Below are 72,089 nucleotides of genomic sequence, written 5' to 3'. Positions count from 1 at the left end.
AAACCACTGATTGCTGTTTATACTAGCACCACAGGTTTGCACACAGTGCCCCTGTGCTTAGCAGTGAAAGAATTAAAAAAAAAAAATTAACAAAAAGGAAATAGCTGGGGGAAGCCAATCAAATAGAAATGACTGATAAGCCCTGTTCAACAGACACTGGCCCATTCAAACCCCCAGTGATATACATGTCAGGTGAAATGTATTGTAGTGAGCCAATTACACAGGCTGCATCTGCAGCGCACCATTAAAAATATGCAGACACCCTTCAATATGATTTTCCCCACATACTCTGTACCAGTGGAGTACACACTTGGGAATTTTAACTGACAAAATGATAGAGGCTGATGCTGCTCTGCTACATCTTTATGTGTTAGAGGCTGAGGTCAGTGATAATGCCGATGCTGAAAATAGGCCCAGACTGAGAAGAGAAGAGTGTTCAGACCCAGGGTAACCTTCCAGGGGGCTGCATGAGCTGGAGATTGTAGAGTGGTACAGGGTGGACAGGGACATACTACAAGAACACATGAGTTCTGCCACCCTCATCTCAGACCCAGAGCCAACAGAGAGGAATCCATCCCAGTGGAAACAAAGGTATGTGCAGCCCTTAGACTATTAGCTACAGGTACTTTCAAAGACCAACATGAGGCATAATCGAGGTCTCACAAGTATCAGCATCCATGTTACTCCACCACTTCATGGATGCCATGCAAGCACATGCCAGTGAGCACATTTATTTACCCTGCACCAATGAGGAGAGGGCCAGCAATATGCATCTGTTCCACCATGTAGCACACTACCCTGAGGTACTGGGTGGCATAGACTGCACTCATGTCCACATCCAACCACCACCCAGTGAAGAGGGTAGCGTCTACATAAACCACAAGTGGTATTACTTCATCAACTGCCAGGTCGTGTGCAATGCCCAGGGCATTATCATGAATGTGTGCGCTGGCAGCCCTGGCAGTTATCATGACTCCCACATCTTGTCAGCATCACAGCTGTACCAGCCGTTTGCCAGGGGAGACATCCCATACTGCCATCTACTCAGGGATGCTGTCTATGCAATGGAACCATGGATAATGGCACCCATCAGAAATGCAGACACACCTATTGAAGAACACCATACTGAGTCACATGCACAAACTAGGAACATCATAGAACATGTGTTTGGGCTGCTCAAGTCATGGTTCTGCTGCCTCAATATATCTGGTGGAGCCCTGCAGTACTCTCCAGCCACATGTGCACATATGTTCACAGTATGTGCCATGCTACACAGTATGATCCTGCAGAAACAGCTGTGGCAGGAACATCACAGGGAAGGGACACACAGCCCCCAGTGCCAAGGTCCCCACATCCACAGGGGGAATCAGAGGAGGAACCCTCTAAGCCTGTCCCTGTAGGCAGACTTAGGTGTTCCCAGTATAACCTGGCCTTGGCAAAGAGGCAATGCATAGCACATGCACTGACACTCCAAGGGACCTAGGGACTGACACCTCACTCCGACTCACATACATACTAAAAAGGATGTCAGCCACAACACACAACCTGTACCTTAACATGTATTGGCTGTGTACTGCATGCATCTGACAGAGTCATCCCTGAAGCACCATTATATCAACTGCTGCAGGCACAAGGTAAGTCACTCTTCTTTACAACAAATGTATGGGGTACTACACTATGGTAGCATAGGTATGGACCGGCTGCATGTATGCAAGGGATTAGAGTGGTCTACTAGGATAGTTGCAGACAACTGACAGCTATGTGGGACAACAGGATCTCTCTGCCAATACTGGCCACCCAATAATATGCAGTAGGCTCCAAGGCAGCAAAACCCACTACACTAAGTAAGGGAAATAAGAAACAGCAGGTCATAGGACAGATACATGACTGTCAGTGATAGAGTCCCCTACCCTTAATATACCTGCGTTCCCATACAACTACAGTAACATTATTGTTTTCAAGGTAATAGCAGCAGACAACACAATCACCAGGCTGTCCCATCATCCTGGTGACACGCTCCATTTCCACAATATGCATGGGTCAATGTGCTATGTATGTCTGTGCTTGATAGTGTCAGGAATTAAACTGCACCATCAGGTGGCTGCTGTGGCTTAGTGGGCTAAGTACATTTCCATGGTTGATGGGGTCTATGGTTCGAGACTGGCTGTACCACTGTTTTGCATGTGAGCTACACTTATGGTAGGAGTTCTACAGACTGCCTATATGTCACTATGTGTTACTGTCAGAAAGCTGGACAAAGCCAGAGATAATGGAGGGACAGTGGGCCACAGATAGCTCTGTGTTACCAACATGGTGGCTAGTAATACAGCAGGCTGTAACACATCAAGGATGTCAAGGCTGTCAAGGCTGTCACTTAACTGTGTCAGTACTTACAAGTCAGTGAGCACCAGCATACCTATCAGATGTACAGAGTTTCACAGAATGTCCACAGTTTTGCCTCATATGTCTGCTCTGTTTTTCATAACATTGCAGTTTTCTGGCAAAGTAGTGGCAAATCAATAAAGGCTAATGTTAGAAAATAATGACAGACATTTGAGATGCAGACTTCACACCCTTCAGAAAATCCATGCTAATACAAAACCTGTTATTCTACCAACTGTCTAAGTTTGTAAGGGCAATATTAACAAATTGTCCCTACTATTGGGCCTGTGTCCCACTTTTATATATGGTTATGTGCAGATGTCTTGCTCTAACAGGTTGAGAGGTATGGGCACCATGTAGCATTATAATACCAATGCAACACAAATTGTCTTAGGACCAAAGCAGACATATGTGGAGCAGTGCTAGACATCCTGCAAAACAGGTACTGTAAGAGGTTTTAGCTATTCATCACTAGGCATTCTGCCCAGAGGCCCACTAGGGCCTGGCTTTAGGGTTGGCTAGTTTGCTATCTGCAGTTTTTGTGATACTATGCCCATTGTTCAGGATGCCTCTGTCAAGCAGTGACACAAGCCATTGACTGGAGACAATCCTGCAATCAAGTATCCTTTGACTTTTCTCTTGGACTCTCTAGATTTTGCATCTGCCTCATTGCAAAAGATAATAGAACAAACATGCATGTTTAGTCTCTGCAGCATGTAGAGCCTTACCCAGCATGTCCTATTAATAACCCATAATGAGTTTATCTGGGTTCCGTAGTTCTGAGGATCTAGATTTTTGAGGTGGCTTATGTTCATGGTGATTGGGTTGGACATGGCCTTGTATGTCAGAGGCAGGTCATATCTGAGACAGCGGTGGAGACCTGAGCAGAGCTGGGTTACAGAACTAGCTGGAGCATAGGTTAGCCGGCCAGGACCCTTTGTATCCTTAGAGTGGGAATCATGGGGTGACATCATTGGCTGCAGTTACAGTTACAGGGGAATTCGAATGCCTCATTGTGAGTTTGAACAGATCATTGATGAGTATCATTGAGCTGAGGGGATGACCTCTAGGTATCTTCTGAATGTGAGTATCATAGATGTGGTCCCAATCTAAAGGTCTTGGGGATCAGTAAAGGTCTGTAGACTATCCATTAACTAGGTTGTGGCAAACCTGAGGTTACTGTCAGCCCAGTCCCCCAGACCCCTGATAACTCTTCTGTGAGTGGGTAGCTGCATATGGGGTTGTTTCCTATGAATTTTATCCATATACATTTTTCATTTTTAACGTTAGGCCATGGCCATGGCACTGTAGCCATGGCTCTATAGACCCTTAGAAGGATATCTGTAAGACCCTCTGTCTGGACTACTGCGGTTGCAGTCATTTTGTCATTTTGTGCAAATGTTGTCTCCTTTGTTCCTCCTGACTTCACTGACAGCTACAAAGTAGTGAGAACAGGAGTGAGCCAAGACTGTGGGTTTTGGTGACCAGCAGGCTTTGAGTACTGGATGGCTGGCAGCTGACTGTGGGTTCTGTTACTGGTTGATTGTCAAGGTTTCTTGTAGCGTATGGGTTTACATGGTAAGCTGATTTGTTTTCAATGATACCTGGTGGGGTATGTGTGTGTTAAATCCCTGATCAAGTGCCAGGGTGACTGTGCCTTGATCTGTGTCCCTTGTTGTCCCTATCATCGAGAAAGCAGGTTCCAAGTGGTCGGAAGTGATCTCAAGGCATGAAAGCCAAACTGAAAGCTTTGGCTCCATTATGTCTCCCCTATGTCTTTCTTTTATGTTCCACCCCAAGCTCTCACCACAGTAGTTTGTCAGCTCACTCTCCTGATGGACGGCAATTTCAGAGGCAGTGGAGGCACCCAGGTTGAAGTGGGACCATGAGTTAGTCTGCGCCACTCCTTAGGCATGCACTGAGGTGAGGCTAGATAATTCCTTAACTGCCCAAAGTTTTAACTAATTCCTCATTGAGGACCCTATTTCCAGCCAGGTTTCAGATCTGGTCCCATGGATGACACGTCTGGTACTTTGGGAGCAGTTTTTCACCTGAGAGTTAGAGATGTTGGAGCCTGGGCTTCTCTAGAGTATAGGGGTCTCTTACCTCTTGGAGGAGACATTCTCATTTGCTGTATGCCAGTCAGCTGGCAGGGTCTTCAGGCCCAGTATCATTTTACATCATATTGAAGCAATTCTGATAGGTTCTGGCATTCCTCCCAGTTTTCTAACAAAGCTTGCCTTTTGAGAATTTTTTCTTTTTGAGTCCTTTTGAGTCCTTTGTTCCTTGTTGATGATTTTATGAGAGATCTTAGTTTTTTCTTTTACTTATAATGATTTACTTTGTTTTAGAGATTTTGTTTTTTGCTCTATCTTGTAGCTCCTTTTTCCTTTTAGCTTAGCTTTTGTTTAGTGCTACCCAGACTGGATGGGCCCCTGCAATTTAGTACCTGCTTTTCTTTGTTTGGGTCTTTGTGATCCATGCATTCCTGTATCTGTATAGTAGAAAAGAAGGCAAGTGATTGCATTTTCAGAGTAATGAGTTCTGGTTTCCAATGGAAAGAAACACCTTAAAAGAGACCAAGGGTGTCTTTCGCTCTTGAGAAGTGCTTTTGGAAGTTCTTTCTCCAGGTGGGTTTTTTTATTCAGGTGGGGGTCCAGTGGCGGACTTTGTTATCTGATAGTCATTGTGTATACTTCATGTATTGACATTGACTTCCTGTGTGTATTGTGATGATTGCCATGTTCGTGATTCTGAGTGGGATCTTGTGTTGGTTTGTTCCATGGCATTGGACTTTTTGTTCCTCTAGGAACCTTTTGACTAAGTAGACAACCTTGAGGCTGTGATCAGTCTATATAGTAGTGATGAAGTCACCTAGTATGATGGTTGTTTGGAGATACATTTGATCCCTCAGTGTTTTCTTTATCCCCTCAGTGTTGATTCTGAGCTATGTAGGTGGCCCTGAACATGAGACAAATTGCAGAGCAGTCTTGCCTATGGTTTATTGCACCTGGTGCCTATGCATAATTGCGTGCGTTGCCACCAACCTTGGTGTGGCAATCCACCTTGCTTATAACACCCACCGCCCTTTCTTGGTGTTGTTGATTTTTGGGAACGTGGTGATGATATGTGTGGGTAAAACCTGATAGTGCGGGGTGCTCTCTTGAGGCCGGGGTGCAGGCCCGGGGCCTTGCACAGTGATTCAATCACAGCACAGACATCACACAATTGAGAATTGAGGAAGGTTGAGGTTGAGGCTTCCGGCATTTTCCCTCTTTTTTCCCTTTTTCTGTTTTTGGCTGGTTTTAGTTTGGTAGGTTTAGGAGTTGAGCCTTGTGAAAAAAGGCACTATTTAAAGGCACGGAAGCCTCGCATAGACAGAGCCAATGCGTGAGCCCACAAGCAGTGGCGCAAGCCGTCCTTACAAACAGAAACAAGCGTGGCTTATGTCATCCCAGGGCGGACATGACGAATTAAGATCTTTGAACAGGCCGACACCAAGGTTTTGACCTGTATTAAATCATTCTTTTTTGTCTATGTGTTCTTACTGAAGGTAGTCATATACCTGCCTGGGCAGGGTTCATACCTGCCTGGGCTGTCTCTTCAGAGGCTTCCTCTCTCTTTTATTCTCAGGTCAAGGAGTGCTCAGGTGGTCGTTCACCAGAGTTGTACTTGTACCTGCTGTTGAGAGACCTCAGTGCTTTGAGAGACCTCAGTGGCTTCTTCTAGCACCAGTTCTAGCTTTACTGTGACCTCTTACTTCAATCTGGTGGCGGGGCAATCTGGTGGTGAGACGTCAGTGCATCTGACATGAGGTCAGTGTGAGTGTGTTTGTGCCGGCCCTTGGCCTTGTGACTGTTTGGCACACTGACTATGTGGTTTATATGTGTTGTGTGTTGTGTGTTGTGTCTGGGTGTTGTTGTTTGGGTGTCTGCTTTGGTGGCCTCTGCTGTTTTGGTAGATTTTTGATCAGAGCCTCCGAGTATGTCTTTGTGTATTTATGTGTATGATTTGAAGAAGTGTGAAGTCTGTAACCCTGTGTGTGGTGTTACATCTTGTACCCCAGTCACAGCATACCTACAACTACAAAGAGCTGTAACTGTGGACAAAGCCAGGAATAGGACTAGGACAAAGGCCCACAGAAAAGGAGAAGGATGAACTACTGGCCAGAGAAATGTAGAAAGTGAAGAGTAGAACAGGTTGCGCAGTAGCATGGGTTCCTGCTGTATATGGAGTCAGTAATTCAAATGTCTGTCATCAGATCCTCACACAAATCTATAATAATCTACCACTGATGTACCAGGAAATCACATTGCTATGTAAAACATACCAGACATAAGATGAAAACCCCTGTTCAGTCTAATACAATCTGTACACACCCTAGGTACAAGTCAGATATTATGGCCAGCACACAACTGGGAAATCAATTGCGCATGTTATCAGGCAGATGCTGGACTGTGTAATCAGGTGCAGCAGTCATATGGCTCTAGCACACTAAATCCTGGACTGGAGTACAGTTTGGTCTGGACTGGAATCCCCTTGTAAGTACTGACAGTCACAGTGGGCATGCTCCTACACTTAGCTAATTTCAACCCATGTCTGAAGACTCATCTGCCTAAAGAACTGAGATGTCAGTATATGTCTGTGCATACAGATAGCTATGTATACCTAACTGTCTCTTCCTTTCCCCATCAGACATGATGACCCTTATCTATCAGTATGTGGCACATATATGGTATATATGTATTTGTACAGTTTTATATAGATACATATACATGTATATATATATATATATATATATATATATATATATATATATATATACTGTAGATATATTTATATATATACATATATACTGTAGATATATTTATATATATATATATATATATATATATATATATATATATATATATACACTGTAGATATATTTATATATATTATATATGGAAAGACAGAGAGAGACACACACAGAAATGCATAGAGTGATGTACTGCTGCAGTCAGTTACACACCAATTGTTATCAATTGTGTGTGCAGCTAGTACAGTGAGCTGTAGTATGTATTAATAGGGATGTAGGGGTTCTAATCTTATATCAGCCACCTTGTGTGTATGTGTAGATATTCCACAGACAGCATCATACACACACCCAACAGGCCTATGTCTGTGCAGTGGTCAATCATTTTATGGCCATGTGACTAGTGTCCTCCACAACACTGGCCTCCCTGTCAACAGCTGCTGATGTCATCAATGGCAGAAACTCTCCAAACACATAAGCTGTGTGGTGCATGCAATATGTACATAGCAGTATACTCTATACAACTAGAAAGGTAGGGGCTATAATCCCAACAATGTCAACTCTGTGAGTGTGTTTATTTATACATATATCACCTGGCAGCAGTGTGTCTGTTCTGCCTATGTGTGTGCACTGCTCATACATTTTCAGACCTGTGCCTATCAGTTAACCCCTGTGTTGACTTACTTTTCAGGGCCTGCTGATGTCATCAGCCTTAGAAGCACATTGGGACACTCCAAGCACATAAGCTCAGTAGTGCATGCAATAAATATGTAGCACTATAGTGTACACAGCTAGATAGGCAGGGCTGCTAATCCCAACAATGGTGAGTGTGTATGGGTAGGCATCAGTATATCCCCTTGCAGCAGTGTGTATGGCTGGTATATGTGTGTGCAATGCTAATACATTTTAATGGCCATGCCTACCTGTTAACCCCCACACTGGCTTACTCTACAGGGCCTGCTGATGCTATCCACTGTAGAAGCATATTGAAACCCTGTCCAAGCACATAAGTTCAGTGGCACATGCAAAAAGTATGCAGCACTATAGTGTATACAACCTAGATAGATAGGGGTTCAAATCCCCACAACAGCAGCTCTGTGAGTGTGTATGCATAAGTATATCCACCTGGAGCAGTGTGTATGTCTTGCATATGTGTGTGCAATGCTAATACATTTTAGGGGCCATGCCTACCTGTTAACCCCTATATTGGCTTACTTTGCAGGGCTTTCAGATGTCATCCACCTTAGAAGCACAAATAGACACTTTCCAAACACACTAGCTTGGGGCACATGCGATATGTATGTAGTACTATAGTTTATATAACTAGATAGGTAGGGCTTCCACACTCCAAAATGGCAACTCTGTGAGTGTATGTTTGTGGATGAATGTATCCTCTTGGAGCAGTGTGGCTGTCATGTGTGTGTGTGTGTGTGTGTGTGTGTGTGTGTGTGTGTGTGTGTGTGTGTGTGTGTGTGATGATAAGGGCCTGTTAACCTCCCATTAGCAACCTTTTCAAGGCCTACTGATGTCATCCACCTTAGAAGCAGAGTTAGACACTCTCCAAACACACTAGCTCCATGGTGTGTGTGTGTGTCTGTGTGTGTGTGTCTGTGTGTGTGTGTGTGTGTGTGTGTGTGTGTGTGTGTGTGTGTGTGTGTGTGTGTGTAACAGAAAAAGTGTAGGAGACAACAGTCAGTCAGCAATAGTAACACCAATGCAGCATCATGGAATGAAGGACAACAGTCAGTCAGCAATACTAACACCAGTCCAGCATCATGGAACAAAGGTACATACACTTTGATGTGTACTCATAACGCATGCCAGCAGACAGCGCCTTAAATGGCAGAACCCTCCTGCAGTGCACAATGTCATTAATTGTAATATAGTCACCCTGTGCATCAGGCTCATATTTGCATGTCCCTACAGCAATGGTATGGATGACAGGGATATGGCACAGGTATCATCATATGCACAGGGTGTTGTGTGGGGTTGCCAAAGTCCTAGGCTGTGCCACACAATTGATATTGTGTGTGTGTCTCTGTAGGGGTGATGGTCAGCTGGGCCATGGAGAAGAGATGTGTGTATCTGGTGGTGACCTGCATGTGACAGTTCTGTGTGAGTGTATGCGCATACACAATCAAGTCATGTGTAGCCCTACATGAGGGAATGTTGGACAGCCATGGACCGTACATGGCAGAATGTACAGTTCACCATCTCTGGCCACAAACATGGGAACTGGCTCTGTCAGGACTGGCACTGGCATCACCATGCCCAGACTCAGATGTGGTACTACTTGTTGATGGTGACTGGTGTCTGCTGGGTTAGTGTCTCTCATGAGACCACCTAGGACCATGTGCCCATGGCCTTCTATGTTGTATTCTGGACAGCACCCCACTTTGTTAGTGCTGGGGGTACTACCACTACAGGAATATGACTGTGTATGTCCATGGGAGCTCTCTGCTGATGTTGTTGCTGACCTACGTCCTTGTGTCTGACACCCTACTCCCACCACATTTTCAAACACAGACAGTGCACAGTTAAGGAGTGACAATATCTCACCCCACTGTCTGTCCACTAAATTGGTGAAATGATGTAAGGCATCACCAATGTCGTGGATGGAGTCATGGATGCCAGGCAGTGATGCACCCATGATCCTGAGCATGCATCTGGTGTTATGTTCAGAACATGCCTGTGCCTCCATGACAGACTGACACATGCGTCAGGTGACACATGATGTGACACCTTTGACAGGTGGTGGATGGGCAGCAGTCCTCCTTTGAGCAACACTGTCAATCTGCCTGTGTGGGACCTCACCAGCTGTCTGGCTATGGCTAGTGTCTACAGTCATAGATGCCATAGTTCCCACATTCTCCTGTTCGATGCCACCACCCATTGACTGTGAAATTTCTGTGGCTGCACAGGACTGGATATGTGTGGGCATACTGACTGTGTGAAGGAACATTGGGGAAGGAAGTGGGATGCCAACCCATGGGGCAGATTCAGCCCCCAATAACCCCACCTGTGCCTCACTATGGCCACCATCATCATCAGAGTCCAATGAGACACTGACATCAGGTTGTGAGGGGGGCACACTCCAACTCCCACAGTCACCTGTGAGGAGGAAGACAACATGACTGCTTTAATTCCTGCACCATTATGTCTGCTGATCCACACATACACACACATACAGGTGAGGTGCCAGAGATGCATTCTACATACCACACCGTGTTACTGATCCCATGCACAACACACATGTAGACCACAACAGACATAGAAAAGACAGGCCCTTAGCAACATGCAGTGTAGCTACCTCCAGTTAATGTTGCCAGTACTATATATGTGTGAGAGAAGCAACATGTCAGTGTATGTGGTGGACCTTCACCTAACACACAGTGTACATGTGTCCACCATATTAATGCCCCTGTTTATAGCAGACTGCCTAGACCTTCACAAAAATACTTTCAAATATGTTACAACTCCTGCAAGTATGCTACTGTGGTTACCAATGTAATGCACTGCAATGAACCTCTCCACAACTGAACATACAGGTATTGCAATATGGCTAAGCTTAACAGTTGTGTGAATGGCAAACTGCTAGACGGTAACATGCCTATGGTATAGATGTCCCATAATAAAATAGTGTCACACTCACCGGCTACAGGATGATGGACTCCGGGTATATCAGAGGTACCAGTGGAATTGTGGGAAAGAGGTATCATGAGCAGACACAGATGTGGCATTGGTACAGGATAATATGTGCATACAACAACATGTACAGTATGAAGTGTGATACTGCCCACATTGCTGACATTCACACTATGTGTGCACATGTGTGCATTACTAACCCCCCAAATGCACATTGGCTGGACATCCATGTACAGGTATAAAGAGGCTGCCCCTATGACTGCTACAGTATTCACATGATGACCACAGGAGGCTTACCTGGGTGCTCTTCCACTGTGGAAGCTGTGCCACCCACCTCCACGACATATGGGGTGATGGATCTTTATGAGCAAGTGGCTGAACCCATGTTTGCCAGGGAATCCTCTGTGGCCAAGAGTGGTTGTTGTGTTGCAGGCCCTTCACCAGTTCCTGCATGGTCCCTGGCCACAGCTGCAGCCCTTTGCCATGCATTATGTATCATATCAGTGGCCCGGTGTCAGACCTGCTCATAGCTCCTTTCCTGTTGCCCAACATGATTTACAGATGCCATGAGGTCAACCCACAGTGCAGTACATTTTTTCTGATTATGACAACTCCTCTACAGCAGGATCTGGTGATGGAGTCTCAGTCCATCAAGTATGGCATAATTCTCCACTGTTGAAAATGGTGGGTCCCTACATCTGTACATCACTCCTATAAGACAAGAAGAGGGGAACATATCACAGGACCACATACATTGCTTTCCATTATGTTCAGACCCTGCACATCCACATTTGCCAGCACTATCCTTCACTAGCTACCACATCATACCCTGACATCTATCACCACAGTATGTATGTGGCTATCAGCAACATATTGGCAATACATCATGTGTTACCCTCCTGATCTTGCTGTTTCCTGCTAGTTGCTGCATGTTCTCTAAGGTGTTCACCTGCATATTTTTGTTGCAATGATTACTGCTTGGTTATAGCCTGTCTACTTTGTATGCAGTAGTGTCAACCTCCTACTTTGTTTTAAACACCTGGGCTGAAGGCCTACCCTTAGGTCTCCCTGTCCTTCCTCCCTCAGATCCTGGAAGATATAGCTTGACAATGTCCTACATTTTCTCCTGCCAGTCTAGTTCATATGGGCATTCTGGCACAGTGTAACAACTGCCTCATGTACACGGACAACCATCTACAAACACCACCAAGAAACACAATATGTGACAGAAGAAATGACATTTGGAACCTACAGGCCATGCTCTCTCCCTCTCAGGTCTACATATGTGGCATGGAATAGGTTGTCAACACAATCAGTGCACCTTACACACCACTCACACCTACACAACACACACCCACATATGCAGAGGTCCTCAATATACACATTCACATACAAAGGAGACCTCCAAGGCAAAGACGCATGTGAACCCCACAGCCTTCCACAGCACATACCACACATAGTCACACACATGTGTCCCACAGCCACAAAGGCATCACCATTAATCAAACATATTAGTCATATGAGACTCCATTGTGAGACACACAAATGTGCCTCTCACCAGGCTGTATATGGAGATGGTCACAGTTACTTGTCTGTCAGGTGCCAGAATCTGCCATGTCACATGCACACTACTGTCTCTCAACAGTAGGTACTGTAATGTGTTTGTCACAGTCCATGTTGGTGTGCCTGACCTTTGACGTACCTCCCTGGACTATATGCAGTGAGACATGATTGAGCACGCTGATTATGTGTCCCAGGCAGGTATGTCCCTAGCCTTATGCCGCATTCCACTGTCACCCACAATAATGCCACAATACAATCAGGAAATGATTGACCTTAACAACTGGCTTGGTTTCCAGTGCCATTCCACAGGGATCCAGTACCTGACACCCTGGGATGATATGGTCAACATACCACAATGCTTTGCCAGAGAAGGCCTCCGTCTGACTCAACTGGTCTTCAGGAATCTGGGAATTGTTCTTGCTACCCCCATAGTGCCTTTATTAGAAAAAGAGGTGAGGTTAACACTACCAACATACAACTGACAGCACATCACAAAGTGAAGACCATGCTGCTAAATGATAGGGGTCTAAACATGAATCTGTGCTCATTGCAAGCAGTCTTAACCCTGGAAAATGATGACATCTGTGCAGTCACAGACACATGGTTCAAAGCTGAAGAGACCAAACCAGCCTTACATGGTCAATCATCCTATCATATAGTCATACCCCAAGGTGTGGGCAGTAAAGCAATGGGATATGGGGTTTCACTATATATGAAAGACATACACACCTCCAGGCTGTTGAAACAGTAAGATGCACAGGGGACACTGCAGGGGAAGTTAACCATTGCAAAGACACAATTCAAAGCATAGGTAGCTACTGACCCCTACATGTGATCAGGAAGCCCATTCTGCCTCTATGGACCTGATCAGCTCTATCGGGTTTTGAGTTTATACCCTGATCCTGGATGACTTTAACTATCCAAACATACACTGGAGGACATACACATGCCAGCACACAAATGCCCAGAAATCCATCAACAGTGAAAATGCAAACACCCTGGAGCAGCTAGGTGCTACCCCCACAAGAGGTGAACATCTGTTGGAGTTGATATTAAACAAAATGGGTAACCACTACAGCATCCCTACAGTATCATCCTCCATGTTCAAACCAACCATGAAGCTGTCATGTTTGCAGTCGCCATCTCCCATAATACACATCTAACTAGGGTCAGACATACAAACAACTCCAAGGTTGAATACAGCCTCCTGATGGATGGTATACACAGCTTCACAGCTCCCACTTCCTCTGTAGTAACTGGTACCAATATCCAAAAATCAACAAAAAGCACTATACATGCATTTGTATAGATGCATGGAGTCAGTTATACCCGACAGGACTACATCATCCTCTGCAAGGATACGTAAACCTGTCTGGTGGGCATCTGCAATAAGTAGTGTGTATAACAGGGATGACATACTGCTGTCCAAGACAAAGAAGGAGCAGGTGCTCAATTTAAAGCAATGCCTCCTTAGCCTGCACAAGCACATATGAGGACTACTAGAATCCTGAAAAGCATACCCTGAGCCCATATTGGTGGCATCCATTACAAACAATCCTATCTCCTTTCTCACATATCTTTGCAACAACAAAGGAAGCACTCAGATCTGCTCAGTAGTGGTGGTCAAGGATACCAGATATACAAGTTCTGCAGGTATAGCATACTTGGTGCCTGACAGAGTCAGTGTCAGTTTCAACCCCTGTCCCCCAATCAGTACATCAGGGCATCCCCAGTACCGGTCCCCTTCTTAAATATATAGCTGCCATCTCAAAGTCATGGTATACAGACACCAAGGGAGATGAGCACATCACAGGGTGCATCATACATGACTCCAAGCATGACCTTGTAGCACCAGAAGACGCTGCATTCAACCAATGCCTGAATACCAGGTTTGTCTCAGCCGAGTGGAGGACACACACTGTCACCCCTTTATACTAAGATGGGGTGTCCACCAATCCAGCAAATTATAGACCCATCAGATTAAAAACGCTGATCTGCAATGCCATGGAACAGTTTATAATGCACTTCATTAACAAGGACATTGGCGACCTCCACACACTCGATCATGTACAGTTAGGCTTTATCAAGGGGGGATCACATCTGTTACATTTGCTTGTCCTCTTTGACACAATCACCAAAGCCATGGATGAGGGGGAGACAGTGTACACTGCCTACCTTAACCTGGCCAAAGACATGGCCAGTATTTCCCACTTGCCCATTATAGATATATGCTCCCAACTAGGCATCATTCCATATGTTACCAGATGGGTAGCACACTGGCACACTGACAGACCCCATCTTGTCCACATAGGAGAAGCTACCTCAAGCAGTAAACCCATAACTAGCAGCGTAACCCAGTGTTTTGTGTTTGGGCCTCTGTTATGTGTGATTTACACTTCTGAGGTGCAGTCCACAACCAGTGGTCTATGGCCAACCATGTTTGCAGAAGAATGCATGTTGGGTGCTTTCGACAAATTACCTAGTGATGTGGACATCTGCCGAGAGGGTCTCACGCAAACACATGACTGGTGCCAGAAACATGGCCTCAGGCTGCATACCACAAAATGCAGCATCATCCCCTTTGGGGAGAGTGATGTCCCCACATATTATCACAGTACTAAAGACATTCTAAGCATGCAATCAGTTGAGAGTGATTTGTGCGCACAGGTTGATGGCAACATGACATTTCACCACCATGTTGCCTCATTTGTAAGGAAAGCCTTCTATATGTCCCACCTCATACGTAAGAGTATGTCATCCAGGGACATGGGGTTCATAACATCCCTGTATTCCCCCCAATAAGGCCCTCCTTGATGGGACTGCTGCACAACTGTAAGTCAAGCTCCACTGTATTAACCCACACACATGCCCTCAATCTGGTCTGTGACATCAACAGGACTTGTTGATGGGTCAAATGTGTGTCCCACACACTAATCCAGCTGTGGAATGGACATCCTGTCCACATCAGGAAGAGTATCTATTTACACCTTTTAAGTCGAAACCCAGATAACTGGATGGTTAATAGCACATGCACCCTTAGGACACCACCTGCATCCCTGTTGGACTGGGTCATCAGGGGCTGAATTGCATACACATGGGCTAAAGTGTGGGCTAGGCTTATGAGGGCCTTAGGGCCTAAAGCCTAGTAACCTTTTATGATCTTAGGTATAGCAGTTATGGCTCTGTGTGCTGTAATGGACTGTGTTGTTATGTTCGACACCCATCACTGCCACCTGATGCAGTGCACCCCCTATGGGCGACATTCCAGTACCATGTCATACAGCCAACATCCGACAAATAGGTGAGTGGTACTACATGTGTATTTGGGCACTCCAGCAACATCTGCGGGACACAATTACAGACAGCACTGCAAACATGCTGTAGCGTATCTTCCTTGTAGGTGTCCAACATCCGCAGTACACAGATGTTTGCAGAATGTGTACATTTGCCTGATATATATGGACCCTCTGCCAGACAAATGTGGATGCCTGGAAAACAGTTGGACAATACATAATGGTTGTTTCCAGACTGTGGAGAATCTGGCTGTCACACACCAGACACCTCAGAAAACAGTTACGGTACTGTATTATCTGGTACTGTATTCATTCCCTTATGTTGCATGCTCGATATGTACACTTTGTTGCTGAGGTGGAGCTTGTGACCCCCCACTACTACTGGCTATAACCTGCTGTCCTGCTGTAGGGGGTTGACAGGTATGCTAGCCATAGCTCTCAAGTGATGAGATACAGGTGTGGAGTACACAATGACCTAGCCAGAGTATGATGGGTACAGTCAGGGACACCTGGACAATGTTTGAACTATGCCTGTGTGACATTCACAGCCTGAGAGGAGTGGACTGACAGTACATCATGTAATATGGCAGCTGTATTCACCAGTATGCACCACCATTATTGTCTAATACACATTACAGTAGCATTCATACATGAGATGACCATTTCTGGGGAGACTCAGGGGCCAGAGCTGTGATCTATGTCTCAGCAGACAGAGCCAAAAGGGAAGCTTTAGGTGCTGGACAGCTGACTAATGCAACATGTCATTCCAAGATATGTACTACAGACAAATGTGGATGCCTTGTAAACAGTTGGACAATACATAATGGTTGTTTCCAGACTGTGGAGAATCTGGCTGTCACACTACAGACACCTCAGAAAACAGTTACGGTACTCTATTATCTGGTACTGTATTCATTCCCTTATGTTGCATGCTCGATATGTACACTCTGTTGCTGAGGCAGAGCATAACCAGTCAGGAGGAGAAGGAAACCACACCCACTACAATTCCAGTCTCACATAGACCTACCACGACAGCAAACCAAACACATAATCACACAAAAACATACTCGGAGGCTCTAAATAAAGATATGCCTAAGCAGCAGAGACCTCCAAAGCAGACACCCAAGCAACCGCTACCCCAAAACAAAACACGTGCAACACATATCTCACAAAGCCAGTGTGCCGAACAGTCACAGCCCTTAAGACTAAACAACACAACTGATACACTTGTAATAGGTGACTCTATCGTCAGGCACACTGACGTCCTGCTCACCAGGCTGAACAAGGAGAGGGTCATGGTGAGCAGCCTGTCGGGCGCTAGGATCTGCCACATAACACAAGCACTCAGGCCACTCCAAGGCAAATACAAATATGACTCGGTCATTGTACATGCTGGTGTGAATGACCTGAGACGTACCTCCCTGGACTACATGAAAAGAGACATAAAGGAGCTCTCTGAGCATGTAGCCCAGGCCGGTATGACTCTGACCTTGAGTAGCATCTTACCCTCACCAAGAATTATGCAACAATATGAAGACAAGATTATCAATTTCAACAATTGGCTTAAGTACTGGTGTCATTCAAAGGGGATCCAATGCCTGTCAGCTTGGGATGATATACTCGACAAGCCACAATGCTTCGCTAGGGAAGGCTTGCACCTGTCACCCCTGGGCTTTCGGATATTGGCAAAGGCTCTTACTACCCCCATAGTGCCTTTTTTAGGCAAGGCTCAAAAGACAAACCCACCTCCATAGGTATCACAAGGAATAAGAAACTAAGAGTAATGCTACTCAATGCCAGAAGTCTAAACCTCAAGAAGCATGCACTAGAAACTCTCCTTAGCATGGAGAACATTAATATCTGTGCAGTAACAGAAACCTGGTTCAGGGCTCCTGAGAGCACCCCAGCACTACCAGGTTATACCTCATACCATGCTTTTCGGCCCCAAAACTTGGACCGAACCACAAAAGGAGGGGGAGTATCGATAATCATCAAAGATACCCACACCTCCAGGTTGGTGGCAAAGCACGAAGCATCAGAGACTATCCATGTGCAGCTAACAGTGGGTAAAACTGCCTTCCAGTTTATAGCCTGCTACAGACCACCCTCCCAAACCCAGGAACCCCACTCAGCCTTCCTGAGAACACTGGAAAATATGAAGGTCTCTCCAAACACCATTATATTGGGTGACTTACTACCCAAACATAGACTGGGAGCATTACTCTAGCTCCAACACCCTAGCCCAAAGGTTCCTAGAATTTATAAACTCAAATGCTATGGAACAACTTGTTACCACTCCCACAAGAGGGGAAAACATACTGGACCTGATCATCACCAACATGGGGACTCTATGCTCCAGACCAGAAGTGTATGCCTCACTGGTAAGATCAGACCATAAACTAATCTCACTGGATATTCACATCCCGACCCCACCCCCTGCCCAGAAAACCACAGTGAAAAACTTCTCTAAAGCAAATTTCACACTCCTCAAAACCGAGGTGGAATCCTTCAAAGCCCCCGGACCTGTGGAAAATACGGCCCAGACTGCAGAATCCTTTATAAACACATTCTATGAACACCTTCAGGAATGCGTGGATCATGCGATCCCAAATAAAACCAAGACCCAATCCTCCAAAGGCAGACGTCCTGTCTGGTGGACCCCAGCCATAAACAAACTATACAATAGAAGGAGAAAGCTACTAAATGATAGAGCAAAATCCCAAAAAGGGAAGGCATCACTGATCAGTATTAGCAAAAAACTATGGGCACTCATAAAATTGTCTAAGGCCAGCTTCGAGAGAAAAATTGCACAGGACACTGAAGATAATCACAAGGCTTTCTTTAGTTATGTTAGTAACCTGGGTGGTAATTCCCAGATATGCTCAGAATTAGTCCAAAATGACAAAAAATACACTGAACCCACAGACATTGCCAACATCCTAGCTGACAGGTTCAGCAAACTCTCCCACCACCAAAAGGGCAAATATCTATCCCAGCAGAGTGCTGCCCCTGACATCTCAGATGCTCAGGTAAGAGCCGCCTCTCCAAAGCAAAAACACAGCATCAATGGGACCAGACGGTGTCCCGGCTGTGTCCTACATGAACTCCAAGAAGAGCTTAACCCAAACATAAAACTACTGTTCAATCTCAGCCTTACTACAGGATATGTGCCCAAAGAGTGGCGTACAGCAACAGTGGTCCCTCTCCATAAAGGTGGTGCCTCAATGGATCCTGGAAACTATCGCCCCATAAGCCTGACTAGCTTGGTCTGCAAAGCTATGGAAAGGATCATCATGGACCTCATAAATAAAGATATTGGGGACCTACAGACACTGGATCCTACCCAGTTCGGCTTTGTTAAGGGCAGATCATGCCTCTTAAACCTGGTTGATTTCTTTGAAACAGTCACCAAGGCGATTGACAAGGGGAAGGTGGTCCACACAGCCTACCTGGACCTCGCAAAAGCCTTCGATACAATACCCTACTCGGGCATTATAGATAAGCTCACCAGCTTAAATATAAACCCCTATGTCACTAGATGGATTGCAAACTGGCTCAAGGACAGAACCCACATGGTTAGAATTGCTGGAGCCATGTCAGACTCCAAACCAGTTACAAGTGGTGTCCCACAAGGCTCAGTCCTGGGACCCCTTTGTTCGGTATATATTTCTCGGAGGTACAGGCCAACACGGAAGGACTGTGGCTGACCAAGTTCGCAGATGACTGCAAACTGGGCACCATAATAGACTCTCCAGCCAACACAAGCATCCTCCAAAAGGGCCTCATAGAAACAGACAACTGGTGCCAGAGCCATGGCCTCAAGCTAAATGCCAAAAGTGTATAGTCATCCCTTTGGCAAAAACAAAGTGCCCACAAATTACCACATAGGTGGTAATCCATTAAGTACAGAAGAAGTAATTAGGGACCTGGGGACCCAAGTTGATAGCAATCTCTCATTTGACAACCAAGTGGCCAAAGTGGTTAGAAAAACATTTTATATAGCCCACCTAATCATGAAGGGATTTCCATCTAGATCAGGGGAGGTCATCGTGCCTCTTTACTCATCCCTCATCAGGCCCATAATTGAGTACAATGCCCCTTTTGGGATGTACCTTACCAGACACCTGCAGCAACTGGAAAGACCCCAAAAGTACCTCACCAAGAGGATCAAAGGGCTCAAACAGATGCCATATGCTGCCCGGTTAAAGAAACTTCATCTCTACTCAGTGGCATACCGCCTGTTCAGAGGCGATCTGTGCCTGACATATAAAGCCATGTCCAACCCGGAATTAATGGACATGCTGCACCTAAGAAAATCCAAATCCCATCAAGCTACGCGCTCGAGAGACTTGAACCGCATCACTGAAATAAATAGGACATGCTGGAGGGACAGATTCATAACCCAGAACCTCCCTTCACTCTGGAATAAAATCCCAGTCCAGGTTAGGCAGAGTCCCTCATTGACTCTCTTCAAGAGGAATCTTGATGAGTGGATGGGAGATCATAGGTTTACCCCGGGTATCACTTCTGTGTCACTGTTAGACAGAGGCACAGTATACTAACCTCGAAAAAGGGCATAGCAAAATAAATTTAAAATGGGTGGTGAAAGTCAAACACATTCTGGCTAGGCTTATAAATGTCCTAGGGCAGATAGTCTAGTATGAACCTATAAACCTATGAATCTATGACCTAGTGTTGTAATCCCTATTTTACATGACTGCATCTACCCATCTGCATCCCATTACATGTGGAATTATATTAAAAACCTGGTATAGTACTCCATTATGTGCATAAATCCTGGGGTATAATGTTAGGATAGTGCAGTCTGTCTTCATAGGCAAAGTAACAGACCTGTGTACCATAAGCAGCAGCTTGCCTTTTGTAGGTAATGCTCATGAACTGGTGATTGCCTGTGCACCAATCTGTGGGTCAAACTTGCTAATTGCATCCACAACAGCTGAGTTTCATTTACATTAGTTAATGGCATGGCAGCACAATGCTGTATTTCAGGCCTTCATGTAGGCCTTGGCCCTTTTGCTGGTCTGCGAGAAGAACATTATAGAGGTGTGGGGACTACAGCATCACAGATGGTAGGTAGAAATACTGTCCAATGTTTGGATTCATGTGTTATGTCCACAGTTTTGCATACTATGCATACACCATCCCCCACTCTGGAATCAAAGATAAACTTACTAAGCTGGGCATAAATCCCAACATCACTCGAATGGTTGCCATCTGGCTTACTTACAGAATCCAGACAGTAAAAGTAGGTGACTCCAAATCCATCTCCAGACTAGTGGCAAGTGGAGTACCTCAGGGTTCAGTCCTAGGACCACTCTTGTTTGTCATCTACTTCTCTGAAGTACAGGCCAATACTAAGGGACTCTGGCTAACAAAGTTCGCAGATGACTGCAAACTGGGAGCCATGATTGAGTCCCCAAATGATGTGGATATTCTACAAAAGGGCCTTACAGAAACAGATGCCTAGTGCCAGTGCCATGGGCTGAAGCTTAATGCCAAGAAATGTATAGTTATCCCCTTTGGAAAAAAACATGTACCTATGAATTACCACATAGGTGGCAGGGCACTAAACATTGAAAGTGTGATGAGAGACTTAGGGACACAGGTGGACAGTGGTCTCAATTTCGATAACCACATCGCTGCAACAGTCAGGAAATCCTTCTATGTGGCATACCTCATCATTAAGGGCTTTTCATCCAGAAAAAAGGAGGTCATTGGCCCACTGTACTCATCCCTCATTAGAACCATTATAAAGTATAATGCCCTGTTTGGTATGTACCTCTCAAGACATCTGCAATAGCTGGAAAGGCCACAGAAATACCTCACTAAAAGAATCACAGGCCTAAAGAAGATGCCATATGCTGACCATCTAAAAAAACTCCGGCTATACTCTTTGGCATATCATCTACTCAGAGGTGATCTTTGCTTAACATACAAGGCCATGTCAAATCCTGAGCTGTTGGACATGCTCCACTTAAAGAAATCCCAATCCCTCAGAGCCACATGCTCCAGGGATCCAAACCTTGTCATCACAATGAACAAAACATGCTGGAGGGATAGGTTCCTGACCCAGAGACTACCCATATTCTGGAATAGACTGCCCATACATGTCAAGCAGAGCATCTCATTGACTCTCTTCAAAAGGAACCTTGATGATTGGATGGAAGATAGGAAATTCACCCCGGGGATCATGTCAGTTGCTCTGTTAGACAGGGGTCCAGCAAAGTAAATATTGTGGGAAGAAATATCCAGGGAATTGTTATGGCTAGGCTTGTATAGGCCCTAGGGCTGATAGCCTAGTACCAACCTATGAACCTATGAACCTATGAATCTATGTTTGTGAACAGATTTTCTGTTATGTGGCAGTTTACTGTTTAACAATGTGGGTTGATGTCAGTAAGGAGACAGACAGATGTGAGTGTCATATGTCGTCTGCATCAGAATATACATGCTGCTGCAGTAGCCGCTGGTCTATCAGCTGTGTATGTTTTTAGGCAAAGTAAACTGTTGAAGTCACCATGAAGTATGTTTGTAGGGGAAGACTTTGACACATGTCCCTGTCACTTGACCACCCCCCCCAACCCTTTATGTATGGGTGTTGTGTGAATTCCCTGGTGTAGGTGTTTGGGAGGTATGGTAAGTCTGTAGCAGGTAGCTGAACATACTGATGCATATGTTGCAGGCTGCAGCTGTTGCATTTTGCTCAGGAGTCATACTGGGGATTGTGAACACACTGGGGACAGCAAGCTGTATATGTGAGTGAGGAAGCAGTGTCAGCTTGGTTGTCACAGTATAGCCAGGGTTAGGGTACCCATAACAGTCCAGGTGAGGCATGTGCCTCTGGTACATATGTTATGTAATAGTGCCATCCAGACAGTGGTAGGAAACATTTAGGACAACTATACATATTTGTGAAGTGTTCCCAACCTACAGGCCTTTGACGTGCTAATATGGGTGGCAGTGACAGCAGTAGTAGCAACCAGTTGTGCTGAAAATTTCACGGCTCAGTCATTTAATTGTTTTGACAACCATGTACTTGACATGCAATGCACTGGAATGGAAGCCAGGACTGTGGGTGGAAAAATGTTATGCATGCTAGGACTGTAACCTATTGAGCTACTGAGTTGATACTATAGCAAGTGTATTTGCAAGACATGTGTGCATACATACAGTCTATTACACAGGATCGGCATGAATATGTGTGATCGGATGGGTATGACGTGTGACACTGAACTGTTTGTCATGATTTTCTAATCCCAGTGTGTACTGACTTCACAACACTTCAGCACACAGCATAAGTTGTGTGACAACCATGCCAAGCATAGGTGGCAGAATTGCGGACATTCTGCAACAGTCATGCAGTTCTCAGCTCTACCTGATATCCTGGCCTCACATGCATCCATCAACATTTATTTGGCTGTGTACTGGCTTGGTGTTTGCATCACAGTCCCAAGTACACTGACATTTGTCCCAGTATATGTGCAAGCAGTGTGTCACAGGAAATAAGGATTTGTGTATGGAAACACCTGCACTACTGCAGTGCTGAGTGGGCTAGTGGGCTAATGCACTGTGTTGTAATTGACACGGTCCTGGGTTTGAGATTTGGCTGGGTGATATTTTTGCTGATGTGCATTACTGGCAATCAGGTTATGTTTATGAAGACACCTGCTACTCCTCAGAACTGAATGGCCTAGTGGGCTAATGCACTATGCTGCCCTTAACAGAGTCCTGAGTTTGAGACTTGGCAGGGTTAAAGTTTTTTCTGATGTGCATCACTGATAGGATAAATTTATGGAAACACCTGTTATTCTTCAAAGCTGAGTGGTCTAGTGGGCTAATGCAGTATTCTCTAGTTGGCAGGGGTGATAATTTTGCTGATGTGCAGAACAGTGTCAGAAAGACAGAAGGTTGTTAAAGCAGTGTTAAGTGAGTTTAAGCAGTTTTGCACTATGCAGTGAGACGTGACACACCACTTAGCTCCACTTAAACCTGCACTAATTTAAAAACAAATGAAAAGAAAAATGGGGGATAGGAAAGTGGTGAAATGGGGGCAAGCAGGGGGAAAATCAACATGAAAGGCATGTAGGGATGTGCAGGATGGGTGTAGGAAAGGACAATAGCTCTCCATTTCTTGTACGGCAATAGATGTGAAGGTTGTAGACAATTTGGAATTTGGATTCTCACATCCCAGAGACAGGGGTGTGGTTGACATAACATGTTGATTAGTTGCTGTAATGATTGATTGTGGGCAGTGTAGATATGGGTAAAATGGAGAGCTATGTATGGGGCAATTTTTTTTGTGGGACAAATGTCCCTTTCTTTTTTTTTAAGGAGAGAGTAGAATGTTGGGAAAATGATATAGGTACATGTGGGGAGGTAAGTTGGGTAGGAGAGGTAGCATTTGCAAACAAACAAGACAGACAAAACAGCAGACAGGGGTGGTGTATGGCACATGAGGGGGATAAACACCTTGGATGAGGAGGGTGTTGTGGAACCAACTGCCGTCAGATAGCAGCAGTGGGACTGAGCTCCCCACCGATGGGCAGTCACCACTGCTCCTTCACAGCTCTGACCATGGCTGTGCTGACAGCTGGGCACTGGGACCAGTCTGACCCTCCAGGTTGGCCAGTCTACCATCAATCCGGCACAGTCGATTGTCAAACCCTTGCTGAACAATCCTGCAAACCATACCTGGTAGTTGTCATTGGGTGACCACCCCTCTCCACGCCTGCTCCCAGGACAGGCCCCATCCCCTGAAGCAGTTCCACCTGTAGGTGGTGCAGGACCAGCAGAGGGGTCAGCTCCAGGTTGGGTCACAGACTTGCTGGGACCCAGTGCCACAGCCAGCTGAGGTGGGGTAGACAGATTGCCGGGAACTGGCCTACCCAGTCAAACTATGGTGTTGAGGTGTTTTACAGTGTATAGGTTAATAATGAAGGGAACATGTGGTTAATTGTAACAGCATGCCAGAACAAATCACATAACACAGTAACATAACATTGCATAGCATAGAGAATACAACAATAATTGGGGTAACAGTCAGTAGTGTAACAGCATGCCAGTAACAGTTACGGCATAAGCCCAACAACATAGGTAATTCAACAAGGTATGTTAGTATACAACCATTGTAATACATAACAATAATAAAACACAAGGCCCAACATAACATTTTGAGAACAACATATATTAAAAGTATACCATACCCGATGTATAGGAATAAGAAATTATGATGCAGATAAGGGGTGGGGGGGGAAGAGACATACATGACATAACTACCAGTATAAGCTATATTTTTTGCAACAGATCTCTTATATACTCTACAAGTCTGCCCTTAATTTATGTATACATGTGTCCTATAGCTTCTGTAGCACCTGCATACCTCTCAAGCAATCTGGATAGCACAGTATGGGCCAAGCTGCAACACCTAAAGGTACACAACTATAGGGTTGCCACCTTTCCAAATACCCAAAATGGGGCACTTTCTGTAAATAGATGAGATTTTGCAGGACAAAACATATGGCTAGTGCAGAGGACAGAACTTTACTTTTTTGTCAAAATAAAAGCTTATTCTTGTAGTATTTCAGTTACTTATGCTATTTCATATAACAGTTAGGTGTTTCAGATACAAAATAACTATTTTATGCAACTAATAAAGAAAAGTTATGAAATATTTGTGTCCAAAAATCTCAGGACAATTGCTGTTTCTTTATTTTTCTTGCAGGACACAACTTTCCAATGAAGACTGTCCCTCACAAAGGCGAGCAGGTGGTAACCCTACACAACTACAGGGGACTATTATGAGTCAGGGGAACATATGTGACTACCAAGGTGTAATGTGGACTGATGTAGTGTGACTGTGCTATTGAGATAAATCAAGTAGCTGTTAAATCTGTGTCCCAGGGATTTGGCAAGAGGGATCACAGTCCATGACAGTGTGACACCTGAGAGACATGTATTGTGCACAGTTCAGAGAGTTTCTTCTTATCATGCTGCCCTTGGCAGGCATGGGGTTAGACTATCAGCAGACATTCACAGACACACCAAGCATACAGCCGTACAAAGATTAAAATTTTTATTTTTTTAATAACTGGTATTAGTATTGTACTTCTTAACTTTTGATTTACTGCAGTTGCATTACCTTGCTGAGCACTGCTGTTAACACTCTGGTACATCAGGACACACAAATTAGTAACCCATTTGAACAGTTATTACAGCCATTTCTTTACCTGTAATTCCTGTGGGAAGAACACCTGTTAACAATTCATAACAGTTTCTATTAATATTTGGTAGTACTTGTACCTGGATTGTGGTGCTGCGGTAGCGTTGTCGCCTCATAGCAAGACGTTGTCCCGTTCGATTCTCAGCTAGAGCGTCTTCTGTGTGGAGGCATACGTGAATGGGGCGTGCCTTCGTTGAAGGTTGTGCATCAGGGCTGGTAACCCGGTACGTAAAAATCCACTACCAATCATTAGTGGACCAGAGTTCCGCTGTGGCGACCCCTAACCAGGAAAAGCCAAAAGATACAAGTACTTGTACCTGGATTCAAACCCTGGTCTGTGTGTGATGAAATGTATATCAAACCTAGTGTTTATCACACTGAGCTACTGAGTCAATGCTGAATATTGATTGAGTAATATATGTCTAGAACTCACCTGGTAACACACCGTGACGTGGTAATAGAGGTAGAGTGTCATACAAGACTGCTGTGACACTTGAATAGACATGCATGAGATTCATGACAGAGATAGCAGATGAACTGTGTATTAGTACTTGGAATGTAGGTGTACACATTTAACCCCTAGTGGATGGGAATATGTGTGATGTGTACAGACCATATAGGACTGCTGGGCTGGCTACCTGACTCATATACAGTTGCAGATGATATATTTGCAGTCTACAGCTATTACAGTTTCATACATGCCTGCAACAGTGTAACTAAGTTCAGGAATGCATATAGCTGAAATGTAAGGGGTAACACAAGACAATCCTGAGATAAACACACTATTATATCTTAGCCATTACTATTCTAGGGTCATATTGTACTGTAGAACAAATATAATGCATTATATCTTGTAGTACAGCTCCACATTTCCACTTTAGCACAACAGTTCTTTATCAGCTAACCTTCAGTCACTTCATGGTATCATACTGTGTTACTTCACAGCACTTGTAATACTTGAGTTCTTTACCAACAACCCAAACTACACACGTTTTCCAAAACGCAGCTTTATTAGGGGTGACATGAAACATTGCTTGGTATACATCTAAAAGTCTTTATTGATGAACACTTTAGATAATGCAGGTGTTGCAAAACAGCTGTCATTCCACAATTTATGCAGCAGTAACTTTATTTCTTAACAATTGTGACTGCAGTTGAAATTTATTTCCTGAAAATTATGAAGGCAGTTGAACTTTATTTCCTTACAATTATGAATGCAGCTGAATTTATGTCCTTAACATTATAAATGTAGCTGTACTTTATTACCTTAACATTTTTAATACAGTATAAAGTTTTATTTCTGTAACATTATTAATGAAGTTGTAACTTTCTTTCCTTAACATTAGCAGGTTTCATGCTTTCATCTATATTGAACTGTACCTGGAATTGCTCAGTTATATTAGTCCAGGTTTATGACCACATTCATTGCAGTACACTCAAAAAATATACCTACTGGCAGTTACTACTGTACTCCTTTTTATTTATATTACTATAGATTGCAAGATATAGCTGTACTCACCACACTTATGGTGTAACCTAGCCAGGCACCCTTCATGGGCCTCCAGGTTGTGAGCTCTCTCTCTGCAGCTGTGGGGAGAGAAAAACACCATTATGCGTACCTGTCTATCACATATTCATACTAGAATTTGGTAAAACAATGAGAACAATACTTACAAACTTGTGGGGCATTGTCAACCCGAGCATCTTGGATCCATGTGGCCAAGAGATCCCCCTTCCTATGCTTTAGTTTTTCATAATGGTAATGCACCTGCTCACCTGTGCGAAGGATACCAGTTGCATTGGTGAGGTCATGTGCCAGCCGGTCCCCAGCCTCTGATTTGTATTCCAACTCCTGGTTCTAGCCCTGCAGCAGCCGGATGTCATGTTCTTTCACAAGGAGTCCAACTATCATCCTGGACTCCATAATGCCCCATCGCTGCCCCCAGAAGCATGCACCCTCTCCAAACTCCTGCCATACTCTCTGCAAAGATCAGACTCCAACAGATATTGGCTGTATTCTTTCTTGTTGTACTTAAATAAGGCTGTTTTCCCACCCTTTGCCACCATTGGGCCATTTTTAAAAATACAGAGCTTCGCTTAGCACCATACAAACCCACTGAGCTCAGCAAGCAGTGCTTAAACTGGCAATGTTAGCAAGGCTTAGTGGTGCGCAAACCAGCTTAGCTGAGTTGAGGACTGCTTAAACAGAGTTTGCTTAGCAGTGCCCATACCAGCTAAGTGGAGTTGCATGTTGCTAAGTACTGCTAAAACAGATCCTGTTTAAGCACTGCTTGGCTTGACTTAGCCCTGCTTAGCAGAGCATAGCTAAGGGCAAACCACATTTAAAAAAAAAAGAAAAAAAAAACAAAATAATATTAAATTATATGTTCATTACTACTACTACTTTATTTTTTATTGCACTTCTATATTTCCTGAACTTATGTATTTTAATTTCCTTATCTTGGCGTATGCATTGTAGGTATTCTAGACATGTGTAACAGTATTTTTTCTCCTCAGGTCTCCACTGACAATGGGCTTCTGGCCCAACTGGACTAACATGGTTAACATATATCAATACATACCTCAATAAAATAAAAAAATTAATTTATAAAACGTTGCTATCAGATGTAAAAACTGAATGGCCTACCTGTGCATTCGAACCGTGCACCTACTGTACATAGGGCTATGACTCTAACTATTCAGCGGCGTGGATATGATAACTCTGGCTATACATTTATATATAGCTCTCATCCACGTTTAAGCACTACTGAGCACCACGCCATTCAAACATGCTCAGCTATGCTTAAACTTGAATTTTAAGTTAAAATTAAAAGTATCCAGTTTCTCTTTTTAGATGTCTGACATGTGTCCCTTGCTAAGCACCATGCCCTGCCTCACAAACACACAAAAAAAATAAAAGGTAATAAAATATTTTGCTTTTATATTTCAGTGCCATCCTGCATTTTAATAGTGAAGGGGTGTGTTACTCTTCTCCAGACGCTGCAACACATTCCCTACACTGATTCTGTAACCGTGTTACATGGGTCTCTCTCAGTTCAGCGCCATAATTAATGTGCAAGGTGCGCTGCCAAGGGAGAGCCACAGACATGGTCACAGTACACTCTGTGTAGGCTTTCCACTATTCCTACATGGAGTTTATTAAATACCCATCATGTCATCCCAGGCTGACAGATATTGGATCCCCTTTGAATGACACTAGAAACTAAGCCAATTGTTGAAGTGAATCATTTTTTTTGTAAAGGTAAAATGCTCCTTAAGGCTAGGGACATACCTCCCTGAGACACATAATCATAGAGCTCAGTCATGTTAGTAATAGGTGACTCTACTTTAAGACACATGGACACCACCCTCATCAAGTTGGATATGAATATGGTGACAGTTATCTGTCTGTCTGTCTTTCTGGAGCCAGGAAATAACAAAAGCTCTTAGATCCATCCATCTTGAAAAATATCATAACAACTGATAGTAGTCTATGTAGGGGTTAATGACTATAGACATTCTACCAAGAAGGACATGCAGAAGGATATGACAGAGCTTGCTATGTATGTGTCTGAGGTGAGAAAGACACTGGTCTTGAGTGTTTTCTACCATCACCCACAAAGATGCCTGGATTTAAAGACAGGATAATTGGGTTTAATAATTGGCTATGTAGCTGCTGCCATTCCTTGGGGATCCAGTATGTGTCAGGTTAGGATGAGATGGCTAATAAGACTTCCTATTTGCCAGGGATGGTCTACACCTATCATGCCAAGGTTTTTGCATTCTAGATAAAGTCTTTACTGCCTCCATAGTGACTTTTTAGGCAGACTCAATCTTCTGAACATTCCAACCTAATAAATTCTAATTTGCAGCACATTAATGTGGCTCTACTCAATGCCAAGAGTCTAAACAAAAAGTACTCACACGTGATGCTCTACTGCAACTTGAACACGCCCATATATGTGTGGTTACAGAAACATGGTTTCAGAGCAAAGAAAGCACTCCCTATGTTTCTGGATATAATGCCTATTACGTCTTTAGACCTACTGGTCATTGTGGGGGAGTAGCAGCATTTGTCAAGGATATCATCACCTCATGAGAGATTCATTGGGACACCATATTTGAACTCCTAGTACTCCAAAGCACCATAAACAAGGCAAATTACCACTTCATGACTAGCTGTATAACACCCTCTATATCCCTTTCTGAGCATGATAGTTATCTTAACACATGAGCTGAAATTCCCATTAACCCCAAAACCTTTCCACAAGGAGACTTCAATTAACATTCAATAAGCTGGCTGATGTGCACTGCAAATGCTCGCTATGCTCTGCTGTTTAATAAATAGATAACCATCCTACTAGAGGCCCCAGTATCCTTGATCTAGTCCTCACATATATGGCCATGCCTTGCACATATCTTTATATATCATCATGTCTTGTTAAATCAGACCATAATTTAACACCTACTTAACCTCCTTAAGCTAAGTCTCTCCACTGGTTAGATTCCTGAACTCTGAAAAACAGCAATTGTAATGCTGTTACACAAGAGAGAACCAACTATAGATCCTGGTAACTATAGACCCATTATTCTCTCGCTACCCTCATATGTCAAGCTATGGAGCACATTATATCATACCTCATTAATATGGACAATGACAATCTCTTATCCATGGACTCTTATCAATTTTGCTTTGTCAAAGGAAAGTACTTTCTTTTTAACCTCATTCATTTCTTTGAATAAGTAAACAAAGCAGTGGATAGAGGATAAGCAGTGCATACAGCTATCTAGACTTGGTCAAGGTCTTTGACACTATTCCCCATGCAGGTGTCACTGATATACTTGTAAATCTGAATATAAATCTTTATATTGTGTGATGGATAGCTAACCAGTTGTCTGACAGAACTCATGTGGTTAGAGTGGCAGGTGCCACTTCTGAAGCCAAAGAAAATACCAGTGGTGCACCACTGGGCCCATTTTTGACTTCTTTCCTAGTTGGCATTTATTTCTCAGGCATTCATGCAAGCAGTCCTGTTACACATACCTTTCAACTGTCCAGATTTTCACAGAATGTCCAGATTTTTGCCCCATACTTTTGTTCTATTCCTCATGAAATTTGTGGTTTTCTGGATTTTTGTGGTAAATCACTGAGGACTAAATTCACTAAATAATGACATGCATTCGAGTTTCAGACTTTATATCCTTCAGACAATACATGGTAACAAAGGACCTTTTACTCTAGCAACTTCCTAATTTTATAACAGCAATATTTAAATGTTGTCCCTATTTTTAGGAATTTGTCTCCCCATTATTTTTGGCTTTGTCCAGATTTTTTTATGATAAGAGGTTGAGAGGTATGCTCCTGGTCAGTAGTTAATTAACTTTGTGGATGACTATAAAATGGGTGTTGTTATTTGATGTTCAACTGACTCACAATTACTCCAATGTGGGTTAGACCACATTAACAATTGGTGCAAGGTCAATGGTCTCAGATTACATGTAAAAAATATAGCATAGCTCATTTTGGCAAACAGAACATGCTCAGTTAAAAGAACTATCATCAGCAGATTAATAAGACACATTGGTGTGATGGATTCATACCCAAATGTATTCCTCAGTTCCGGAACAAGCATCCACTACATGTTCACCAGAGTAGCACCCTTACCACCTTCAATGCCAACCTAGATAATAGGATGGGCAGACTCACACTCTCCTCCGGTCTATCTTGTCTTGCCCTCGATGCCAGAAGTAACTTTTGAATAGGATTTTTACCTGGGCTTGTAAGATTGATTGCCTAGTACTTACCTATGAGCATGTGAACCTATATGTTGTTTGTCAAACTACCCAAAACACTGTTGGGGTAGGATGCTGAGTTAGCAGGTATAACTGACAACAGGAGAATTCTGTAGAAACAGGGGGATGGCTTTTGATATGGTATGGTAAGTGCAGGTAATGTTACGTACAGGTTTAATTGCCACATAGGCAGGCATGATGTGTGCTGTAGCATGTGGGATGGGATACACAGGCTCTTATTTTTAGGCCAAGGACTGCATTTGTTCTAATCACTATTACTCTTCATTTCATGTGAAGTGCTCTACTTGATTCTATGTAACTGACAAATTCTGTACTGCCCTGAAAGTGATGGTTACAGGTGTCTAGTGGACATTACCCTTTGAGAGGCTTTTGACTAGTACAAGTTTGTCTGCGGAGGGAACAGTCACTCAGCTGTAAGAAAGGTGACTTGTAACCTGCTGCAGGAGCCATCACTGCAGTGAATCTTGTCATTTGTTTGATGGACTGTAACTGTGAAAAAGAATGTTAATGTCTTTATAGGTAGGAGGGAGGGGGGCCTATACCACTATTGACTAAGTTTTCTAACTTGGTTTTGCTCCACAGACATTTTGCCTCAAACCACAAATCTATTTTTTTGCTTCAGGGAGTACTATAGAAGAAGAAGATGATAAATAAGGCTTCTAAAATATATGGGTTGCCTCTTGTTACATCTGTACCATGATGTTGTATGTCTGGATTAGGATTGGGAGGAGCCTCCACATGTACCTTTGTAGGATGCCTTACATTGGTAAGGCTAGACGCACATCACTGAGATCCTGAGGGATATCCTGACATAGGTCTCAGCTTACTGTTTGGCTAGACACACACAGTAATGTCAAGGTTCAAATACCAGTTGTGTACACTGTGGTGATGGGCATACTGCACTTGACATCTTTTCTGTATGTCAGTGTCATGTGGTTGTCATACAATGTCAGGCAGTTGCTCTGCTGGGCCCATAGCACTTTCACAATTCAAGAAACATACATGCACTGAAAAGCAATTGTACCCCTCCACACTTTAGGTGTAGGTAGTTTGTGTTCTGCTGTGGCCCCACAGATACACAGAATACATGAAGTGTTCCAAGTGCCCCTGTGGTTCTGCATGGTTTCCTTTACAAGGTAATAGGACCTCCTGCAGTGTGTCAGAACAACAACTAGAGCCATTTAATTTTGACTGCTGTGGCAGGGATGGCAACTGTGTGGACTGCTTGTGCCACATTTTGGCTGACAGATAACACAAGCCAAGTAAACACCATGGGCATTTTTTGTGTTGTTGAGGTATGGGTATAACATGTATATTACACAATGACTGGTCATTAATATTCAAATACATGCACACTGATTGGTCATCCCAACCAGCATGCCCACTGTAAAATTGACCATATACCAATAGAAAAAAGTATGGTTGCCCCTTTACCGTTGTCAAGAGCTAAGAGGTTGTTAAGTACAAAGGCTGAAACCTGAACAGTTTAGAGGTATGACAGAACAGGGTGGAAATACAATGAAAATCAGGTACATTATGCAAAACTAGAAGCATACCTGATTTTCCTTGTATTTCTGCCCTGTCTGTCTTGTGCCTCTGAACTGTCCAGATTTCAAACTTTATTTAAAAAAAAAAGTAACAGAGATCTTTCTTTCTTTGTTGCTTCCTTTCAAAGTATTGATGTACTGTGTAAGCATGGGAATGTAAGTCCCATACGCAAGCGTAGTATATCAAGAAAGCAGCAGGATAATGAAGAAAGGGGAAGTACACCACTGAGCCATTATACAAAGATGTTATTTAATAAAAGTAGCTAATTTTTTTTCTTAAATAATGTCATTGTATAATAACAATAACCCTTGGCTGCATGTGGTTAAATCCAGCATTACCCACACCCAGCTATGGACTATTGCTATAATATGCCAACAACTTTCAAGTATATCTGTATGATTGCAGGTACACATGCCTGATATAAAAAGAAAGTGAAAGATGATGCTCTCTGAGGCAGAGAATGACATCCTCCTGCATGCCTTGTGTGATCATGGTCAACAGATGCTCCTGCATTTTAGAAAGGACCAGGTCTTTTGTGAAATTTTCTAGCAGGACAATTTAGAGCAACCAAATGTAGTAAGTGACCAAAATAGGACTTACAAGCTGGTTCAGAGAAGGGTTTCCAATATGTCTGAGCATGCATGCAGCAAGGCAACCCACCTGGCAGAAGAGCAAAGGGACGTGGTTGGGGTCCTGTGACAGTCACCATTACCAAGTGGCGTTCCGGTCATTTTATGAGTGTTCAGACAGTACATAGACCAGCAATGAGGCACTGGACCTTTGAGGACTGCATAGATCACCTTAAATATTAGTTAACAATTCCACCTAAGTGGATATGTGATAACATGTGGGACAATCTTTATTAGCTGCCTGATTCAGGACCATGCAGTTAATAAGAATGGCTTCTTTGTTGTTATAGGCACATCAGCAGCACAGCTACAGCACCAGTCTGCTCCGTGTATATTCACTTTAGGTTTTCCATTGCAGTCTGTTATTGAGGTTTATGTGTACTGGGCTGCATGTGTTGGTGAAGGGTGCGTTCATGTACTTGAGTATCCTTATGTGTTTTTACAGATGCTGCATTGTCATGCATATAGGCATGCCTGATGTCAGGGAGCAATCTGAAACTGATAATGAGAGCAGATGAATCACAGCATAGACAAGGATAATGGCTGTGATGTCAGACACAGGTAATGTGATGGTCATATTCCCTCTCCTTTCCATGGAAACAGCTCTTCTGCCTGTGCAAGCCAGCTCTTGGACTTGGAAATATCACAATATAACAGGATTTGACTGAGATATCAGGACAAAGCGTGACCTCTTCTCCTATAACAGAGTCATCTTTGGTTGCTACAGCTCCACTGAGCATGAGGAGAGTGGCAGGGGTTGGTGCACTTGTGGACTATAACATCATTTGTTCTGTCCAACTCCTGATCTGAATGTCTCAATGTCCACTATTCAGTGTCAATGCAGGATCATTATGCAGGGACAGTCAGAAATGAATACACCTATAGCAGAGCTGGTTGGGTGATATGTGTGATAACCTGTGGGAGGATCAGGCCCATTTATATAATATGAAGGAAAACTGGCATAGGAGGTCAGTATTCTACACATGTCCCTGTGTGACCATTTAGCATGGCCACCACCATTCTCATCTTCAGACCACCTCTGTTTATGGTGGAGATGCCGATCACATGAGGGATAAGATGCAGCCTTCTTCCTAATGCATCACCAGCTCCATAACTCCATCCAGTTTTGAGGGCACTGCTGGACCCCACAGATGCAGACATGTACAGAGAGCTTGTGCTGAAACCACCCAGAGCACAACATACTGTTCCCACCCGGGGAGCACTCCATCCTCTGTACATTCTGCAGATTATGTCTCCAGTTTCCCATGGTGAGGGCACCCATATGTATGGGGATGTACATGGTCATCACAGCTATATTGTGCTGGTTCCCCTAGACCAGTCCATCAGTCCCCAGCACAGTGCTGTATTTTCTGCTGGAGCTGTTTGCATGCATATCCACATATGCCCATCAGCACCACCCACCTCCCCCCCCAAACACACACACACACACACACACACACACACACACACACACACACACACACACACACACACACACACACACACACACACACACACACACACACACACACACACACATACACACATACACACACACACACACACACACACACACACACACACACACACACACACACACACATACATGTGTATGTACACATACACACACACACACACACACACACACACACACACACACACACACACACACACACACACACACACACACGCACCAAATATGTGTAAAACATTCTTCATAGCCTTATACTGCCACATAAAAGAAAGCTATGTTTCCAAATGAAGAAACATATTTTTTCTACAAATAACAAAGGCAATCTGCAGTAGAGAAGCCTTCTTTAATAAGATGAGTTAATTTATATGACATTCACTGACAGTTGCCTTTCCATAGTATGTGACTCCAATAAGCTTTGTTTTGGGTTATTCCAATAATAATTTTTCATTACATATACTAATCTTGTACCAGATGGATATCTACAAGTAATTAAATTGATATGTAGGATTGTTCATGTGAGGTGCATCAGCACTGCACTAATGCAAGGGATGCTAAGTTAATGACAAAAGGAAGAAAAGTTTATTTAACAGTATTATAATATTCTGTGGGATAAAGCAACTTATTGATGGAAGTAGATACTCATGTTGGAGGTGGATAAAGATGAAAAATTAAACTTCAATAGTTTGTGATGAATTAACAAATGATATAGACTATAGACCAGAAGCCTATTACTAATTAAAGAAATTCAGCAGGTATTTGGATTTAGGTCAGTGGCAGTATCCCTAAGCATTTGATACAGCATTGTGAAAGCCAACCACTGTAGTAAGAAGTTATGATAAACAGAAGGATATCATTATAAATTGACAGTGGATGGCAGAAATGCTGAAAGGAAACAGTTGTAACCCAAAAATCAGATGTGGAGCAGGAATGATAGGAGTATAAAGGCACAAAAATGGAAGTATAAGTAAAAATTAAATAACACCGCACTATGTCACAGCCAACATTTTACTATAACTTAGTACAATGAGCTGCGAAAAATGCTTAGAAATGCCTTACCAATGGCACTGAAGGATAAATCCCTGACAATGGCCTAGGTGACCCCAGTGTTATTAGCATCTTCAGTGCTTAACATCAAGGCTGGGAGGATGGTGGGAATGACCATCCTGGGTGGGGAGGCATTCACTCACTCACTAGGGTACACCTCTTTGGATAATCACTAGTGGAAGCTGGGACATATCAGGACTTGTGTTTACAATCGGGGATGGGCTTTGGTCAACTCACACACAGATGCACGGGTGATATTCCACAAGTCCACCTCATGCCTCACTCAGGCTGCATGAGTGCAAATGGGGAAATGGAATAAGCCAGAAAGAGACAAGCTTCATCAGCAGCAGTGTGATCCAAGCCTCAGGAAGCCTCAGTCCCGCCAATGTACCCAAACAGGGTTGGAGTTAATCCTGGCATGGCACGGTTGTTCAATGAGCACAGTGGATGAGGACAGGCAGTGAGAGCAGCCAATGGTCAACTACAAGGAGAAAAATGCTTATAAATAAAGAAATAGAACAAAGACAGGAGAAAAGGCAACTAGGAAATGGGACATGTATGTTTTTATTAATGGGTGATTTATTGAGTATTAACACCAAAATAAACAAAACATACAAACAACAATATAGAAAGCATAGATTAAGCAACCCAACCATTTACATATTTACACAGCTTAGGTAATTTTATTTTAAGATATGCAATAAATATGGTCACGCTTATAAAAAGCATATACTGCTAAGTAATACCTGTAACCTTAGCTTACTATTATCTGTGACATTAACCTGAGTCACTGACTGCACCTGTTGGAATTATTCAAAAACTTTATTCCCTTCTGCCAGAATTCGCTTCAAGACAAGGACAGCAGAAGTTGCCCACAAATATCAGATAATATGATTTGGTAGGAATGAATTGGATAGCTTACAGTGACCTTCATTCCCTCAATGTAAGTAATTTTATAGCACTAACTAATTTAAAACACATGTCCAAGAGCTTGACTTGCCCCAAGATATTCCCAACAAAGAAAATGCCCATGCTTCATGGAAGACCTCGCTAAATATAGGTGTTACCAAACACCTCTGCACCATATGGCAATGCTAAAACATGCAATATCCTCAACTCTGTCTGGCAACACCTCCAGCACTTACTATTAAATTTTAGTTATGAGGTGATAGCTATAGGCCAGCCACATCTGCTGATACCAAACATTAGACCACTTCCTTAAACTTCCTCACATATCTCTTAACTTCTTGAAATTCCTTCAGATTTAATTTCTCTTTCTTTGCCCTTCATCTAACCTGCATTGCTCTAACCACAACAGTCCTTTTTCTTTGCTTTCTTACGTCTTTATATTTTAGAGTATCCCTGGCTCAATACCCATCAACTTATCCCAAAGACTTTACTGTTAACCTTCCTCATTTTTATTGACATGCTCTTGTTGTTTTCAGCTGTTCATTTGTACACCAATATTTCTTTTGTAATCCATGCTCTGCCTGCACCTCCAAAAATGAGTTAAATAACCAGGAATGAGGTGCTTTATTTAACTGTTCCCAGTTCATAATAGCAAGGATTAATAACATTACCTCTTCATGGTCTGATATTAGTTTTAACTGGCCTAGTCCCCATGAAAGGTTACATATGTCCATCACTTTGCTTCCCTAGTACCAAAGTTAACAAGCCGTCTTGATGGAAGCCATTGACTCCAAAAAATCACTACTTCCCCGTATTTCTGATATTATTCTCCACTGAATCTATTAACCTGCTGAACTAAACCACAGAGTACACAAGAACATAAAGCAAACACCAAACCTAAACTTTTGGGGGTATTTGAGCTTTATGGCTTTTATATACTTCTTTTCTTTATTATTTAACACACAACATGTGAGTAACTCCTCTCTGTGAATGATAATAGAATGATGGTAAGTCAGTGGGAAATGATGAATGTGCACATGTTAAAACTGTAGTTATAGTCAACCTGATTCACCCAGACAGAGTGTCAAATGCAGCAACCTTTCTGTGAAATTCTTCCTTGAATAAGATTCTGCAACAACTGTAGGTTTCTTATGCAAGTATCCTCCAAAGTATTCCCTTCCACCTGTCCCAAGTACTCAGGAGATCTGACCTTTTATGTATTTTGTGGTTCCTGCATCATCTACACTTATTTCTTCCCTTTCCCATATTAAACAGGGCAGTTTCATCCTCATAACAATTTTGCCCTGGTGATACTGAAAGGCTCTGAAACTAGATAACACATGCTATATAATTAAATGCATTTGCTCACTTTTCAGTACGCAGTTTTCCATAAACATAACAGACACATTTCTGCCATAATTCTTCTTCTTCTTTATCTCAAAGAGAAATTTGCTCCACTGGCTGCTCTATCGTGATAATGCTAATAATAAGACTATGGGAAAGCAGGTAACCCTACCTAGTCTGCTATAGGTAACCCTACCTAGTCTCCTAGTTATTGTCTCAGTATTTGACACACCTCCATTCACTGATACTCAGAAAGTAGGACTGGGATAAAGAACATGGACCCAACACAGAAAATTATTATCAAACCTTTTCATTTCAAGATCCCCTTCAAAAATAGTCCTGAGATAATTTATCTAAGAACTTCTTCATGTTAAATACCACCAATATTTCTTTTCAACTTTCATGCCTATGTCTCTCCAGAAATGCTGCCAGATGCCACTGATTTATGGAAATTTGCCTCACAGGGACAGCCATCCTGATTTGGTGCAATTAAGTTATGGAAGTATGTTTTCCAACCACAGCTGGCTAAGGAATGACTGAAATTATTGTTTGATTCACTTCAGATGGGATCCTAGAGGTGTGATTAATGATATTGAAGAAACATACAATTTTTTTATGAAACTCTCCGTCCCCACTTATAAAACTTTGCTGGAAAGCCTTTGGTACCTTGCTTCTTTATTAAAATGCAATGTTTTGACTGCACTCTCTACCTCTTGCACTTGGATGATTGTCTGTTGCATTTTTTTCTGTAACTTGTTAAAGTTTTCTTTTTTTGGTAGCAAATCTACTCTCACCCAAGCAATTATTAATTTAAATGTTTCTTATAAAGGCTAAGGCAAGATTCCTGAAATCATCTCTAACAGCCTTTTCATACATGTTAATAAATCCTTCTTAGTCTCCTAGATCCAAGACTGCTGACCTGTCCTATGCTTCAAAAGCCATACTAGAAATCTAGGGTCACTGTCCTTCTTAACCCATCAGTAATCCTTCTTCTCATCTGTTCAGCCTCAGCTTGTGTGGTGCCCTGATTGTTTATATTGATTTTCTATCTCATTTTTCACCTTCATTAACTTCTTATTATGGTTACTCTTTTCTCAACTACTTTATTGTAGCTCTCTATGTCTCATCTCTTTCTCATGTTGAACATTTGAATATTATCTTCTCCTATCCACCTCCTTTGCCATCAGATCCCCATTTAATGCTGCTTTGTTCCCTTACCACTAGCTCACCCTCAGTTTGTCATTGGAGGCCTCATTCCTGTCAACATATCTATTAATATTTGTGTAAGGATCACCTCTCTTGATTCCTCTGACCTTGTGATCTGCACATTTTTATTTCAGAGAACTTTACTGGGAGTTCCAAAATAATTAACCCTGGAGCATGAATAAGATCATTTCCTTTATTTCTAGCAATGTTACCATGCTGTCTTCTGCCAAGGGACAAACACATACATCTGACTCCTTAAGTTCCTAAGATGCCTACAGAACTTCACACCTAAAGGGTACCCATTCCTCCTCCTCCAGTAGTCTACCTTTTCATTATTCATTAACCAGAGTTTTATAACCTTATAGGCTATTAGACAATGTCCCTTCCATTTAAATCATCTATCCACTCAATGACTAAATTAAGGTCATCCACAAGGACCACACTGTCAACCTTCATGGTAATCTCATCCCATTGCCTAAGAATTTCCTCAGAAAAATTGCAGTCATCCTTGTTGGGGGCATATTTATTGTCAGTGAACACCATTATGTATCTGTTATTCCTATAGTACATGCTTCTTTTACTTTCAGTTTTGTTGTTTGTGGGCAAGCATTGTGCCAGCTTCCATCCATCCACATAATTTTCCCCCCTCTTAATCAGATGTGGGCTTCTTGATATATTCCAAGTTAATATTTTACAACTTTTCTGTGCAACTCTTTTTGATATTTTTTATGCCTGCTCTAACTTTACCTTTGTGCTGACCAGAACCCCAACCTCTCATGTCAGATTTTCTAAGGTCAATCAAGAGGCTACGTTCAAAAGGATATTTGGGTAAGATCACTCACCTACATGCAGAATGGTAGCCCTTGTAGCTACACAAAGAGCAACAAAGGACTTTGCCCAGAATAATTGTAAAATTTTCTCTAATGACCATAAAAATATAACAAAAGAAAGCACTTATTCTATAATAGTCCAACCATTTTGAAATAAGCTTAGAGCAGCAACTTTAATACAACATAATCATAGGAACCAGAAAACTTCAAGACAACTGATGCATGCATATTGTCAGTACCCACCCATAAACCATAACTCCTCTATCAAGGAGGGCTAGGAAATCATACTTGGAGTGAATTCCATCATCTAGGTATCATTTGAAAGAAGACAGTGTATCATACTGTTTAATTTGCATAGGGAGTCCATTCCAGAGGAAGTGGGACTACTTTATAATGAACCTATATCTCCACTACACCCATTTATCCATTGAGGAAAATTTAGATCCCTGGTTCTGTTACTTGGAGACTATTTGATTTGTGGAGATTCAAGAGATGCAGAACCTTCAGATCCCTAATGGTATGGAAGGTAAGGCATAGCTTTACCCTCAGGAGTCTAAAAGAAATGGAGTAAATTGACAGTGTTTTAATCATTTCTGGTAGCTTAGGGGTTTTAAGCCAATAATCTTCATAGTCTGGAACCTCTGGAGTCATTCTAGGTGTTTAGTATGTCTAGTAAGGTACATCCCAGTGAGGACATTATTCAATAATCTGCCAAATCAATGCTTAACTCACTCAAGTCTAAAATGCCTTTTTTGTATTCTTCTAGTTCAGACTCTTGCCTCCTTATAGGTTCATAGGTTAGTACTAAGCTAACTGCCCTTGTGAGCCATTTTAAGCCTAGCCAATTAGCCCTTGTGAGACTCAAACCCTGCATCTTGTGCTTGCAAGGCAAACACCTTAACCATTAGGCCACCCTCCCCCTCCTTCTAGAACTTTTTTTGAGAGGATGGCTTATTTAAATATTTAATTATTTTATTTTATTTTATTTTATATTTGTTTACCGTGAATGTCCGATTGAGCCAGAGGCCTGTTTTCAGCGGAGACCTAGGAAGAAAAGCTCCAAGCAGATATGTAAATACAATTGCTCTTTCTTCCTCCCTCACTTTCCAACAATGAAACTGCATTTACTATAACATCCTCCAACAACACTATCATAAAACCTGAACCACACACAAAACTGTTAGGCGTCATTATTGATGACAAACTCAAATTTAACTTACAATTACTGCAAGGAATAAAAAAACACACACCAGAAACTTGGCTTGCCCTATCGCAACAAAATATTTCTTACTCTAAATGCTAGACTCTCCTTTGCTCAGTCCTTCCTCCTGCGCAAACCTCTCTACAAAGCCCCAATACTAACCAATATACAAGCTTCTACCATGAACAAACTTACCACGAAATTGCAAGATTCATTGCAAACCCCCCCCTACAACTCCCATCACTGCCTTGCCCTGAACTCATTACAATCGCTCAAATTCCCTCAACTACTGCTACTTTCTCAATTTCAGGATATTCACTTCATTTTATACAGGCCTTCATCCTGTCCAGCTCTCACTACTTTTTTATCTACCTACACTCCTTCTAGAACCCTCCACACGTCTAACCAACAACTTCTGAATGTAGATCATCCAAAGAAGAACATAGGCAAACTACAATACAACTGCTCAATAGCCTACACTTGGAACAACCTTCCTCTACACATAAGCTCCATCATACACCCTGCACACTTTAAAAAGGAACTCAAACATTATCTTCTCAATACCAAATCATGTCCTTGCTTAGAACCTGCCTAATTTTCCCTTTTATCCAATGGTGCTTCTTCTGTCTGAACTCCTGAAAGCATCTATACCTTCCTAGGAAGCCTAGGCAAGATATCTGATCACTTGTATATAACTTGTTTGATCACTTGTATATAACTTACATATATAAAAAAAAAAGTTCATATACTTATTTCTTTGAGACTATTCTCTTAGGGTAATCTAAAATACGTTTGATTCAAATTTGTACTAATATGTTTTGGAGTGAAACTTGGTTACGTTACTTTCTATTTTTGTTACCTATGTAATACTTAATTGTTTTGTTACTGGAGCTTTTCTCCTCAGGTCTCCACTTAAAACGGGCCCCTGGCCCAGCTGGACCAACCCGGTTAACAAATGCCAATAAATAATTAATTAATTAAATAATTGCAAATTTAACATATTGATGGGGTGGTTCCCCCGGAAATGGATCTATTAATCAGGACAGATAGGGAGTGCTATGGCATCCGCGGCTTTTTGCAAATATTCAGCAGGGAGGAGGTCAGCAGCTAGAGTAGTAGGTTTTAGTTTTTTGATTAGGGCTTGGATTAGGGGAGTAGGGACAGGTTGAAAGCTAAAGGAGAGTTGAGTATTGGGTAGGTCAGGGCTGGGTATATCAGCACTGGAGTTTGAGCAGGTGAAAGTGAGATGGGTAGCTAGGGACTGGATAGTTTCTGTGAAGAAGCTATTGAAGGTGTTTGTGATTTCTACTAGAGATTTGTCAAGGGCAGCTGATGGGGTAGGAGTGGTGGTATGACCTGGGTGGAGAAAGTTATTTATTCCAGCCCAGAACTTTTGAGGCTTGTTTTGGTGTTTTTGTTGCAGAAGGGAGTAGTAGTTTTTTTGTTTAGAATGATAGATTTTTTAGTGTCATTCCTTAGTTGCTAATTTCTGAGTTGATCTAGTGGGGCTTTATTAGCATGCCAAGTGGCCCACTCCTTATTTCTGCATGTGATTTTAGATTTTGTATCTTTTGATAGCCACGGTGCAGTTTTTGTTTTAATTCTGATGGTGCAGGTAGGAGTGTGTGATTCAAGGATAGTGAAGAATTTAGTGTTAAAGTAATCCACTGCCTCTTCTAGTCAAAGTTGTTACAGGACTGACTAATTACAAGCTTTGAGTTCTTTTTGGAAGTTGTCACGGTTAAAGTTCTTATTGTTTCTTATTGTTTTATAGGCAGGCTGATGAGGGTTGTCAGTTTTGAGCTTAATGATATAGGTAAGGCAGTGGTCACTTAAATCATTGGGTAGTGTCGCTGACTTGTACATTTGGGGGTGGCCATTGATAAGTATCCAATCTAGGATACTTTCTTTGCCTTTGCATTTGCTGAACCTAGTAGGGGTGAATATGGCCTGTGTAAACCCATATAGGTTTACGTGGGTAGTAGGAGATTCAGAGGAACAGGTGTTCCAATCAATATTAAAGTAGCTTAAGACTATGGTTTCCTGGGGATAGTTACTGGATAGCCAGTGTAGGATGCTTTCTAGGGTATTGATGTTTTTTTCCATGGGGTATATAAATGCAGACAATGTACCTACATTTATTTTTATTTATTTATAATTTGATGATGGGAATTTCTGCATTATTAACCTGGGGTGGTTGCTGGATGTCATTAGTTACTGTTAGGGTGGACTTGAATAGCACAGCTACCCCACCATCCTTCCGTGTGGTCCGGTACAGTCTAAGTATGTTATACCAGGGAGTGTTACTTCATTGTCTTTAGTTGCTGGTTTTAACCAGGTTTCAGTGAGGCACAGAATGTCTGGTGATTGAACTGCTAAGAGGGCATGGAGGTTATGGAACTTATTATTTAGGCTTCTGATGTTAAGATGGTAGGCCAAAAATGAATTAGGGGGTTTATTTGACAGAGTAATGTTGGTTGACTTCTTAGTCAGGGAGCTTGGGTCAACAGGTGTGGACAGGCCAGGGTTCAGGTGGATGTCTCCATCCTTCATAATGTTAGTTTTTAAGCTGATTATGAGTTTCATATATGTTTTTGATGGTGTCTGGTTTTTGGGCTAATGTAACTGGATCTAATAGGTTGGCAATATTTAGGGGGTATGGAATTAGGTGAGTGGGTAGTTATGAAGTGTTAAATTTTATTTAATGCTAGCATGGTGGAGGTTTGGAATTTTGAGTATTGGAATTCTTGATAGTGTAGACTTGCATAGGAGGTGAAGTGGTAAGGAATAAGGAGCAGGAGTAGTAGCGATAATAGTGGGAATATTTTGAGTGCGACCATTGCGACTATTGGGGCTACTTTCTGGTATTGCATTTAAGCAGAAAATAAATGGGAAGGCTGTTAAACTGACAATACGAAGTGGGCAGTGTTATTAATTAGCAGGTTGTTGATTGGTTATTCTTTGCCAGGGTTAGCCATGCCCCCTTAACTGGGACAGCCAAGTTTACAAGAGAAGTATTCACAGTAGTACACACCATGTTTACATTTTAATACAATGTGATATTAAGAGCTATTAGGTTTATAACATAATACAACCAATAAAATAACCCTGATCCTAGGCGACATTAACTATCCAACCATAGACTGGAAGAAATACTCATGCCAAACCACAAATGCCCAGAGATTTCTCGATTACGTCAATGCAAATGCCTTGGACCAGATGGTCAACACTCCCACAAAAAGTGAAAATATCTTGGACTTGGCATTAAGCAACATGAGTAACCACTGCAGCATCCCTACAGTGTCATCATTCCTGGTAAGATCCGACCACAAAGTGGTCACTTTTGAAGTCACCATCTCCCCCGACAACCCCCCCCCCCTACCCCCAGCTAGGGTCAAACAAAAAACTTCTCCCGAGGAAAGGTATAAACAGCTTCACAGCCCCCTCCCCCTCCATAGGAATTGGCACATATGTCCACACCTACACTAAAGTACTATATGAACACTTATATAGCTGCATGGAATCAGGAATATCAGACAAGATGAAATCATCCTCCTCAAGGAAGAGTAAACCTGTCTGATGGACATCTGCAATAAACAAACTCTATAATAAAAGGAAAACATTGCTGTCCAGGACAAAGAAGGAGCAGGTGCCTAATTGGAAGCAATCTCTCCTTAGCCTGAACAAGCATATAAGAGCACTAGTGAAACCATCCAAAGCAAACTTCAAGCCCAAGCTGGCCACATCTATTAAAGACAATCATAAGGCCTTCTTTGCATATGTCACCAATCTCAAGGAAAGCACCCAGATCTGCTTAGAACTGGTGGTCAAGGCCACCACATACATAAACGCTGTAGATATAGCCAACGTACTGGCAGATATTTTCAGTGAAAACTTCACTCCTCTGTCCCCCCCATCAGTAAAACTGGACATCCCCAGTACCTGGCCCCCTCCCCTTATTTCTAGGGAGCAAGTCATCACTGCCCTCTCAAAAGCAAAGTATAGACTCCATGGTACCCGATAACATCACAGGCTGTATCCTACATGAACTCAGGCAGGAACTTGCAGAACCATTAGGCACCCTATTCAACCAAAGCCTGAGTACCGGCTTCATCTCAGATGAGTGGAGAACAGCCACTGTCATCCCTTTGCACAAAGGAAAAGCATCCACTGATCCAGGAAATTATAGACCCATCAGCCTAACTAACCTGATCTGTAAGGCCATGGAGCGGATTATCATGGACCTCATTAAGAAGGATATTGGCAAACTCCATACACTCGATCTCACACAGTTTGGTTTTGTCAAGGGGAGGTCATGCCTGTTAAATTTGGTCAACTTCTTAGAGACAGTCACTAAGGCCATGGAAGAGGGGAAGACGGTGCACACCACTTACCTTGACCTGGCCAAAGCCTTTGACACTATTTCCCCACTCATGTATAATAGATAAACTGTCTCTACTAGGTATCAATCCATATGTTACCAGATGGGTAGCAAACTGGCTCACTGATAGAACCCACCTAGTCAAAAGAGGGGAAGTCACCTCAAGCGGTAGACCCATAATGAGTGGTGTACCCTAGGGATATGTCTTGCAGCCTCTGCTGGTTGGGAGATACTTTTCTGAGGTGCAGACCAAAACCAGAAGGCTATGACTGATAAAGTTTGCAGATGACTGCAAGCTGGTTGCTGTCATCAATTCCCATAGTGATGTGGACATCCTCCAAGAGGGTCTCACCCAAACAAATGACCAGTGCCAGAAACATGGCCTCAAACTGAATGCTAAAAAAATGCATCATCATCCCCTTTGCAGAGAGTGACATCCACACAAGTTAACAATTGATAATAAGGTCCTAAGCATCCAATCAGTCCTGAGCAACTTGGGCACCCATATTGATAGCAAACTGACTTTTGACCACCATATTGCCCCTGTTGTATGGAAAGCTTTCTACATGGCCCACCTCATTAGTATGGGTATCTCATCCAGGGACAAGGTGGTCATAACATCCCTGTATTCTTCCATTATAAGTCCCATTATTGAGTACTATGTCCTTTCAGCATGTAACTAAAAAAGCACATGTAACAGATGGAGAGACCACAGAGGTTCCTCACCAGGAGAATCCATGGCCTGAATCACCTGTCCTACAAAGATAGGCTAAAGGCCCTTTACCTCTACTCAGTCTCCTACAGACTCCTGAGAGGTGACCTCTATCTGGCATACAAAGCAATCTCAGACCCCACCTTGATGGGACTGCTGCATATCCGCAAGTCAAGCTCCAGTAGAGTAACCCACACGCACAACCTCAACCTGGTCTGTGACATCAATAAGACTTGTTGGCGGGACAGATTTGTGTCCCAGAGACTCCTCCCTTGTGAAATAGACTCCATCTCCATGTCAAGCAGAGTACCTCATTAACCCTTTTTAAGCGCAACCTGGATAACTGGATGGGAACAGAATATACAATCTTGGGATTCCACCTGTGTCTCTGCTGGACAGTGGCATTGGGAGCTGACTTGTTGGAACATGGGCTAAATTCTTGGCTAGGCTTGTAAGGGCCTCAGGGCCAATAGCCTAGTAACTTCCTATGATTCTATGATCCTAAATGCTGCAACATATGCAAACTGGTTGGATCAAACTATATGCTGAACAAGCTATTAAAAATAGAAGCCAAAGCACTGTATTTAAATAGAAACCATGTGATTGCAAATAAACAGCATTGTGTTTTAATATGGTGAACAACCTGTGGGATAGTATAAAGGCTATGGCAGATGATGGCACACTGCAGGCACCATCAATGTCCAAACATATTTGTTTCTAATTGATGCAGGTGTTAATGTAAGAAAATGAAAAATGGCACACCTTTAGCAAAGGTGGGTCAGTACTACATATAATACAAGCAGCAAGGGTAAAGCTGCTCCAAATAACAGAAACAGAAAATGGCAAAAAACAAAAACAATGATCCTATCTACAGCCATGCAATGGAGACCAACATAGACCTAATATGAAAAGATGTAAACATGTTTGTAGATGTGTCATGAAGGGCTAAGCTGTGGATTATAACACAGACAGCTACAAAAATTTAGTTGAAACATGCATGACACTAAAGACCATCTCTGCATATTATGCAAAAGGAGCATGGCCTTTGGGAAGGCCTGGGTCTCATGCAGCTTCGCCTACCATCTCCACTACCTGTCAGTCAGCTCACAAGTTTCAACAGCAAACAGGTGATGTTATGCAATGCATCACTTTGCTCTCAGATTCTGGACTGCACTCACACAGAATGCATGTCATTAGTCGCAGAGTATTCAGACCTCAAATCACCTCCATAAATTACAGGATGTTTTAATTCCCTGATCCTGACAGACACTCCAGCAGCTGTCTCCTGTGGTATATTTAAATTGACAGCATGCTTCCTGCCATATGAAACTGATTTATAATCTTACTACTCCATAGCAGAGGATATAGCAGACACAGCCATGGATAGAGCAACTGCAGACTATATATCATTTCATCATATTTTATAAGAAATGTAATTTGTATGGTTATTGTAACCTGTTACTCTGTAACTTCTTGCATTTCTCTGTATATTATATTTGTCTTATTGCTATGTGTATTTTGTACTTCTCTGAAGCTTTTCACCTTAGGCCTCCATTGAAAATGGGCTCCTTGTGGCCCAATGGATCATCCTGGCAAACAAACTGAAATTAAATAAATACAATAAATGTTACCCTAGCATCTCCGGTGACTACACAAGGTGGTCCAGGTTACTTCTGAACTGCAGCTACGTCTCCCACAAGTTGCTTTATCATGCTAAATCACTTGAGAATAAGCTGACTGAACTTTATGGTGGTATTCATAGCTGCTATGCATATTCATAATGGAAATCTTTGTCTTCTTGCTAGCACAGTCAACACATGATTCATAGAGGCTATTTGCACTCATACTGAGCAGCCTCAAATAAAAATAAGTAGATGAGGCAATTAATGAAATTATAATGAGAAATTACATAGGCTATCTTATACTAATATGACACTTCCTGCCTGTTTGTGATTCACAGCCATTTTTGACATATTTCCTCTCCATCCACATATGTGTTACATTGAGGAATAATGATTTTTTATCTAAATTGCATTTTGTGAAGATGCATACTTTTGTTGCCAGTGTGGTTGCTTCCCAGTGTGAGCTGCTGGTCTTGGCCAAGCCTAAATTGCTTGTGCCCAACAGTGGTCACCAGTCAAGAAAGCAAAGCTACAGGTAAAGGATAACTCATTACAGTTTTCATAATCAGGCAATGGATATGTTTAGAGTAGACAGGGACATTTTAAGGGCTTTAGTGAGTATTTATGGCCCACAGATGGAAACAGGAGAGGGGAAGTGTGTGGCATTACTATCCCTGAGGATACTAAGGTATGTATAGTCCTCACACTTGCCACAGGGACCTCCCAGACACAAAATTGGTATGTGTTGACTATTCCCCAGGCTTCTGCCTCAAGAATACTTCATCAGTTCCTCAACATGCTCTCCGCATGTATGGATCAGTATAACTATTTCCCACTTTCAACTTAGAACAGAACCTGAACAATGCATGCATGCCTTTTATGGGGTGGTTTGTTTCCTTGAGGTGCTTGGTGTATTGGATTGCACCAGTGTTACCATTAGGGCTTCATCAGGTCCATGGGACAAGCATCACCACAATAGGAAGGGCTACCTTTCCATCAAATTTCAAATAAAATAAAAATTGGGTATCCGATGCCTAGTTAATACTCAATCCAAACAAAACTAAACTCCTCATTTTCAAACCCACCAAACATACTCGAAACAGCTCTCACTTTAACATCACAGCAAAAGACAACACCACTATCTACTCAACAGATCACACCAAATTGCTAGGAGTTGAAATAGGCAACAATCTCAAATTTGACATTCACATATCCATGACTATAAAAAAAGTCCACAAAAAACTAGGAGTCTTATACAGAAATAAGCAACTCCTCACCAAAGCAGCTAGGATTTCAGTTGCAAATTTGCACCTTATCTCCACCCTACTTTATGCCTCTCCAATATATACCAACATAAGGCAATGCGATCTAAATAAACTCGAGACCTGCTACAACAAAATCGCCAAATTCACCACCGGGGCATCCTACCACAGTCACCACTGTCTTTCACTTACTGAACTAGGCTGGCTAGAACTCCCTCACCTCCTTCAATGGTATCAACTCACACTCATCCACAAACTAGTAAACCATCCTCTAAAGGTCCCATCCCTCCAGAATCTACTCCAACCCTATCGCACCACCAGACCACTACGATCCAGCAACAAAAATCAATTACAGGTTACTAGAGCCAATAACACTGCTGGAGAAGCATTATTCTCCAGCGCTATAGCCAAATTATGGAACACCCCCCCCCAACAATAACCTCTGTACCATCATGCACCCACTTCAAAGCTTTACTTAAAGAGCACCTAAAAACATGCTGGCTAAGCCCTTGTAACTCTCCCCTCTAACTTCTTCTACTCCATCTACCCTCTACCTCTCTTCCACTCCACCAACTACCTTTGATTACAGCAAGCTCTGATAATTCCATGCCTATCTGCTTATTATATGGCAGTAACTTCTTATCGTAACAATTGTTAATATCTGCTATGACTTCGTAGATGGAACAGATGCTAGTTATCTACTGAATGTGCTATGCTCTTCATCTGTAACTATGTTTGTAATATTTTAATTGCTAGGATTCTTCATCTGTAACTATGTCTGTTTTTTGTTGTTTGTCTTTTCAGCTTTTCCCGGTTAGGTGTCGTCACAGCGGAACTCCAGTCTGCTAATGATTAGCAGTAGATTTTTTTTTTTTTGGTGCCGAGTTGCCAGCCTGACGCTCAACCTTCAGCGAAGGCATGCCCATTTATGCATGTCTTTTGGAGGCCACTCAACTGCAGGGAGGACATGCAGACTCCACACAAAGGGCACTCCACTCAAGAATCAAACAGAAGAACCTCTTGCTGTGAGGCAACAATGCTACCGCTGTACCACCGTGGCTTGGACATCTGTAACTATGTCTGTAATATTTTAATTTGTAGAGCTTTTCTTCCCGGGCCTCCGCTGAAAATGGACCTGCGTCCAGTCGGACTTTCCCAGTCAACAAATGTAAATAAATAAATAAGTAAATAAATAAATTTAATGGATATGCATCACCAACGTGTCAGGCTAGTATCCTAGCACTGCCCATAATTCATGTATCTGGCACATAAGCTCAGTCTTACACCTCTTCCTGTATGGTAGGATGCCCCACGGTCACCTAGCTGGTAAGTGGAAATTGTAATTTTAATCATATAATTAGTCATTAATTGTCCTTTGTTGTATCCCCCCATCTCCTATTTTCTTGTGTTTCCTAGGTGATGTAGGCTTTCAGCTTCAACCCTGGTTCATGACATCTGTGAGGAATCTTATGAGAGCTGCAGAAGAAAGGCATAACACTATCCTGTCACAGACACAAATTGCCACTAAGAAAGTGCTTGGCCTGCTTAAAGCCTGTTTCCATTGCTTGGATGAGTCTGAGGGTGCCAATCAGTGTGAAATATTCAGTGGCCTTTCCTCACGCATTCTCATTGAAAATAACTCTACCATGTATGCTCAGCTTTAAGAAATGATACTTGAAATTTCCAACCCATACCTTTACTAAAAAAAAAAAAATAAGATGGCACAGAGAATGGCAGCCTCAATTCAGTGCTTTCTAGTATTCTGTTTGTTTTTATTTGTCCTGTTGTTTGGTATTCAACTGTAATTAATTATACTCATGAAAAATTGTTAAATATTTGGAAAATCATTTCATACAATTTGACACCAGATTTTTCACAAATAAGACATTTTCTAGAGATCCTAGCTGGAGGAGCAGCAGCAGTCAGCAGCAGAGGTAGACACAGGCATTGCAAAAGAGGGAAGCGAGCTGGTGCACTCAGGCTGAGACTGATAGGTTTTCGAATGGTACTCCCAAGTTTACATCTGGCAAACCTCCACTCCTTATGCAATAAGATGGATGAACTGTTACTTCTCAATGAAACTCACAAAGATTTTTCACTTTCTTCTGTACTGTGTTTCACAGAAACCTGGTTAAATTAATCCATTGCAGACTCTGCATTAAACCTGCCTTGCTTTCAACTTTACAGAGCGGACAGAGTATTGGAGACATCAGGGAAGAGTAAAGAAGGTGGAATCTGCTTTTACATCAATGAAGGTTGGTGTAATGATGTCAGTGTTAACTAAAAAGTGCTGCCCTGACTTAGAAATAGTTTGTGTTAATTTTAGACCTTTTTATTCACCTCGGGAGTTCTATTAATTTATTCTGGTTAGTATTTACATTCCACCTCAAGCCCATTTGAGGGCAGCACTACAAAAACTCTGATCAGATAATGTGCCCAGAGCAGAATTATCCAAACTCCCTTCTGATTATTCTGGGAGATTTTAATAAGGCAAATCTCAGACATGAACTTCCTAAGTTTACACAGCATATAAAGTGTCCTACCAGAGACAGGAACACACAGGATCATTGTTATACAGTGTTAAAACATTGAAGAAAAAAACTGCAGACTTGTCTCACACCTTGTGTAACTTTTGTAAAATTAAAATTAAAAGGAAAACCACAAGTAATGGTGAAGCACTGTGTCACACAAAAAAGATTTAATCCACTGGTTTAGTGCTTTCAGCTCAAAAATTAGGCCTTCATCAGAACAAACTGTTAAAAAGCTGTCCCATTTTTATAGCATCATCAGTACACACCAAATCAATCAGATCTCAGTTTTCTTAAAACGTAATATAAAAAAATATATATGTGTATAAAATACATCCTAAATAATGCATTAATTTTAACAAGCATATAAACTATTTACATTTATTATAATAGAATTTTCTTTTCAACACAGCTTTATAGTTGACACCATTGTTAAGCCCTGGTGCCCTGCATGCATCCAAAAGAACCTGCCATTTGAACTCTCTAAAATCTAGTTCCCCATCTCTGTCTCCATTGAAGTCCACTGGAACATGATCTATAACTGTGAAAAGAAACTTAGCACTGTCATTGTTACCCACACAGTTTAAAGTGTGCTTATAAAGTGCATTGTCCATAATGGCATAATAATGTTCATACATCCTGTTTTTAAGTTGCCCATTGGTCTTCCCAGTATAAAACGAAAAACAGGTGGAGCATTTTGCCATGTATACCACAAAGGTAGATTTACACCTGAAAATGCCTGGAACATGCCACCTCTTGTTCTGGGTTACAATGTCAAATTCTGGTCCCTCTGAAATGTATTTACAAAAATTGCAGCTTTTGCATTTAAAAGTACCTGTGTTAACTTGGGGCTTTATTCCTGGTCTACTTTCTAACATTTCTTTGAAATTCCTTGCTCATGTTAACAAAAATGGGGGCTTCTCCTACTACCATCTGAAGATCATTGGTGATTTTCAACTCTATTAAGGATGTGAAGGGGGATTTTATTTTTAGCAGATGAATGAAATATAAAAATGTTTCCCAAAGGTGATGTCAAGCTGGTGATTTGTTGGTGACAGTTGATGTGGCATCTTTATACACCTGCATTCCCTTACTGGGAAAACATTATATCCAAGTTCACTAATAGACATAAAATTGTGAGTTACCATTGTTTTATTGATTTGTTTTAACACCAACTGAGCTCTATAAAAATGTAGCAAGTAATGCTCTTCATCCCACTGTGAATACAAACATATAAAGGGGCAGTTAGAGATTTAAAACAAAGGGTTTCCTTTCAAACATGTCCACATGACATTATTAGTAAAAGAAAAAGGAGGGGCTGAGAGGAAACACACAGGACAAGAAGGATAGGGTTATGTCAGTGTTGTTAACCTTTACCATAGACAGCAAAGAAATCAAAAGAAATGTTGGAAAGAGAGAGAAGAAAAAAGCCCCAAGTTAACACAGGTACTTTTAAATGCAAAAGCTGCAATTTTAGAGGGAAGAATTTGATATTGTATTAAAGAAGAGAAGGTGAGGTATGTTCCAGGCATTTTCAGGTGTAAAATCTACCTTTGTGGTATACATGGCAAAATGCTCCACCTGTTTTGTTATAAATCATGTTCCAGGACTTCAATGGAGACAGAGATGGGGAACTAGATTTTAGAGAGTTCAAATGGCAGGTTATTTAGGTATTATATACATATATATATTTTTATATTTTATTTTAAAGAAACTGAGATCTGGATTTGTTTTGATTGTGTGCTGATGATGCTATAAAATGGGACAACCTTTTAACAGTTTTTTCTTTTATTAGTATTAAAACATGCTTATTGTGCTGTCCCCCATGCAGCTTTGGGCTTTTCTGACTACTGATTCATTAAGATTCTTCTGCTAACTTGCATGATCTGGCAGATACAGTAACACCTTATGTCAGTTTCTGTGAAGATATGTGTGTCTCCAGATGGAGTTTCATCCTCTTGTTTAAAATGTTTTTACTCTGATTTTTAATAAATCATTAGAGCTGTGTGAAGTTCTCTTATGTTTCAAACAAGCCACAATCATTCCAGTGCCTAAAAATCCACTATAATAGGACTGAATGACTACAGACCTGTTGCTTTGACATCAGTGGTTATGAATACTTTTGAGATGTTGTGTTAGATCTCTTGAAGGATAAATTTGCTTATCAAAAGAACCAGTTAGTGGATGATGCAGTTAATATGGGCCTGCACTATATCTTGCAACATCTTGACAAGGACTTCAGCTCTGCATTTAATACAATAATTCCAGAACTTCTTCACTTGAAACTCTCCCAGCTTTCCATTCCTGCTTCCACCTGTCAATGACACTAATTACTGGACCTCTAAGGAACCTTCTGTCAAACTTATTAAATATGCAGACAATACAACTGCCATTGGGCTAATCAGAAATGGTGATATGTCTACATACAGATGGCAGGTTGAGAAGCTGGTAATTTCGTGTAGTCACAATAATCTGGAAGTGAACATTCTTAAAACTGTGGTGATGATATATTTAAAACTGCTGTGTCAGTTGTGGAATCCTTCAAATTTTACAGAAACTGTTGATTCAGTTCTATACAGCAGTCACTGAGTCTGTTCTCAGCTCATCCATAACAGTGTGATTTGTATCTCTGTCTAATCATGACAAAAGGACCTGCACTATTCCAATGAAAAAGGGCAGGAAGAGAAGATCATCACCCTTCACATCCAGGCCACCATCTTATAATTTTGGGGTATTCTTTGTCCCAAGCTCTATATGTATATGTATATTTATTTTTTTGTCTTGTTCTTAATAGTTTAGTTGTATGTATGTTGTTTGTCTTGTTCTTAATAGGTGTATGTATGTCATTTATGTAATTCATACTTGGAGAGTCATTGAAACCAGAGTCAAATTTCTTGTATGCACACACACAGCCAATAAATGTGATTCTGATTATGATTCTGGTTCAGATTACTACTATTGTGATTACCAACAACATACAACAGTTACATATACAATTTATTTTAGTCTGGAACAAAATACATTTCCATGAAATTAGTTATCTAGTAAGTGGAATTTCCATAGCTTGCTAATATTTTATAAATGTAAAATTATTCTTATCTTACTTTAAATAAATTTGCATTTTATTACAGTAATTGTCACTGAATTTAACCAATTGCAGATAAGTGTGTGTGTGTGTGTGTGTGTGTGTGTGTGTGTGTGTGTGTGTGTGTGTGTGTGTTGTGTACTGTGTATGTATATAGTTATATAGGCGAAGCTATTGTTCGGGTAATTGTGAATGACCTGTGCTGACTGACTCAATGAAACTTAAATATGCCATAGCATATAAAAAAGGAAAATGTAGACAGTCTGCATTTAGGTGAGAGTTTAATGAAGCCTAATCCACAGCCAGCCCTCAAGCAGAATATGATATACCTTAACACTTCCTAACAGTGAATTACTTTAGTTAAAGCAATGTAACACCATCAAAACATATTATTCATAAGTTTCAGTTATGAAACAGTAGTTATGTAAAATTTAACACAATCACTACTTCACTTGATAAGCTTCCATACTACGATTTGAATGCATGATGTTAATAAAAAATGTGGATTTCACATGAAAAACTTACTTTGCTTAATGACATACACATATAAGCCCATTACAATTTAATGCAGCAATGAATATTTTCCTTGCAATGATTTCTGTAAGTCATTGTTTCCAAAATATCTGTTGCAGGTACAAGATGACTGACCAGAGTTAACCACACCCTAGGAAAACTGCGAGAGAGGGGTAAAGTAGCAAATGAATGAGCAGCACAGACAGTAGTGCAGAATGTGTTGTTCAATTTCTTATTTTCTGAATTCAAAAAGTGCCTTCTTTACAGAAACTTTGCATGATATTCCTTAAAAAAACTGGTAAATCATGCAAGGCAGATTGCAATGCAGACTCATAAGTTCATAGGTGTTTACTAGGCTAATGATCACAAGGGCCATTTTAAGCCTAGCCATGCATCCTAAATCTCTGACAAGTTTTTATACCCTTTATATGTGTAAGCAGGGGCTTGAGAGATAAAACATTTACAGGTTACCTGTGTCCATTAAAGACATAGGTGCCAAACCAGGGATGAATTTCCGTTTCCCATCTAATTGTCCAAGTTGCACTTGAATTCAGTTAGGGAGGTACTCTGCTTCACATGAATGGGGAGCCTTTTCCATAGATGGGGTAGTCTCTGAGACACATACCTTTCTCTCCAGCAGGTCCTGTTTATATCACAGGCAAGGTTTAAGTCTTTCAAATGGGTAATTCTGGTGCTGTTTATTTTGTGGATATGCAGGAAATTCACCAGATTGGGATCTGACAATGCCCTGTATGCCAGGCATAGATCTCCCCTCAAAATCCTGTAGGAGACAGAATACAGGGATAGAGCCTTGAGGCAGTCTGCAGAAGGTATTTTACTTACGCGCTGTATTCCTTTAGTGAGGAACCTCTGTGGACATTCCAATTGCTGGATATGCCTGGTTGCTTACATACCAAAGGGGGCACTGTACTCAATGATAGGTCTGATGAATGACGAATACAGTGGAACAATGAACTCCTTGGACTTAGATGCCATACCTTTGTTTATATGTTGCACAACATACAATGATTTCCTCACCACTACAGACATGTGGTGGTCAAAGGCTAGATTACTATCTATGTGTATCCCTAAGTCCCTGACTACTGGGTCAACTCTAAGGGGTGTGTTGTCAATATGATAATTATCAGGGATGGATGACTTCCCAAAGGATACCGTTATGCATTTCTTGGCATTTAGTTTAAGTCCATGCCTCTGACTCCAGTTGTTTGTCTGTGTCAGCCCCTCCTGGAGAACATTTGTGTCAGTGTAAGATTAAATGACAGGTCCTAATTTGTGATAATCTGACATTGGTCTTGACTTCTGAGAAGTAAATGCCAAAAAGGAGCAGTCAAAGGACTGATCTCTGAGGGAATCCACTTGTGACTGTCCTCTTTGTAGAGGTGGACTCCCTGGTTCTAACTTCCAGGGTCCTGTCTGTGAGCCAGATGGCTATCCACTGGGTGACATAAGGGTTTGTACCTAAACTCTTGAGTTTGTCAGCAATGCCCAAGTGGGGTATTGTGTCAGATGCCTTGGCCAGGTCAAGGTAGGCAGTATGAACCATTTTGCCCTCACCCATTGCTTTGGTGACCTTCTCAAAGAAGTCCACCAGATTGAGTAGGCATGATCTGCCTTGATGAAACCAAACTGGGCTGTGCCATGTGTCTGGAGGTTTACTATATTGCTGTTGATTATCTCCGTGATAATTCTTTCCATGGCTTTACATATAAGACTAATGAGACTTATGAGACTGTAGTTTCCAGGGTCTGTAGATGGCCCAACTGTGTGCAGAGGGATGACTGTTGCCTTTCTCCATTCATGAGGCAAAAAGCCTGTTTGGAGGTTTCAGTTAAATAGCAATTCCAGGGGCCCTGATAGGTCATGTTTCATGCTAATTAGAAGGCATCCATGGATATTGTCTGGGCCAATTGATGCAGTGTTCTTGGTCTTACACAGAGCATTATGGACTAGTAATAGTAGGGGGAGTCATATTTCCTGAGGAAAGGTTGAGAGGGAGAGACAGGTAAAGTTGGAGCTGAATTCATCAGCCAGGAGGTTTACTATATCTTCTGGCTCAGTATATGTGGATCCATTTACAATGAGCTCTGCACACAATTGTGCATTGCCTTTGAGGTTGCAGATATAGCTAAATAATGCTTTGTGGTTGTCCTTGGCCTGGGAGGACAAAAATACCTCAAATTTGGCTTTCACAGACTTTATTTGTCCTCTGAGTTGTTTGTTTAGTTTAATGAAAAAGTTTTTTATCCTGCTGGGTGCTACACCTCCTAACATTTGCCATAATTTTCTTCCTCCTGTTATACAGCCTACTGATTTTGTGATTCCACCATGGTGGCTTGTTTTTCGAATTAGTTCTGTACTTCTTCCTGGTGGATACAGCTGTCTCTGTGCAGCTATTAACATGCTTGTACAGGGTTTCTGTGAACAGTTTTGCATAGGCAGCAGTATTCTCAGGGTTTATTGAGGATTGAAATTTTGCCAGGTTCTCACTTAATAGCAGGAGGTTAGTCTTAGAATAGTTCCTGAGTATTCCAGGTTTAGCTGAGGTTTTATTTTTACTTCAAAGGATACCATTTTGTGGTCTGATCTTACCAGGAAAGGCATTACAGTAGGGGGTGTGTAGCACTCTCCCATATTAGTGAGGACCAGATCCAGCATGGTTGCACCCGTGGTTGGTGTATTAACTATCTGGTCCAGGGAATTTGTGTTTGCAAAATCCAGGAATCTCTGTGCATGTACGTTTGGTGTTGTATAGGATTCCCAGTTAATAGTGGGGTAATTAAAGTCACCCATGAATATGGTATTGGTTCGGATGGTTAGTGTTTTTAATACATTTAAATACATGGTATGGGTTTCCTGGGTCATAGAGGGGGGGCCATAGCTTGCAAGGAAGTGATATTGGATTTTGCCTGAGGTGATTTGAACATGGAGCAGCTCAAGTGCATAGTCCTGTTTGAACAGCCTTGAAATATATTTATTTTTGATGTAAATAGAGACACCTCCACCTTTAGTCCCTGCCTGTGAAGTGACTGGCTTAAATGTGTGGAAGACATTATAACCTTTCACTGTCGGTGTGCTCTCCATGGCTTTCAACTATGCCTCAGTGACTGCACAGATGTTAGCATTCTCTCTAGCATAACGAGATCTTCTAGGGAGTGGAGTTTTTTGTTTACACTCCTAGCATTGAGCAGTAATACCTTTAGATTTTCTTGGTTTTGATTTGCTATATTGGAAGTACTCTCCTTCTGGCATTACCTAAAAAGGCTCTATGGGGGAAGACAATATTTTAGCTAATATTTGAAAGCCTAGAGGGGAGAGTTGCAGACCATCCCTGGCATGTGTGGGATTCAATGACAATTCCTAATTTGAAGTCATCTGCAAATTTAGTCAGCCAGAGGCCACTGACATTGGCCTTGAATTCAGAGAAGCAAATGCCAAAAAGGAGCAGTCCAAGGTCTGATCCCTGATGGACTGCACTTGTGACTGGGCTCTTTGTAGAGGTGAACTCCTCAGTTCTAATTTCTTGGGTCCTGTTGGTATGCCAGTTGGCTATCCACTAAAAAGGTGCAGACTATTACAAGCCCAGCTAATACCAGAGACCAGAATCAAACCCTGCACATTGCATCTGTGAGGTTAAGACCCTAACCATTATTCCATTCCTCCCACCTCTTTAGTTAAAAAGAAATCATCTGCAAAAATTGAAGGATGTACTCATCTCCCAAGCAGAAAAGCTGTAGCCATACAAAATGCAACAAATTGAAGGAAGGCATGACATCCTTCTGCTTTTAATTGCAATAAACAAAGTTGTGATAGGTATCAAAGAACACAAATATTCCCAATAATTAGTGATATTTAGCTAGTATGTGAGGCAATACTGTGATTTGCCAATTAATAAATGTAAGCATATAAGAAAGGCATGCATACACATATATGATAGGTAAGTAACCATGACACTTTTGCATCTTTATGTAGCTGAAGGGGAAATTGAATATAATCATTCCAAGAAACATAAAAGGCTAGCCAGGCTCACCAAGGATACTCATGAGTATGCAAGCAGTGAACATGCATCTGAAATAAAAATGTATAATTGTCGTAAGCAATCTGTTGAAGAAAAATAGATTTTTCATTGACTTTCAAGTACAAACCAAAAACAGACAGAACCAAAAGTAATGTGATTAAAATGCATAGTCCACTTCAGTAAAACATGTCAGAGTACCTTTTCAAACTAAAATGTGTTACCATTTCATATATTAAATCTATTTCATTGTTATCAGTAATACAATGCAGAATACACTGCAGCTGTAGTATACATTGCTATTTCATATACTTCATCTGCTTATTAAAAACTTTCCAGTAACATTACCTAGAACATTTTTTTCTATATAAAAAAGTAAGCACTGTTACTAAACTATATATTGCTGTATGAACAAATTATGGGTCAATTTATTGTCTCTCTAACCTCTCTTTTTATTTTAATTATACCTTGCTTTGCATTTTTTCCCTTTCTCTCCCATTTATTTTCCTTTTTCCACAGGTCAAGAAATTGCAGGAGCAGCCCAACCATCTTCCTTTTCATGTCAGTGAATGCTTGCCTTTTGTCCACCCAAGGATATTCACACAGGGTCAGGGCTGTGGCACCAATCCTCTAGGCACTACTGATCACATCACAGCTTGGCAAGACCCACAGGCTGTGAGCTTTGTGACTATGTGGATATGATGGTGCTGGTAAAGTAGCAGCAACTTCAGTACATGAAGGATTTTCTACAGTGGGTGCAAGACTCTCTGCTGTGACTACTGAACCACCATAGGCCTCCACCTTCTTAAAATCAGTGTCTTCTGCTACACAGCCATTAGGCAGTAGAAACATTTGAGTTCCTCTGGACTGTGGTGTGCCTGGGAAGAACTCTTCTTCACCTCCCTTCTTTCCTAATCCTCTTTTCTAGAGCCTCTAACCTACTTTCTTCCCAAACTTACAATATAAAAAATTTGAAAAATAGAGGGATCTCTCTCTCACCAAAAATATAGTATCCCTCCTCTCCCACCTCCTCCACAGTCCTCTTGATCTCTTCCTTCTGTGTATCCCTTGTGTTCTGTTTTCTCATTTTCCATCTGTCCTATCTTTCCATTTCACACATTTTAATGAAGCCATCAGGGTGCCAACATAAGGACAACCCTATAGCCAATATATAACACTCCTGTATTTTTTAGGAATTCATTTATATGGCTACACTGACCACCATTTGCCCTAACTGCTAGCACACAATTTCTGTAAAAGTTCAAGATCACCAAAATTGTACACTGTAACGTGGCACTCCCCACACAACTAATGTGTAATTACACTTATTTTAAGAACATTCAAAAGACAGGCATTCCCTTGTACAGGCTTTCACATTGCTGTAGTCATCACAAATAATGCGCACTCAAGGTATTTGCATATAGGCATAGTTGTGCTTTTTACAGATTCCCACACCTCCTCTATGAACCTTGGGGCTACGGATACCAGTCTAGGTGTGGAATAGAACAGTGTTATGTAAATGTGAATAAGGCATAGATGTCATGCCAAATGATACATACAGCCCACTAAACTAGAAGTTAAACTTGTTTCATACCACAGCATACGTGGCAGCAAACTTGAGATGACAAGATATGCTATGCCATGCTTAAACTTCAAGGCAGCATATTAAGTTTGTTTTCACGTAGCTTCAAAGTTGCACGGCTGTTAGAGCAATATAAATATTGATGCCATGAGCATCCTGTTGCTTATAGTGATAGTGTCACCAGAGTGCTGACTCAGTGTCAAGGTTACTGTGAGAAATGAAGACAAGTATCGCCATCTCCATTTTGTATATAATCATTAGCATTGTGACGGCTGCTAAAGTTTGATTACATTTGTAAGGACATATGATTTATTTCATACCCATATATAAGTTAATAGCTATTTCCCTTTTAACATGCATACTGTATGTTTTAATTTGGGCCATTTTATATTTTATCCATTACTATACACTTGACACTTAAGTATTTCCCATCATGATGGTTGTTTTATTTTGAATAGTTATACCAGTATAAGAATATATTTAGATAAGCAAGTCAAAATTTCATTTTGCAAATCCAAGCCATGTTTCTGTAAGCTGCAAGGTGGACTTTTTTTACAGACCACATACAGCGCTAATCTAACATTGTCTGTTGTCCAGTTAAAGTAAGTTGTCTTCTTAATAGGATCAGTATTGTTTTTTATGAGGAAGTTAGAGACCGATTTACAGGTCTGTTTTCCTCAGGGCAACTGGAAATGCTTCTGCTTTACACAAATCAGTGCAAAATACACAGATTAATTGTGTACATTTCCAAAATATACTACCTCAAGTCATACTTGTAAGCAGCTAGATGCTGTCAGTGCAATAACATTGTAATTACAAATCTGAATAAAGGCAGAGTTCATAGATCATACAAAAAAGGAAAGGGTTACTAAGGTCTTATGTTAAAGAGAATTCCAGCCATCTAAAAAAAAGTATACGTAATACTTGATATTTAGGTCTGTGAAAGATCCAACAAACTCAATCAAATCTAAATGAATGGAAAAACCTAGAAAATTAGTACACGATTTGTTATCTTCTATACCTGTTCAATAAATAAGATGTGTGTGTGTGTGTGTGTGGGGGGGCTGTCAGCTCTTCAGAGAAAAATATTTTGCTTTCTCCTGCCTAACTCTTTTTTACCTAAAACATTTGACAACATCATTTTTATTCCTTGTTTCTTCTAAAAATTCCTGTTAGGAATTTACTCTTTACACTACATGTGACTAATACAGCCTACAATACCTGTACCCAACTATTTTTTTCTGTGCTTCTTGTGTCTCAAGCGATTTTCGTTTTATTTATTGTTTCATTTACAAGTATGCATGCTAAATTAATGTAGTCAGCCATATTCAGTGCAGTACTGGCACCAGCTTTTTATGCAATATTAATAATTCAGTATGGCAAGCTGAACGATAGCTGAAAAATGAGGACAATAAGGATATGCATATATCTTTTCTTGGATCAAACCTAAATAATACCAAAGAAAACTGCTGGCTATGACATTTTATTGAATGGCTATTCAGTGAATAGCCATTCATCAAACACGTATTTATCGAAGCCGCTCCTCATCGAATGAAGGATTTTAACTAGAGCACACAAGCAGTAGGCCAACCGATCGACCACCAAAAAAAAAATAATAACATTTAAAACCTGCCAATGTGGTGGGCTATCCCCCCCCCCACATCCCCCTTACTAAATATACCAAATCTGAGATCAAACTACAGTGGGGAAAAGGGTAAATTCCAGATGGTGGCCAACCGCTAGTTTGCCCTAGTTAAAATCCGCCGTTTGATGAAGAGTGGCTTCAAAAAATAGTATTCAACAAATGGTTATTCGCTGAATAGCCATTTGACAAAGTGTCATACAGACAGCAAACTGAGGCCACCATTGTTGCAAACATTGCTTAACTTGCTACCTGCATTTTGTGCCTTGTTGGAGAATTGACAAGGTCATTCAATACAGTGGAGTATTCTTCCATTTCTGTTATGTGTGTAAATCGGAATAATGTTTGTAGTTTTTCAAGGAATGCCATCTAGCACTTGCTCTCAGCAATCAAATTAGCTTGTCACCCTACCATGACTCTGTGACATTCATAGATAAAGCCCTGACTATGACCCAGATGAAGTGAGTTTAATTAGTATCATAAGAGCTAGAAAAGCCAGATAGTAGGATATTAAGAGTTAGCAGCAAACATTTGATTCTTCTATCCTGAGGCAATGGTCTAGTGGTCTATTGGCTGTTTTGCATGGTTTACTATTATATCACCGAAACTGGCAATGACGAATAGTTATAACGTCGAACCGGAAATGCGAAAATCAAAATGTCGAACACAAAATACTTCGAAAGGACTGTTCATAAATAAACAAACTCAGAAAAGCAAAAAAACTGAAGAAAAACAAACTGGATACGTTCCGATACCAGCGAGTAATGTTCAAGTAAGCAAGAACACACAGTCCGTACTTCAAAGATCAAACAATTTATTTTTAAGCACCAAAAACGAGCTTTTCGCCGGACACACTCCAACTTCATCAGAAAATGGTTGAAACAGTGTCTCATTACAAACCGTTGTCTTAAATACAAGAAATTATTTAAAAAGGTCACATGTTCTTTAATTAGTATTGAACTGGGTGCCGACACACCCATTAATGCTAAAGCTGATGAAATGAAATAAAATAAAACAACATTCAGTAGAATATCTACAGTTAAAATTTTCACCATTGATTAGCATACAAATAAACCATCATAAAAAGACATAAAAAACGTAAAAAATAATGCACACTGTAACTAGTGGATGCCCAATATTTACGGTGGTAATCACTAAATAATACCTGTATAATCACAAGCACAACGTCAAAAAGCAACTCATATAACACTTGTTAGAACACATAATCACCTGGAGTCATAGTCTAGAGACTACGATCTGAAACACCTTAATAATTCAAAACAAGTGTGACAATCTTGAAAATATAAAATTGTATAAATGAATAAATAAATTAAGGTCCTGTCACAAGACAATGTCGCCCTTCATATGAAGGACTCAAATATTTGCACTGAATAAAATCGGTGCATACATAAGCCATAGAATGAAACCTGGTCGGACCTTAAAGGGCCATTGACGAAAAAAGACTAAGTATGCTCTGACTGACAATGCACTGAATAATGTACAAGTGCATAACCTTGGCTAAGTGGAACTTGCTAATGTCTCTGGAAAACTGATGTACCAAAGAGTATATAATAAAGAGTAAAAAACCTGTTCTATAACAAAATAAACAAGCACAATTTATACAATCAGTTGTAAAACCGTAAAAAATAAGGCAAAATATAAATAAATAAATACAACGTTGAACAATACAGAGACAAAATGATCAGCTTTAATAATTGGCTTAATTACTGGTGTCATTCTAAGGGGATCCAATGTCTGTCTGCCTGGGATGACATGCTTGACACGGCTTGCACCTGTCACCCTGGGCTTCCGGATATTGGCAAAGGCTCTTGCCACCCCATAGTGCCTTTTTAGGCAAGGCTCAAATGATAAACCTACCCTAGAAAACAAAAATGGAAAAACTAAGGGTAATACTGCTCAATGCCATAAGTCTAAACCTCAAGATGCACGCCCTCAAAGCCCTCCTCAGTATGGAGAACATCGATGTTTGTGCTGTGACTGAAACCTGGTTCAAGGCTCCTGAGAGCACCCCAGCACTATCAGGTTATACCTCATATCATGTGTTATAAATGTCTCTCCAAACACCATCATATTGGGTGACTTCAATTACCCAAACATAGACTGGGAACATTACTCAAGCCCCAACACCAAAGGTTCCTTGAGTTCATAAACTCAAATGCTATGGAACAACTAGTCACCATTCCCACAAGAGGAGAAAATATACTAGACCTGATCATCACAAACATGGGGACAAAATGCTGAGATCAGACCATAAATTAATCTCACTGGAGATCCACATCCCCCCACCCCAGCAAAAGACCACAGTGAAGAACTTCTCCAAAACAAACTTCACACTTCTTAAGACTGGAGTGGTATCCTTCAAGGCCCCTGAGCCAGTGGAAACCACAACCCACGCTGCTGAAACCCTTACAAATGCCTTCTACGAGCACCTCCAGGAATGTATGGATCAAGCAATCCCTAATAAAATCAAGACCTTTTCCACCAAAGGCAGGCGCCCGGTCTGGTGGACTCCAGCCATAAACAAACTCTACAACAAGAGGAGAAAGCTACTACATGACAGAGCAAAATCCCTAAATGGGAAGGCATCTCTGATCAATACTAGCAAAAAACTACGATCACTCATAAAAATATTCAAAGCCAACTTTGAGAGAAAAATCGCTAATGACACAAAAGACAATCATAAAGCCTTCTTTAGCTATGTTAGAAACCTGGGTGGAAACTCCCAGATATGCACAGAATTAGTCCAAAATGATAAAAAAATCACTGAACCCACAGACATTGCCAACATACTGGCAGACAGGTTCAGTGCAAATTTCTCCCTCCCCCAAAGGAGAAATATCTATCCCACCAGAGTCTAGCCTCCCAAACATTTCAGATGCCCAGGTGAGAGCTGCTCTCTCTAAAGCAAAAACACAGCATCAATGGGAATGGACGGTGTCCCCAGCTGTGTGCTACACGAACTCAATGAGGAACTAAACCCACACATAAGGCTGCTGTTTAATCTTAGCCTTACTACAGGATTTACCACCCAGCCTTGTCTGCAAAGCTATGGAGAGGATCATAATGGAACTCATAAATAAAGACATTGGGGACCTACAGACACTGGATCCTACCCAATTTGGCTTTGTCCAGATCCTGCCTCTTGAACTTGGTTGACTTTTGAAACAGTCACTAAGGCCATTGATGAGGGTAAGGCAGTTCACACAGCCTACCTTGACCTAGCAAAAGCATTCGACACAATACCCCACTCGGGCATCATAGAAAAGCTCACCAGCTTAGATGTAAACCCATATGTCACAAGATGGGTTGCAAACTGGCTCAAGGACAGAACACACAGGGTTAGAGTTGCTGGTGCCATGTCAGACTCTAAGCCGGTGTCCCACAGGGCTCAGTCCTGGGCCCCTCTTGTTCGGCATTTATTTTTCTGAAGTGCAGGCAAACATAGGGGGATTGTGGCTGACAAAATTTGCAGATGACTGCAAACTGGGCACCATAATTGACACTCCATCAGACACAGACATCCTCCAGAAAGGTCTCATAGAAATGGATAACTGGTGCCAGAGCCATGGCCTTAAGCTAAATGCCAAAAAATGTATAATCATACCCTTTGGGAAAAACAAGGTAACCCCTAATTTCCACATAGGTGGTAATCCATTAAACACGGAAGAAGTTATCAGGGACCTGGGGACCCAAGTTGACAGTAACCTCTCTTTTGACACTCACATTGCCAAAGTGGTTAGGAAGACCTTCTACATTGCCCACCTGATCATGAAGGGATTCACATCCAGATCAGGAGAGGTCATTGTACCCCTGTACTCTTCACTTATCAGACCAATGATTGAGGAATGTACCTTACCCGACACCTGCAGCAGTTGGAAAGACCCCAAAAGTTCCTGACCAAAAGGATAAAGGGGCTCAAACATATGTCATACGATGCCCGACTGAAGAAACTCCAGCTCTATTCAGTCGCATACCGTCTGCTCAGAGGTGATCTGTGCCTGACATACAAGGCCATGTCCAACCCGGAATTAATGGACATGCTCCACCTCAAAAATCCAAATCCACCAGAGCCACGAGAGCAAGAGACTTAAACCTCAACACGGATATAAATAGGATGTGCTGGAGGGACAGATTCATCACCCAGAGACTCCCTACACTATGGAACAGAATCCCAGTCCATGTGAGGCAGAGCCCCTCACTGACTCTGTTCAAGAGAAATCTTAGTGGATGGGAGATAATCATCTCTGTATCACTGCTGGACAGAGGCACAGCAAACTAATGGGTATAGTATTCTCATCCTAAGGGGTGGTGAAAGCCACACACACTCTGGCTAGGCTTATAAATGCCCTAGGGCAGATAGCCTAGTATGAACCTATGAACCTATGAACAACTTGACTCCTAGTGAATTACTGTTGAAGTCATTTCCCTCCCATGTGTGTGTCTCAAGACAAGGACAACTGTATTAATCCAGACATACCATGTCCTAAAAGGCCCAACGCTACACTGCCTAGTGAACTGTCTGAGAAGATATAATTAAGGGGGGGGGGGGGCAGATGGTTCATAAAACCTGCATATTACCAGGTTCAAACCTGGACAGATCAGCCCTGCCACACAGAGCTTCTGAAAAAAGCAGTTTCCCCTAGTTAGAAAAGGTGAAGAAAGAACTTTATAGCCTCTTAGGCTGACTAAATAAAAATTATTCTTATAACATTCATAACAAAAAAGGAGTGAGTCAGAGACACAAGGGAGTAGCATCTATAAGTTACCTGTTCAGCCTTTTGAGTTTCAATAGGCAAGTTATGGACAACATGCCATTAAGGCCTGGGGCATGGCATGCATCCAACCTAAGTTGCCATGATAACTCTCTACTCTGCAAATGAACGGGGGTGAACCCCCCCTAAAGTCAGACTTCACCTGATCAATGATGCAAAACAGGAAATGATGGCTCGGGTTCTCTACTATGTGTCTGGCTAAGTCATTATCCATCTTGCCTTTCCTGATAGCATAAAGATGTTCATATATATGTTCCTGCAATTTTCTGTCGGTCTTCCCGACATAAAATGCAGGACAACTGGAACACTGAGCCAAATACACCACTTGTGTACTGCAGCAATTAAATCTGCCCATTAGGCGAAAAACCAGGTCCCTGATTACAAATCTAGTCCCTGTCTTTATGTGGCGGCAATAGCGACACATATTGCACTTAAACATTCTGTTCCTATTACTTAAAATCTTAGATTTTCTCTCTAGAATACCTTCAGTGTTTAAACCTCTCTTGAACACTATTCGTGGTAATTCAACCAAAGATTTACAGATAGAGTCGTCCTGAGTAATCAAGTTCCAGTTTTTCAATATAATAGCAAATATCTCCCTAGCATCCAAACTATATGTTAAAATGAATCTTTTCGACATTGGAAAAGCTTCATCCTTCCTCCCTTCAAAGATAACTGTATCAGGGGTATTTTGATTTAAGATAGGTACATATATCCCAGAAGCCCTCTTATTGTGGACCTCCTGTAGAGGGTCAATTATAAGGTCCTTCGGACAGCCCCTATTGGAAAAAAGATATGCCATGAAGGCACATTCTTGCCATTCTATGCCATGAGGAACAGTTTGTATCATTTAGTGTAAAATCCATTCTTAAACGGGCCAATATTATGCAACAAGACGAAATTAACTTCAAAAATAAAGTTAACGAGTTTTATGAAACCTGCCTACAATATCTTTAAAAATGGAGTGTACCATTCTCTACCTTCTCAAAATTCAAATGGATACTTTTGAAGGACATCCCCAGTTGGGAACAAATTGAAGAAACTATTTGTTACTTCAACGAAAAAAGTATTGAAATAAATGATACTTTGCTATTTGATCAACTGGCATCGTTAGCAGATTTTGTAAGTGAAAATATTAAAGAGTGGACTGATGAAGATAAAAAAACACCTCAGTGTCACGAAAAGTGGGTTTGTTTTTTCAAAATCCATACTAGGCCAGAACAGAACTCTGAATTTTTGAAGATATGCCAATATGTGTTTACGATCCCTGCCCATAATGGTAATACTGAAAGAATCTTTTCACTCATGAACATTCAATGGACGGACGAAAGAAACAAGATGAGAGTGGAGACCCTTTCTGCAATCCTGCAAGTTCTCTACAATTTCGAAATGGACTGTTATAGTTTTTACAAGTTTATATTAGATAAGAAGGAGGTTTTAACAATGGCTGGGACAACAGCCAAATATCCTCAATTTAAATCCTAGACTAGTGAAATTAAATTTGTTGTGTTGTATTATGTTGTAAAATATGTATAAATAAATAAGTATTCACTGCAAAATTATTGTTTTCGTTTATGATATGCCTCAGTGTTTAAATTAGATTACAAAAGTGAAGGTAAATTTAAAAAGATTTCTAGGTCTCAAAATAGTTAAAATGAGCATATTTCAATAAATAGTTTCCGGCGGAGGCTCAACGGACCCCTCTTTAGCTGGAAGGTATCCCCCAAACCCTCCTTGGGTGTGTCCCGTTAAGTTCATGATTTGGTCACCCTAGGCTAGACACATCAATATCATGGCCCCATCCCTTAATTTGTATCAAATCTGCAGCCATTTTGATGTCATTATTAATAATTTCCCACCTTTAGTGGTCTGGGTCTATTCTCTTAAAATATAGGTTGCTTATTCAGAATGCCATTAATGCAATAATATAATAGACCATTACAACACTAACATCAATGGTCATCCATAGTCTGATAAAACCTAGTTAAGAATAATACATGCATGTGCATAACTTTGTACAGCAATGATACAACACCGCCTCTACTTCTTCTTTCAGCTGCTCCCATCAGGGGTCGCCACAGCAGATCAACTGTTTCCATTTCTTCCTGTCCTCTGCATCTTGCTCTGTCACACCAACCACCTGCATGTTCTCTCTCAGCACATCCATAAACCTTAACTTAGGCCTCCCTCTTTTCCTGTTACCTGGCAGCTTCATCCTTAGCATCTTTTTCCCAATATACTCTGCATCCCTCCTCAGTACATGTCCAAACCAATGTAAACTTGCCTTTCTGGCTTTGTCTCCAAACCTTCCAACCTGGATTGACCCTCTAATATACTTATTCCTAATCCTGTTCATCCTCGTCACACCCAGTGTAAATCGTAACATCTTCAACTCTGCCATGTCAAGCTCTGACTCCTGCCTTTTTGTCAATGCCATTGTCTCCAACCCATATAACATAGCTGGTCTCACTACCCTCTTGTAGACCTTCCCTTTCACTCTTACTGATACTCGTCTGTCACAAATCACTCCTGACACTCTTCTCCACCCACTCCATCTTGCCTGTACTCTCTTCTTCACCTCTCTTCCACACTCACCATTACTCTGAACTGTGGATTCCAAGTACTTAAACTCATCCACCTTCGCCACCTCTACTCCCTGCATCCTCACCATTCCTCTATCCTCCCTCTCATTCACACACATATATTCTGTCTTAGTCCTGCTGACCTTCATTCCTCTTCTCTCTAGAGCATATCTCCACCTATCCAGGGTCTCCTCCACTTGTTCCCTATTCTCACTACAGATCACAATGTCATCCGCAAACATCATAGTCCACAGGGACTCCTGTCTGATCTTGTCTGTCAACCTGTCCATCACCACTGCAAATAAGAAAGGGCTCAGAGCTGATCCTTGATGTAATCCCACCTCCACCTTAAATGCATCCATCACTCCCACTGCAGACCTCACCACTGTCACACTACCCTCGTACATATCCTGTACCACTCTTACATACTTCTTTGACACTCCTGACGTCCTCATACAATACCACAACTCCTCTCTAGGCACCCTGTCATATGCTTTCTCTAAATCCACAAAGACACAATGCAACTCCTTCTGACCTTCTCTGTACTTCTCCATCAACACTCTCAGAGCAAACATCGCATCTGTAGTGCTCTTTCCTGGCATGAAACCATACTGCTGAACACTAATCATCACCTCCCTTCTTAACCTAGCTTCCACTACTCTTTCCCATAACTTCATGCTATGACTGATCAGTTTAATGCCTCTGTAGTTACTACAGCTCTGCACATCACCCTTATTCTTAAAAATCAGTATCAAAACACCTTTTCTCCATTCCTGAGGCATTCTCTCACTTTCCAAGATTTCATTAAACAATCTAGTTAAAAATTCCACTGCTAATTCACCTAAACACCTCCATGCTTCCACAGGTATGTCATCTGGACCAACAGCCTTTCTGTTCTTCGTCCTCTTCATAGCTATCCTTACTTCCTCCTTGCTAATCCAAAGCACTTCATGATTCACTATCCACACATCATCCAACCTTCTCTCCCTCTCATTCTCTTCATTCATCAACCCCTCAAAGTACTTTTTCCATCTGCTCAACACACTCTCCTCACTTGTGAGTATGTTTCCCTCATTATCCTTTATCACCTTTACCTGTTGCGCATCTTTACTAGCCCGGTCCCTCTGTCTAGCCAATTGGTACAGGTCCTTTTCTCCCTCCTTAGTGTCCAGCCTTTTATAAAACTCTTCATACACCTTATCCTTAGCCTTCGCCACCTCTCTCTTTGCCATGCACCTCATCTCCTTATACTATTGTCTCCTTTCTTCATCTCTCTGGCAGTCCCACTTCTTCTTCGCCAACCTCTTTCTCTGTATACTCTCCTGTACTTCTTCATTCCACCACCAGGTCTCCTTGTCCTCCTTCCTCTTTCCAGATGTCACACCAAGCACCTTTCTAGCCATCTCTCTTACCAGCTCTGCTGTAGTTACCCAGCTA

Source organism: Protopterus annectens, chromosome 2.part0, assembly GCF_019279795.1.
Source record: "Protopterus annectens isolate FY-2018-M chromosome 2.part0, PAN1.0, whole genome shotgun sequence".
Classification (NCBI taxonomy): Eukaryota; Metazoa; Chordata; order Ceratodontiformes; family Protopteridae; genus Protopterus; species Protopterus annectens.
This window is presented reverse-complemented; position numbering follows the sequence as displayed.